The following is a 68,656-nucleotide window of genomic DNA, read 5'->3' as shown; positions in this document are numbered from 1 at the left end:
CGAATGATAGCAAATTCCAATTTCAACTAGAATTTAGAGAACCTTAGGCATTAAAAAGTTAGGCAGTACTTATTATAATATGTATAATAGTATATTATTATGTAAGGCTTTAACCAAACTCAGTGAAAAATCTGGATGGAGTGAGCCAAATGAACACATCTGAGCTTTTGACAGAACACCAACGAGTGAGCAGGGGTGCTGTGGTGAGACATCGAAATGAGGTCTCTGCAGAATTTAGCAAAGCTGCCTTGGTTCCATCTAATATATCAATAAAGCATGGCCATATGTTTCCTTGTCACCTCCAGAAAAAAGGGAAGGGGAACAATGACAGAAAAAAAAGAGTGCACCCGGATGGAACTAATTTGCTTTAAAACCTTTCCCTTTTTCTATAAGACAGCATGGCAGCAAGCACAGTATTGAACAGCATAGAACAGTGGTTAATTTCTATATCATTTATGAAATATAAATAACCTATCCATATTAGTTTTTCCCCATAGGCTAATGAGTAAATATGATTATTGCAATATCTCTAATATTTAAGTTTTATCCAAATCCATCATCTGTACAGTTTTTAAGGCTACAAAAATTACAGCAGAAAATGAAATGAAGAAAACATATGAATACAGTATATATTTGTATATAGCCTAGTTATGTACCACCAAGTTATGACTAAATTTTAAAACTACTATAGTAATGATTTATTCCACTTCAATATGCAATAAAAGCTACCATTAGCCATACAGCTAATGTGGCTAAGCTAAGCAGGGTAATTTCATAAACAAGCAGCAAAATAGAACACCATTTTGAGAAAAAGAAAGCAGTTTGATGTGGACGTGAAACTTCTAGTGATAGGGGAATAAAGTTTAATAGTTTGTCTTTGTGGCAACATTTTGGGGAAGGCCTACTGTACATGTTACTGAGAAGTGCATACAATCTTTTGGTCTTGTAGTGTACAAAATGTGTATATGATGCATGAAACTAATTGTTTAATTGCTATGCATATATCACAAAGACAATCTCATCTCTTTGATTTATATAGAGATCTTTTATCTCATTTGAATCTATCATAATTAGTAGAGACGTTCCCTGCATACATTTTTAACGGATACATGTCTGGGAATCTTATCTCACCACTCGCACTTCGTTCGTGTTGCGGTGTCTGGGTTAAGCAAAAATGAATGTCCTTCCTGTAATTAACCACATTTGTGCTTGTTCATGGAGTAGCTCTTCTCTTGGCATGAAATCATATTGCCACTCTGTTGAGGAATAAACTCTTTCACTATGAGTTTAAGTGGGTTTTGAGGGTGGAAAGTGATTTTCTAATTAAGATGGTGATCAACATTCAGAGAACACATGCAAATTAGGTGTAGGGAGGAAGGTAAATGTCTTATACCTGATTTAAACAAAGTAAAAATTAAGACAGGGAGGCAGTGCAATTAAATAGGGGCAGTGCAATTAAATGTGTACTGTCAAAAACTTTACAGATTGCCTTCCTGCATCTGGAAACATTACATTGTATTTTCATATTGTTAAATATCCTATTACATTCAGGAGGAAATAGGTTTCAGTACTAATGTTGTTTCTTTTTTTAAGTAAGTTTTTTTTTTTTTGCTTACTAAGCTCCATGCTCAGAAGGCAGTGATGCACTTAGTGCTCTGGTGCCTTTCTCTCGTGGCCAGCACTGCCTTTTTTTGTCTGGTTGTGCTACAGTTGTGTTGTGATTTTTTTTGTGGGATCAAATTAGACATGCTGTCCTTTGGTTCCTGCGGGTCTGGGCCCTTTGTGCCCATGATTCTGTAACTGGTTTGCTGGTGTATACAGTAGTTGGTGATAAATGTAAATTACTTGACCTCTCAGCAGTTATGTTATGGCTGATCGGGTTATTATGAATAGTACTGTACATTGCAGCTACAGAACAGCGATTTTACACCTGGAACCAAAAATACAAGAGAAAAGATTTGTAAATTAAAGCGTAAAACTTCCAACTTCCAAGTATTGCAGCCTTCATATCTATACAGTATATGCATCATGAATGGAAGGCTTTTTAATATAAGGCTATTCAGTAACACTCCTACAAAACGTAGAAGTAAAAGTTCCCTAAAAACTTTAAATATAACAGACTTAATCAGCAGTCCGGTCATGTTCACAAACCTTCTCTCACAAAGTGACCAAGTACAAGCAACAAATTGCTGTCTTTATGATCCATAATTGCCAGACACCTAAAACCTCAAAGCCATAAACAAACGTACCTTTCAGCCAGCATGTCTGCTTGAGCATCATGCAACTGAACAAATAAAACTCTGACTGGTGAAGGTATCTATTGTCTCTCAGGTGTAGATAAATCAATAAAGCATTCGCCACCTAACAAATACCATCCCCAAAAGAGCTGCTAACTCCATGAAATCACAGGCCTAAAGAGTTTCATTAAATTCTCTTTTCTTTATGTTTTTGCTCAATAATCCTGGACGGTTGCAGCTGTCAAAGTGTGTATTAGAAACAAAGAAGGAAGCACAGCCCTACATCACATTGACTCAAACAAATTAGAGCCTGTTATCCAGAAGGTATTGGCAGATGCCTGTTGTGAGACCAAACACATTTTCACATCAATAAGAAATCATACTTCTCTGTCTGGACCCTTTATAAACAGAGACTGGCCAATAACATCATAAAAATAGTAAACTCATTTTAAAGGGTCGTCCAATGCAAAGAAAAAATAGAAATCATATATGAAAATACATAAGAACCAATAGATTGGTTCACATAAGTCTAAAAGACATCTAAAAGACAGTTTGCCTCAAGATTTGATTATCCTTGATATTGACTATCTGGGCCCATATTCACAAAGCTTTTTAGGATTCTTTCCTAAGAAAGACTTCCTAAAAAATCGTAGCTGGGAGTACCAGACAAAGTGATTTAGGAAACTTCTCAGAGCAAGGAAAGTACAAAAACCTTTATCTTATACCCCATCTCGAGTTTGCCACAATTGTCCGCAGACGTCCCGCGATGTTCTGCAAGGTCCGCAAGCTTCCGAAAAAAAAATTACATGTTTTAATTTAATAAAAATGTTTACATTTTCGCGCAGAAAGATAGAAACATACTCACAGTGAGGAGGTGTGGTTGACCCTGTTGTTATTGATGATGCAGCAATTCAAGAACAACAACAAAAAAAAAAAATCTGTAAAGGTCTTAAAATGTCCTCTTTGTGAAAATTGAATATTTGATAATAGAATAAACAGTGAAATATAAATATATCTTGTATATAAAGAAATTTTATAAGTTTCTGTTATAGGCTAAATATCTTTTTTTTTTTTTTTTTTTTTTCCAGATTTTCTCCCTAATTTAGTCGTCGGCCAATCAGCTCTCTCTAGGCCTCCGGCTGTGAGAGGTAACAGCATCACCCGGGGATCAAACCAGCGATCCCCGGATAATAGAGCATGCACTTTACCACTGCGCCACTTGAAGCAACCAATTTCCACGCAGTAGTTACTTTATTTAAGTTCATACATTTATTACACATACTGATTTTATTACTTGTAATCAGACAAGGGGGGACTCGTTCACTTCCTCTGTTGAAACTCTCATTCTCTGTTGCTATGGTCCAGTGTTCATCTTCTGTCACTCAGGGCCACTCGCATTCCAGGGCACCTCGCTTGTGAGGGAATGGTGGTTACACCCATGGGTGGTAGCTCAGATCTGGGAGCGCTTCGGCAGGGCAGCAGTGGATCTTTTTGCATCCAAAGAGAATGCTCACTGCCCACTATTCTTCTCCATAACAGATCGCAATGCCCCACTGGGGATCGATGCGCTGGCACACTCATGGCCCCCAGCTTTATTGTATGCTTTCCCTCCAGTAGAACTGATTCTGCCTGTCACAGAGATGGTGCGTCAGCAGTGCCTGTCTCCAATCCTGGTGGCCCCTCATTGGCCGGGGAAGTTGTGGTATGCAGAGATAGCCAGCTTGGTTGCAGCAGACCCATGCAAACTTCCTCTCCTCAGGGACCTTCAGTCTCAGGCAGGGGAAGAGGTAGTGCACCCGCGTCCCGAGCTGTGGAACTTGCACGCTTACCTGTGGAAAGGTCCAATCTGTTAGCAAAAGGGCTTTCCCCGAATGTGATTGAGACAATTCAAAGTGCTCGGGCCTCGTCTATTAGAGGTTTATATGCTTACAAGTGACGAGCTTTTGAGCAATGGTGTCAAGAACGTAATGTTCTTCCATTTCAGTGCTCCATGGTGGAGATTTTGTCTTTTCTACAAGAACTATTAGAGAAAGGCCTTTCCTTCTCTACTGTTAAAGCATACTTGGTAGCTATATCAGCCTGTCATGTTGGTTTTGACGGAGTGTCACCAGGGGCTCATCCACTGGCAGTACGATTTCAGTGTGACGTCTGCGAAACACTGCGAGGTCCAGTGTTCCGTCTTGGGATTTATTGTTAGTGCTTGAGGCCCTCTGTGGTCCTCCTTTTGAGCCAGTTGAGTCTATAGATATGAAAATTCTTTCATATAAGACGGCACTTCTTGCTTTAGCGTCTGCTAAACGAGTGGGTGATCTCTACGCTTTGTCCGTGCATCCATCTTGTACGCATTTTGCTGCTAATGGGTTAAAGGTTACTCTGCAGCCTATGTACCGAAGGTGGTCTCCACTGATTATAGCTCTATGGTCTTTGACCTTTATACCTTTTGTCCTACTCCTTTTTGCTTCTGAGGAGCAGGGTAAATTGCATAGTTTGTGCCCATAATTTGTGCACTATGGGTCTACATGGACCGTACAGTAAATATGCGCTTATGTAATCAACTGTTTATCTGCTTTGCCAGTCCAGTAAAGGGTAAAGCACTGTCTAAACGTAAAGCGGCTTTCCCATTGGATTGTGGAGGCTATTTCATTAGCTTATAGCAGTAAGGGTGTCCCATTGCCTCTGCTTCTCTCTGCGGGGTCCATGATTGAGCTGTGTTCTCTCTGCGGGGTCCATGATGCAGTAGAGTAGCTATTAGGGTTCTTGTTGCTAACTTTGGTAGATACTCGGCGGGGCGTGAATATATGTCCCATACAATATATGTGTTGTACCGAGTGAATTGACTGAAAGGGAACAAATGGTTATGACTACAGTATAACCTCTGTTCCCTAAAGGAGAGGAACGAGGTACAACACATTGCTGCCCCGCCTCACAGTTACGCTCGGCGAAGAGCGGCTGTCGAACTGAGGGTCAACCGTGGCGACAATGGTTTATAGGTGTAGGCGGGGCCAGGACACAAGAGGGCGTGATATCCCATACAATATGTGTTGTACCTCGTTCCTCTCCTTCAGAGAACAGAGGTTATAGTCATAACCATTCGTTTTGTTCAGTATTACCTTTCTTCACATTCACATTGTCCACTGTAATCAAGCTAAAGGCAGTCAAATTAAATATTTTAGTGTGCGACATTTTGTCATGCAGGGCATGTAAAACTACAGCTAAAAATTAATTGAAGTATGTCCACAAAACAATTCCGTCCCCTTTTTTTTGTTGTTGTTTTTTTCTACATGCTCTTGGACAGGCTATACATCCAATAAGCTAAGAAACATAAAGGCTCTGAGAATTGCACTTGGCTGAGATTTAGGCATGCCATGTATTTAGTAGCTTCATCTGAGAAGAGTAATTCAAAGGCAAATTAGTTTCAGCACTGAAACGTAAAGCAGTGTATATTTCACCGCATTTTTAACCCACATTTAGAATGCATGAAGCAAGAGATTGGGCGACCATGGACATCAGCTACTGAATGATGAATTAGAGCTGGTAAATAATTATTTATTTAATATTATCAAATAAATAATTGACATGCACTCTGCTTGTAGATGACATTGCCAACAAATCAAATTCAAATTTTATTTGTCACATACACAAACATACACAGTACGAAATGTAGTGAAATGCATTATACGACTGCCATTGACCCTAAAAGAGAGTTAAATTTTACAAATAAGAAATAAATATGAATAAAAGAAATACGATAGAAATTAAATTAAAAAATTAAATTAAACTAGGAAAAATTGAACTAAAAATAAAAATAGAAATGTGCTAGGAAAAAATAGAACTAAAAATAAAAATAGAAATATGATGTACAAAATAGAAATATACTGTGCAAATTGAAATATACTGTACGGTGTGTGCAAATATGCATAGAACAAAGTGTCTTAGTGCAGAGGTTATTAAAGTGTCTTTGTGCACTGGTCCAATGAGTAGGAGAGATCAATCTGACACATAAGTTACAAAAAAAAAAAGTTAGTTTGTGGAAGTGTGTCCATATTTTATAATGTATAGACTGGGAGATGCAGAAAAAAATGACCTGTCTTACTGACCTGACTGTGTTTAAGCTGAAATGCTGTAGCATTTAGGAAAAAACATAAATTAAATAATTAATTAAATTAATTAATAATTAATTTAAAGTTGATTAAGATATTATTTCGGCTCATGGTACAAACACATATTTTCATATAGGCCTATTGTAAATACCCATTCAATAATCTCACCCTTGGCTTGCTCATCAGAGAAATTTTTCATTCATCTCATTATCTAGACACATTTTTCTCACACATACACAATTTATTATTATGATACTTTTTCTTCTTCTTTTAATTATTATTTTTTAATGAATTTCTTTCATTTTTGTAAAGCTGCTTTGAGACAATGACCATTTTTAAAAGCACTATATAAATAAAATTGAATTGAACAATTATTAATAATAATAAAAAGAATAGGTGATTACTTATAAATCAATATATACCTAATTTAAGTTAATTAATTATAATAATTGATTGTTGATTATAATTACATTAATCCTTTATATTTATTTAAATTAATAAATTCAGACAACAAGGTTCATTAAAATGTTATTTAATAATCACAGAGAGTAAACACACACACAAGGCTAACAAAAGGACAGGTGTAAATCAATTATCACACACTTATTTCAAAGGCAATGTTTATATAAGTAACATAAGTTTTTATAAAGCAATCCTAATGGACAAATCTGTGGCAGGGACAAAAAGATTATGTACAGAAAAAAGGATTATGTGTGTGTGCGTGCGTGCATGTGTGATAAAAAATTAACAAATTAATTTTGCCCATTTCTGAAGTCTCTTACTTTTTAACTACATTGACCAAAGTTCAAAATTAAAGAATCATGCTTTATATACGAAGCAAATCTGTGCTGAGCAACAACATGCTAGAATAAAAGAACAAATTTCAGCTAAACTGCTATTATGTCTATTTACTGTGCCAAAGACTTTCGTTTACAGCAGATGTAATAAAACTAACTTAAATAAAATCTAAATATTACACACACAGGGTTTTATTCAGAGGTGTGTGCTTTTGGTGTGGTTTGGCTCCGTTTTGCTCTGTAATTAAAACATGTTTTAAGAAATGAAAAAAATCCTCAGATCTGTTTTTTCTAAGATATTAATGATTCCACTATGTCTTATGGTCATCTTGAACTACAATATATCCACTATCTAGTTAACATTGTACGTTCATTAAAAGTTTGCCTTTTGCATTAGCATCTGTCAAGTGCTTGTTCTGAAGGTCGTCAGAAGGAAGTCCTTGGTCTGCAAGATGTGAGAAACAGCAATTCACAGGCTGAAACATTTACCCACATCTTATTTTAACATATTGAAATTTGATCACTGTGTCTGAGATTCAAAAGACTGAAATGACCCCAAAAATACTGCAATATTAGAAATGAAATGTTTGAAATAATTGTTAAGACGAATAGCATCGTAACATTGAATTTAACATATTTGTAAAGAACAACAAGAACAAATAAAAATCACTGGTGCACATAAACACTGTATGCATTTGCAACTGACTAAGAGATACTAAATATAAAATGTAGCACACCTGCATTACCAAGGGTGTTTTGCATTTAGAGTACTGATGAAAGAGTTAAATTAAGAAAAATAGCATGCTGCTCTTTACCTTTGCCTGTATTTAAAAAAAACAAAAACAAAAAAAACCTAAGCATTCACCTCTAAGCCAGCAAGCATGAAATCCTTTTCCAGAATCCCTTACAGATTCAAAGCACATTATGCAGGAGGATAATAGGATATTGAAACTTTACTCTTTCATTATCTTTACTCTCTCAGTATCACAACTGTGTTGCACAGAGAGACTCCATTAACAGCAACGTTATCCTTCTTCACCATAAAGACAAGTCTTGCTTGCTAATAATCTGTCACATTTCACCCCACTGAGTCATGAAAGTGTGCTCATGTAATCATCCAAAAGAGTCCTCATAATACTCCAAATGGATGAATGGAAAAAAGAACAAATTAACATGTATGCAAGACCTTATCAAGCAAACTTTCACACTCGTGTGTGTTTTATTAACCTGTGAGTTAGTAATTATCACTATGAACACCTACATGCTGGTTTTATAGTGACATTATGGGAAATCTAAAATTGTTTAGTGTATAGATTCTTATATATTTCACTATGCCACAACATCAGATGGGGCCCACATCCAACGCTCACTAAATCCACAGGTTATATCCACCACAGGCATACAATACTCAATTTCGTATGGGTCGTATTCCCTGTTTCTCTCCACCTTCCACAGATAAACCTGTTGTCTCAAGAGGTTTATTTTTAGATAAATTACTTAGATGGCAATTTCCATTATGTAGCAAGATGGTTCACTAGGTAAAGAATCTATACACCTGCTGAGCCTTCCTTCTTCCGTTTCAGCTAGAAAGAGTTCTGTCTTCACTTACAAGCATATTAACGCCAGCCCTAAGGAAAGGAAGAGAGAGGGAGAGAAAGTAAAAAGCCACCTTTCTCTGACTGACTGTTGCCTTTGTTCTCATGAAAGGAATATCACTAAGTGTTTCTGAGCACTGAGAAATTCTACATTAGATTTTGGGCTGTGTGCCTGGCCTCTGATGATCTCTCTCTCTCTCTCTCTCTCTCTATGTTGCTCGCTATCTCTTCTTTCTTTCTTTTCATCCGTCTGACAGGTCCATGTGTTTAATATTCATGACTTGCAGACAGTTACAGTAAATCACTGTTCCACTTGAATTGAGCTTTAAGTCTATGAAACTCACCATTCAGCTGACACACTCTCTCTGGCAGTCTCAAGTTGTGCATAAAAAATTAAAAAGAAAAACTATTTTAGATGTTACCAAGAAGTGAGGTTTCAGAAATATGGACACACAAATGGAACTGACATGGGTAATTTGTTTGTAGACTATCTTGCACATTCATTCCAATCTCATGATGTCTTAATTATATTTTTTCCACAGTATACACAGTAATAACTGCTAATCTTTCTATGAGTTGGTAATTCATTCATACATGGAAAAAATGAATTAAAATACTGGAAAGAAGATGAATTATTGCATTTCCGATGTATTAGAATTTGCAGACGCAAGAGCTTTCTCTCTTTACAAATAACTATAATCAGCTTTATCTATAAACATTAACATTATCTAATCGGCTACCGAATATACCGAATGCAGAACGTCTCCTCCTCCATTAGGGAAAACTGACAATAAGCAGACAATAATATCTAACATACTGTTCATCATGGGGAAGAAGAAACATAAGCCTTATCTACTTTAAAGCCTCAAAGTACATTTAGTCAGTTTACTGAATTCATAATATGCCATTATTACAATGATAATTAAATTAAAATCATAGCAAACAGAAATATAAAAATTAAAATACTCATAGATTTCATTGTCAGGATAGGGCAGTGATACAGGCTAAGTAAATGCATGTGTTATGATTTTAATAAAGAAAACAAGACCAACAGCAGCAATAACTCAGAGGAATGAACAGACTGGAAATAAAACTTATAGCAACAGCTTGGACAAAGATGATACGAACAGTCTCCAAGCGATCATAGTACAACAGATGTGAGACAAGGACTGAACTGAGGACATGGACTAATCATATGGAACTAGACTCATGTGAGCTCAATGACAAGACTAAAGTACAGTGCATTCTGTGAAATGAAGTAAAAAAAAAAAAAAATTAAAAAAACTTACAAAAACATTGAGCTAAGTCCATGGGGCCAAAGCTTTCAAGGGGTTATCCCTGACAGTTGTGTATTATTTTTGTTTTGTTTATAACTTTCTTTTTTACAGGATTTTCTTATGTGCCATCAAAAACACATAGCAAATAAAAGCTGATGGCAGTGCAATGTCTTTACTTAAGGCCTCTTTACTTTTTCTGACCTTAACTTGGAATTCCTAATAGGGAACTTGGCATGTCCTCCTCAACACTAAGCTCAGCAAGTGACATCAAATCAACATGGCACAAAAGCAGCCATTCCCAAACTTAACAAGGCTGTGGCCCCATTTAAAGTGACCAGAAGGTGGACGTAATACAACTTACTGCATGCCAAACGCCCTAAAACAAAAACACATTAACTTTTTTAATCACTTAGAAGTCAAATATAACATTACCAATTAGAATTCAACAGCAGTATGCTAACAACTTTACAAGAGCTGACTCAGGATGTGTGCTTCAAGGCATAGATAGCATTCTCAATAGGCAGCATTTCCAGCCAGCTGTTCTATTGCTATTTTACAAGGAAAAATTGCATATATCCCTTACTATGTCAACCACCACATACTGTAATTCAGTTTGCTGGACTAGATTTTTATGTAGTGCAAGGTTTAACAGCTCTTTTATGCCCAATCTGTCAATGTGAACAAAAGATTCCGCAATGACCATCCATCATAGGCAATACAAAAATGATACAGGAAGGATACAAAAGCAAAGGGGAATGTCTAATTATGAGTTCATGTAATGCATTTGACAGAAATGCATTTTATGAAGATTAGGAAAATGATTTCTTATAGGCAGTTGATAAGGTTACTGTTATGAAGGGGCACTCCAATATGCTGCCACCCAGTATGTTATTAAGAGTGATAGCCCCAACGCAGGGATCGGAGGGGAGGTGGGGTGATTATGTGCTTCTTGGCGGGGATTAATCGATTAGGGCAAGCACAGGTACTGTAAAAATGCTTAATCATTTATTTATTTATCTCCAGACCTTTGTCTCCAGCGAGATATATTGTTTATCTTTCAGGCCTTTTTTTTTTCTTTCTTTTTACCTTTCTTCTCAGTTTTCTGCATTTTCTTTTGTTTCTTTTCTCACCTCTCTTTTTAGTTTTTTTCATGTCTCTTTTCAAATGAGGAAGAAAAAATCTCTTTTCACGTTCCTCTTTTTCCTATACCAGAGCAACGCTCTCATATCAAGTGCTATTTAATATTTGAACATATTGTGCTGGTTTCTGGGGGTTTAAATAATGTGCCGGACAGGTGTAGCGCGTCTTCTCTGATTGGCAACATGGCGGGGTTGCCTAGCAACCACAGCCATCCGCTGCTCTGCCTGCCTATAAATCTACAGATCCGCCCTTCGGGCGGGTGGTCGTGTTGCAATTACTGAACATAAAAACCTCTTCTACATTTAACAGATACATTTTACATTTTAAGTTCTGCTCAGACTAGAATATAGTGAAAATTAAAAGCTCACAGTCAGTAGAAAAAGTGTACTGATTTGCAGCACAGATCTGGAATAACTAATACCTAATACTGCAAACTGTCACTTTGAATCTGTTCATCATATTTACAGCAGGTATTTAAAAGTGCATTAGGCAAGCTTACTCCGAATAAATCAACATTAAACCTTAAGTGGGCTGAGTTTAACAAGATTGAAATAAGGTTTTTACTCCCATATCAGGGTGGATGTGCTTTCAAAAACCCAGTTAGGCGCTCTTAGATAAGCATCTAACCTTAAATGTAATGCACTTGGCAATTTATGACTACTACATTTCACTTATCAAGTGTGACTTATTGCCTAATCATATTACATAAGTACTTACAGCATCAGGCATCACATTCTCCCATGTGCACGCTGTCTTATAACATTTCAGGCTCTGCTTTTTCCCATTTAGCCATTCAGCTGCTTGGAAGAGAAGTTATAGTACTAGAAATTCATAAATACTGGGTTATGAAAGACACAAGAGTGTCTTCTTTCTCCCGTGGTTTTAAAGCTGATAATTTAACTGTAAGCTAGCATTGTTACCTACATAGAAGTTAACCAACACGACATAAAGGCCGCAAAGGTTGTTGATCCTAAACATTATATTACCTGCTAAAGGCTAAAAATTTACACTCCCTGGTTAAAAGACATCCATTTCACAAGGTTTAAATTAGTGCGTGCATCAAGCAAAAAAAAAATAATAATAATAATTATAATAAGGAGATTTAAATTTACTAGAACCTTTAAACACATACCTGTTTTTAAACCTGGTATGTGTATCTGGTACAGTATGAACCTGTAAGAATAGTGCTGAACCATCAGCTTGGTAGAAGAAATGTAGTCAGGAAAAGAACATGAGCTCATGTTGCAAGTTGCATGGTAATAAATAAATAAATGCAATCTTTTATTATATATTGTTTTATATGTTTGTTTTTTTCAATCAAACTTTTTTATATTGTAGCGTTTTACCGCCGGAAATGATATTGGAGAGACAAGTTAGCTTACTTGCTGCCCAATGCAATGGCTGGAAGTACTTTATTTTACACGCGCAGTCACACAAAAGCATGAGCAGCACATTCAAATTCAAATTTTATTTGTCACATACACAGTCATATACAGTACGATATGCAGTGAAATGCTTATGCGACCGCCGGTGACCTTAAAAAAAATAAATAAAAAAACATATATAAGGAATAAATATTAATAAAAGAAATAAAATACAAAGGCAAATAAAAGTAACTAGTAAAATAAACAAACTGTATAAAAAAGGGCATGTAAAAATATCACACGAAGCCTACCTCCAATTCAGTCTAAGCATGAACCGGAGCACATTCCCCACCTCACAATATATATAATTTGCTTGTAGCAGGTCTTAGTCCTAGGCAAGCACAACCTCAGATGAGGTTATATAACAACATATACCATTTACAATGCTTTATTTGCGTTGTGAAATTTCATCATTTTAGTTAAGTGAGAGGGGGTACTAACATTTACACATGACTGTAGCCATATTTAATAGTGAAAGGAAGAACATTTTCATACCCACACAGCTCAGAACAGGATTGGGACTAAACAGCTGTGGCTATAAGAAACCCACTTGTTAGTAAGACTTATTTAAAAGAGACTTCAATTTGCTAGGGAGCATAAAGATTAGACTTTGGAACAATGGACAAAGGTCATGTGGTCTAATGAGTTCAAACTGACCCTATTCCAGAGTAATGTGTGTGTCAGGATAAGAAGGAAAGCACATAGTGCCCAGGTGATGGACCCCTCATGCATAGTGGCCACTAAACAAGCCTCTGAAAGCAGTGTTATGATTTTGGGTTGCTTCAGTTGGTCAGGTCTAGGCTCAGGAACGTAATGTGGCAATAAAAAGTCAGCTGTTTTCTTTTTTTCTTCATATTTATCAAGAACGAGTTTCACCTAGCTTGCTAGTATTTGTTCAAGTAACTCATTTCATCTTTATCTTCTATACCACTTTATCCTGTATTCAGGGTCGCGGGGACCTGGAGCCTATCCAAGGAGACTTAGGGCACGAGGCAGGGTACAACCTGGAGAAGGTGCCAATCTATCGCAGGGCACACAGACATACACACACTCATTCACACACTATGGACTGTGGGAAGAAACTGGAGTACCCGGAGGAAACCCACCAAGCACGGGGCGAACATGCAAACTCCATGCACACAAAAACAGGAGTCGAGCCTGGCTGCAAATCGAACCCGAACCCTTGGGGCGCAAGGTGACAGTGCTAACCACTACACCACCGAGCCACCATTGTTCAAGTAACAAATAAACTAAATCAACTGATGCATCTTTAAGTTTCCTACATGCTATCTTGTATACACCAGACAATGTAAACTATTCTAGCTTGCTTCCTGTTCTTTTCTGTGCACAATGCTGATGTGGCCCAGTCTTGATCATTCATTAATAGCTTAATTATCTGTAATCACCTTGTTAAAGAACCCACAGTTGAGCTGAGCAACCACTTGTTATATTTAAATGGGAGAGTATACTCTATGTGAAACTGAAATGATGTACTGTAAAGCTTACAGAATTAAATATATAACAGAAATTTTTTTTTTTTTGCAAGAGATTGCAAAGTAATTTTTTGCTCGTTTTTTCTTTACCAGATGTTAATGTTGAGTTGGAATTCCCTCACTGCAGCTGGTTCTAAGATTTTTTTGCTTTTTGTCAGAAAGCATTTAATCTTGACAAAACACTTTTTAATACTGAGATTATAACAACCATAATTCAGACTAAATTAGACTCCAAAAGCCAACATGAATGTGTCATCCTTACTGAATTCAAATTGAAGTGTGCAAATCTAGTTATTCTTTATAAACAGCCAATATTATTGACTTCCAATATACAGTACCAACAATTTGCTGATAACTAATTCAGTCTGATAGCTGTTATAAAGTCAGGTATGTTAAAGGTATATTGATGGTACTCTGCAGGGTAAGGGTTACAGATTGTACCACTGCTGCAGCACTGCTATAACAGGATCTCTATACAAAAGTAACCCAGTTTGTTTTTGTGAGCAAAGGAAGGTGCTAGAAATTGGCCTTAATCAAAATTAGACATTACACAGGGCACAATTTAATCAAATACAGCGAGTTCATTTGTTTAGTTTTGGGACAATTGACTGCTCCAGATGTTGGGATTTGTTATCCTGGACTGAGAAGAGATGTCAAGGCTCCAGCAGAATGCAGCCAGGCTAGTCCTGTCCTGGTTTAGACTTCTCTTATAAACCTAGTCTGAAAGTAGATTTTCCGAAGCATCTGCTTTAGCATTCACAGGCCTTTTCTTAATAGACTCTAGCCCTGAGTAACCTGCAAACATCAGGAACGGGGATTTACTGCAGTGAGTCAGAAAGGACACAGACAATAATTGTTTTTAATCTTTGCCACCAATAGATCTATAGATAGATAAATAATTTAATGTACTTTTTTACATCATGGCTGGCTATACAGTAGATTAAATTATAATCATTTTTTTTTTACAATGGGAGACTCAGTTGAAAATTAAAAATAAGTTATATGCAAATGTCCTTACACATGCACATCCTAACAGCTGTAACTGTGCTTCTGGCTCTTAGATTTTTTTTTTTTTTACTTCTTAAACAACTTAAAGGGGAATATATATATATATATATATATATATATATATATATATATATATATATATATATATATATATATACACACAGGTAAAATTCTAAAAATGAGAATACTGTGCAAAAGTTTATTAATTTCAGCAATGCAACTAATATATGAGATAGACTTATTACATGCAAAGCAAGACCGTGATTTGTCATAATTGAGATGATTATGGCTTACAGCTTATAAAAACCCTGAATCCACAATCTCAAAAAATTAGAATATTGTGAAAAGGTTCAATATTATAGGCTCAAAGTGTCCCAGTCTAATCATCTAATTAAGCCATAACACCTGCAAAGGGTTCCTGAGCCTTTAAATGGTCTCTCAGTCTGGTTCAGTAGGAAGCACAATCCTGGGAAAGACTGCTGACCTGACAGTTGTGCAGAAAACCATCATTGACATCATCCATAAGGAGGGAAAGCCCCAAAAGGTAAACTGTGTTCAGATCTGTGTTTTTGATACATTAGTTTGATGAAGTGGCAGCCAGAAATTATGCCGGTATTCACATCCTGAAAGAAGTTCCAAAAGCATTATAAATCACCCAGTTTGAAGAATGTGTGCCAGAGCATAAACAGCATAAAACCTAGACATGCTGCACAATATACAGATTAAAGATGTAATGCAGGAAAATTTTGTCTAGCACAGACATGGAGACGATTTAAAACAGTTGTAGGAAATTATATTCACTGGCAGGGTAGCAGAAAAAGATTGTTAGAAGTGAAAGAGTGTTGTGAGTATTAGGGCCTTTAGTCTTTGAAGTATATCAGTGTAAATAAAGTAGTGGAATCCAAAAACACTAAGTATCAAACAAGGTTTTCACCAAGTTCTAGTAGATTACATCATCTATGCAGCAAACACACTAGTAATCGAACCCGGACATGAGGTCTCAATTAAAGTTTCAGTGTCACTGCATATTGTAGGAACATACTGTAAACATGTGCGCATTATGAAAAAGTTGAAGATCTGCATACAACCAAGAATTCATCTACTATGTACTGTATCTTTACAGTGGTCAGGAGTAGCTCAGTGGTTAAGGCATTGGACATTGGTTTGGAAGGTTCCAGGTCGAAACCCCATGACCACCAAGTTGCTGCTGTTGGGTCCTCGAGCAAGATCCCTAACCTTGAACTGCTCAGATGTACAGTATTATATTATTTAAAAAATGTAAGTTGCTCTGGATAAAAGTGTCTGCAAATGCCAAAATGTAAATTTACTACCTTGCACTTAGTAAATGTGTTTTGAGTACATCATAGCAGGCATACACATTTTGCAGCAAAACTCAATACAATGTCCTCTGACACTGGTGTGTCAGGCAACATTCAATTGCAAAAGTAGATTAAATGTTTTTCCACAAGGTTACGCTTTACAAATACAGTACAAGAAATTATAGACAGAGGAATGGCAGATGACCTGAAATCCGTAAGTACAGAGAATATAACAGAATAATATGGAAAAAAATGCATAATATAAAACAAAAGAAAAGAAAGGAAAAAAAAGTGCAGACCAAGCAGCATGACTTCCTTCATAATACACCACAAGTGTCTTCTACTGGTGTATGCATTAAGGGCCCTTTCTCCACTGAGGGGGACACAGGATAGAGCACAGCATGTGGGGAAGCCAAGCAGTTCCTGCCCCATTGCTGGCACACAGAAGAGCTCTCATGGGAACAGGCCATAGAAGCAGGAAGTGTGTGTGTGTGTGTGCGTGTGTGTGCCAGGCAAGCAAAGCACGTTTGGTGCCCCATGGTCCTGGATGGAAATCTGGCAGCATGACAAGAACAGATGTAAAAACATGCAGGGACACATACATTCACATAGCCGACAATATCTAAAACACACACACACACACACACACACACACACAATGATTCATGGCAGCAGATCAAAGATCACATCATCAGATGACCTACTCAGCAGATTATTATATTTTGAAGAAAAGATGAGAAAAGGCAACAGCGTACAAATGACACAGATGAACTACACACATACCATATGTGTGTAGTACAAAAATACCACAATATCATAAACACTAAAACAGTTCTTATCCACTTCTTATGTGCACTGACTATCTGTTTAACCTCACAGAGTCTTGCATTTGGGAATAAATCCCAGAACTGAGAAGGGGCAGTGATCAGTGGGCTAAGGCTCTGTGTTACTGATCAGAAGGTTGGCAGTTAAAGCCCCAGCTATAAATACATACAGTACACCTGTACCTGATATCAAAATATATCATAAAGTTTTGGGGAAAATACACCTATACAAACTACCTATAGAAACCAGCCCATAAAGACCATGGAGGTATACAGTAAAAAGAAGTTCATTGCAAAGTTTTTAAAAAGTGTAAAATAAGGGTTTTTTATAAGTGTAAAATCAATTTTTTTTTTGTATACATATAAAGTTACAAATTCACATCCTGTGGAGCTATAATTACAGTTAGAACAAATATAACCTGCCAAAAATGACCAGTTAAAGAAGGGGTTAGGCAGAGAAGCAATCAAAGGTGAATTAACTTAATCTTAGCTCCAGGTTGACACAGCAATGTGTATGCAATGTAAAACACTGTGCCTCACCTGTAATCTTGAATTGGATAAAGATGTTGTACTTCTGCCATAACACGTATAGCAAAACTCTACACAGAAACAGATTAATCTCCTTCCCTTTCTTCAAAGTGGAATTCTAACCCTGCTCCCCCCATATAAAGCACATCTCTTAAACTTACTCCAGAGCTGATGGATTGCAGTCTGTGTCTGTAACCCAAACACTGATATAGTAAACTGCTAAAAGAAAAAAAATAATAATAGGGTGAGCAAATAGATCACAGAGGTAGCCAAGGATATTGGTTTAGAGCTTTCTTATAGCAGGAAAGCCATAGCAATGTGTTCTAGTGCTCATCATCATTTGGGGCTTAAAAAAAAAAAAACTGGGATAACATTTGTTGTGAAGTTGATCATACATGTACTCCTATTGGGTTACCATAATTTTAAGGTTGCGCTCAAAAATTGTGTTCTTAAATTTATTCTGAAATTTACAGCTGTTGAACAGCAACCACTGCTTCCTATTTTTTGTACCAACAGTTTTATGCTTTGTTTGAAATATGTTTGCAACATGTTTAGAAGAAAGTATAAAAGCAAACTACAGTAACTGCCTTCTCCTGTGTGGCTTTCGGAATTTTTGTCTATTTTTGTAGCAATAAGACCTCGCACTGAGCTAAGCAAGGGGTCTGTGAAAATGTAAAATTGAAAGATGACTGTGGTAGAAATAAATCCACATTATAGTAGTAGTGTAAATATCAATAAACGCCAAACTCTCCGCACATTCTCAGTTCTGCTGGGATAATGTTAAACATCTAATCAAGCAATATTATGTACTGTAACTTGAACAGGTTCTTAAACTTTTCGATTCCAGATTTTTTTTGTGTGTGTGAAAACTGTAATTACTTATAGCATTGTTGCACCATTTTAATCATATGAACGTTTTAATAAGTTATTTAAAAAATATTGTTTCTATAATTGTATTAGGGTAACCATGAGACCTATAACATTAGTATGTAGTATATACCAAGCAGTAATGTCACCTTGCAACTCCAGGTTTCCCAGGTGTTTAAATATGTGTGCATGGTTCTCTTACATGCAATCAACCTGTTACCTTACACAACCAGCGAAAAGTAGTTACACAGGGATATATTTTACACCAGTTTACAGCCTTACTAAAAGTAGGTCAGTGTGACATTGTACAGTGAAGACCGAGCAACACACACTGATGTGAAAGCTTGATTCAGGTTGCTCACACGACCTGTTAGACCCGGCCTGGGAAAAACCAATAAAACCTGCAGACTGGAAAACTGCATATTAGTAAACAGAAAAAAATAAAATAAAACCAATACTCTTGAGTCATATAACAGTTCACATAACTACAAGCAGCTGAGAGATTACATAAAGGGAACAACTAGCTGTCTCTCACACACAGTAAGAACCCGAACCTGATTCTACACCCTCCTGCTCTCTCTCTCTCTCTCTCTCTCTCTCTTTCTCTCTGCTCTCACTGTAATTAAAAGAGGCAGCAGGAAAATAAACATCCTTATCAAAATATATCAGGATAACACTTGTGATACACTTATGATTAGGAAACAGGTTGGCAAAAGATAACCTCCCTAAATTTAGTCCAAAAATATCAAGTTATTTGCAGTCAATATATATTTTTTTGTTTTCCATATGTGTGTGTGGAGGGGGGGGGGGGGGGGGGGGGTGTTGAAGAAAAAAATACTTGAGAAATTGTACAGTAGTAAGATTACTCAAAAGCAATTTTGAAACCAAAAATAGTGTTAGGCTGCCACCATCTGGATTAAATTACTTACCTCACTTCAGTTTTTTTTACAGCTTTTTTTCTTTCCTTCATTTTCTTTACTTCCTATCTTCTTTTTACTACATAATGGACACATGAAATAAAAATTCAATGTAATTAATGAATGTAAAGCCATTGTGCTTTTAGAACACTTACTCCCAAAACACATTTGGACCATATACTCACGCACTCACTCCATCATGCCAGGAAATCATCCTACATGTATGTGATTGTGATTCACACATGCCAATCATCAGTGGTCGAATTGTTTAAAAAAAATTAAGGGGGGATGGTGTGGCCAGGTTATTTTTATTATTTGGGGTGGAGGGGGGTAGCAGGGGATCTTAATTCAACAAAACAGATGCATTTAAACATGCAATTGTCGAAACTATCTTTTGATCCTTTCCATGACCTACATCTGGGTAGGATTATTAGGATAAAATAAAAACATTAGTAATTAAATCATTGAATGTAATAGTACAGTAGTTTTGTATAACTATGCACCAGTCTCTCTCTCTCTCTCTCACACACACACTCACATGCGCCTACACACAGACAACTCATCAAATCAGTATTACAGCCTTAAAAAAATCAATTTTTGACCCCTTTTGACCCAAACACAAAACCTCTTCTTTAAATTGAGAATGAAATTACACAAATTGGGTAAAGAACGCATCTTTTACAATCATTAAAGTTGTCAGTCATTTCGCTCTTAGCCATTGCAAAAATGACAATCTTTGAATTCTGATTGGCTAATCGCCTTTATTCATAGTTCGTAGAGAGTTCGTAGTGAGTTGTATAGTAATATTTAATTTCATTTGCATACTACACAGTATTATTAAACTAAAGGTGATGGTAAGGGGTGGTGGTTTTGCAGAGGGGATGGTTTTTGTCATTTTTTTCAACAGGGGAGATGCCATCGCCCCCTGCATCTCCCCTCAAATCGAGCCCTGCCAATTACATTATTACTGGCTCATCTATGACGAACACAACAAACAGCTTGTTCTTTTCAATTACATATGCAGATATGTGTAGATTAAATTAAACATGCTGTACCTGGTGTACCTACAGGAAAAAAGTTTCCTGTTGTATTTGTACCAAATAGATGAAGTCTACATTACTTTCAATGGAGTGCATGACATATTTTTGCAGTTGCCATTTAATCCGACTTATGAATAACTCCTTGGCAAGCTTTTTACAAGATGCCCAGGCACCAACAGACAACGGATATATATTCAAACCAATTAAAGACATGACTCATGTGGCACATTGCACATGAACATTCATTTTTGCATGCTGGCCAGCCTGTTCATTTATTGTAAACAATACTCAGTCTGTACCAGTAGGACTGTTATAGAACAGCTTTGAGTGACAAACAGCAGCACTATTTGCGTCACAGCACTCCAGGAGGGGACAAGTCAGCCTACACCTTCTGCCTGAAGCATCCAATTTGTATTTTCTTTTTTTTTTCTTGTGAAATTACTGTTAAATTTCTTTGCAGATAAATGCAGAGGGTTGTTATAACTGACACTTTAATATAAATTTATAAATACATATGTACAGAATACACAAATTTAACTTCTAAGGAAAATGTATACAGTGTACATATATTCTGTAACATGTACACTATATTGCCAAAAGTATTTGCTCGCCTGCCTTCCCATGCATATCAACTTAAGTAACATTCTTAATCTAATCACTTGGTAATCTAATCTAACTAAAACAACAAACTGTGGTCATTTACCAGGCTAGAGAATCTGAGAATGCACACAACATGCTTTTAGAGGCACTCATCTTCTTCTTTTTCTTCATCTTGTTCCCTTTTAGGAGTCGCCACAGCGAATCATCTGCCTCCATCTAACCCTATCCTCTGCATCCTCTTCTCTCACACCAACTAACTTCATGTCCTCTCTCACTGCATCTATAAATCTCCTCTTTGGTCTTCCTCTAGACCAAAAGCCCTCCAAAACATCTAACATGGGTTGTCCCTCTGATGAACTCATTCTTGATCCTATCCATCCTTGTCACTCCCAAAGAGAACCTCAACATCTTCAGCTCTGCTACCTCTAACTCTGCCTTCTGTCTTTTCTTCACTGCCACTGTCTCTAAGCCGTAGAGCATCGCTGGTCTCACCACTGTCCTGTACACCTTTCCTTTTATTCTCGCTGATACTCTTTTATCGCACAACACACCTGAAACTTTTCTCCACCCATTCCAACCTGCCTGTACCCGCCTCTTCACCTCCTTTCCACACTCTCCGTTGCTCTGGACCGTTGACCCTAAGTACTTAAAGTCCTGCACCTTCTTTACCTCTGCTTCCTGTATACTCACCGTTTCTCTTGGGTTCCTCTCATTCACACACATGTATTCCATCTTACTGCGGCTAACCTTCATTCCTCTGCTTTCCAGAGCATACCTCCACCTCTCCAAATTTTCTTCCACCTGTTCCCTGCTCTCACTACAAAGCACAATGTCATCTACACTTATCAGCACAGGGGCACTCATTTAGTTTGTGAAAATAATGCCTTCTAGAATAAAACAGTGTACCACCAATACACCATGTCTAAAAATTCTAAAACATTGTTTACAATTTCTCAGCTCTGAAATAAAACATATGGCTATTTTTATTGGAATTTGCACATAAAGTACTTTGCAAAAGCAACATTCACATACATGCTGTAGAGCAAAAACATCAAAAAAAAAAAAAAAAAAAAAAAAGCCCAGTAAACAGTAATTAATAAAACAAAGACAATACAGTTAAACCTTGGATTGCGAGCACAACTTGTTCCGGAAGCATGCTTGTATATCAAAGCACTCATATATCGAGGCAAATTTCCCCCATAAGAAATAATGGAAACTCTGATGATTCATTCCAAATCCCAACATTTTTTATATAAAAATGTATACAAAATGTAAAGTAAAATAAAAAAATTAACCTGCATTTTGAAAAAAATCCAGACAGAGCAGTGTTTCCATTAGTTTGTGTGTTTGTGCATGTGTGTTTGTAAGAAGCTGAAGTAAGATGAGAGAAAAATAAGAAGACGTGCTATTGTGTAGGACGACTTTCACACATACACACACGCGCATGCACGCACTAACACACCCTAACGGAAACATTTTCCTGTTGGGAAACTTCTTTACCAATTACCTCTATAATGACACTTGATTTTGCTTTTTGCTTGTGGTCACAATGTTACACACTCTGTGTGTGTGTGTGTGTGTGTGTGTGTGTGTGTGTGTGTGTGTGTGTGTAAAGTTGTCCTACACAATGGCCCTCTCCCTCCGCCTCTCATCTTACTTCAGCTTCACACAAATACATGTTTGCATAACTTTTCCCAGAGGCGCTGTTGCAGTACAGTTACTAAAGAACAGTCACTACACTTGGACACACAAAAAAAATGCTTTATGCGCATAAACAGTACATGTGTGCATATATGACTATATGAGTGATGCACGCACACTGAGATTGAGCATGGGAAACTGATTACCCACCATTCTGCAGTAATAGAAATAAATATAGAGAAATAGAAAAACCACTGGCTCAGTTGTCAGGAAGTTCGGCAGACAAAGCTTATGCGTACTACCTGTATATCAATAAATACACCCTTGCTCGTTTATACTTAAAGTATACTTAAGTTAAAATTTATTTAAAAATTTTGCTCGTCTTGCAAAACGCCCACGGACCAAGTTATTTGCAATCCAAGGTTCCAGTATATTTGGGTTTTCAATGCTATGAGGAATCTACAGTCCAGGTATAATTTGTGAAGTTTTATAAGGAAATTAGCTCCTAATCTTTTCCCGAACATCCTGCAGAACCACCCACAGTTCTTCTCAGGACAGTTGCACCTACTTCTTTTTTTGCATTCAAATTCCAGCAGCTTTTTCTTTCTTTCTTTCTGCTTACAGTATGTAATGTACCAAACTGAACCATTTTCATAGAAACTTAGGTGACATTGTGGAAAATTCGAAAACATTGTTCACAATTTCTCAGCTCTAAAAGAAAAACGTACGGCTATTTTTATTGGAATTTGCACATAAATTATACTTTGGGAGTGATAAGTATAAGTGGAGATTAGTGTTAGTGTAAGGAGGACTGCAGCAGCTTAAGGATTAATGTACAAAGGATCATCAGACGGCAACAGAAGCAGTTGGTCACTGACATGTTTAGCACACTGAAGAAGCTGATCAGGGGCTCCAGGCTAGCGCCTTCGCCAGCCACAACACCTGCTCCAGCCCCCACAACAACAACTACCCCAGCCCCTGCACTTGCTCCACCAACTGAACAAGTTAAGGTAGGATAGATCAGATTTACAACTCACTGATATTTTATTTGTTTTGCCAAAATATTGTAGTTACAGTATGGTGTTTCATCTAGTTGGTTGCAGATACTAAAGATTAAAATCATTGCACTTTTTTAACCTGTCTATAGCTAAGTGTTTGTCCTGAAAAGGGCTGAATACTGACCCTGATTAATATTATAATCAATTTAAATAGCTTTTATTTTATAATGATGCAGTTTTATAATTATGAAAAAGTTGTCTTTGCGACTTTTAGGATGAAATGCCTGCAGTCAACGATAATGAAGCCAAGAAAGAAGAAGAAACCCCTGGTGGGTCATCCACTATTAAATCCTACATACTACTACATAAACCAAACCGAGCATGTAAAGAATTTTCCCCCATAGCCACCTTTAAACAACAATAAAAGTAGAATGTATCCAGTTGTATTCCTTTTGAACAACCTACAGTACTGTTTGCTGTTAATATTGGTAATGTGAGTCAATTGTATGCGTTTCTATTAAATGTTACTGCTACAACTATGAGGTGAGAACACTGAATGTAGGAACGCTGCCAGCAATCACATGACAGTGGAAATCCCCACTCTGCCTCATATGTCTTATTTTTGTGTAGAACTAACTCCAGCCCCAACACCTGCACCTGCTGCTCTGCCAGAACCAGACAAGAAACTTTCCAAGCCTGTGAAAGAGGAGCCACCAGCTAAAGAGTAAGACTGGAAAACTTCAGCAGTTATTTCTTTACACATGAACCAAAGCCATACACAATGAACCTTTTCCAGTGAGTTCAAGTTACTGTACAGTATGTCTGGCTGTGCAGTTCACTTCTGCAGTCTTCTCTGTCTTTGTATGCATTTTCCCTGGATTTCTTTAAGCTTCCAAAAACAGCAGTTGGACAAATGGGCCCTAGATATGATTGAATGTGTGTGCATGGTGTACTGCAATGGCCTGGTGTATTCCTGTCTCCTGCCCAGAATCCACTCCAGATCCACCAGTTACTAAAGATAAATAACTGATTTTTCTTTCCTTTGTGACTGATTTCAAGAGGTCCAATCGTGCATTCAATAAACACAAACTTTGCCCTCAGAAGAAAAAAAAAATCTGTATCTGTCTACCAGAACGCCAAAGGATTACTGATGTGAGGAGCAAAAAGGAGGATTATGAGATTTGCAGCTTTAAGGGACTTAAGATACTGCCAGAGGAGCTATTTAAAATTTAAGCAACAAGACCAGAGGAGAAAAAAAGGAAAACAAAGTCTGTCTGAGTCCATCCCCACATTTATCCTTTAGTGCTACAGACACTCTCATTTATCTAGAAAAGGATAAGTTGTTGATTTATATTTTCTCTTTCATCTTACAATGTGCAGAATTTTCAAAGAGACCAAAAATTAGGCCATATAAAAAAAAGAAATCCTGTACCACTCTCAAAGCCCACTACAGCCTTCATATTGACGCAGAGAGGTCGACAAATAGAACTTCTAAACCTGTATAATTTTCTTGAATATTAAAAACATACTGATTTTAATTTATTTTCAGATTAACATACTATAAGCAGGCAAATGTAACAAGCATTATTGTTTTCTTAGAAGACAAAAAAAAACTGAATTTATGCAATCTTTTTTTCCATTTAGGCAGAAAGCAGAGCCTTCTCCCCCATGTCCAGTTATAATAAATAAGTACTCTGATGCACAACTTCGAAAAATTATCCACCAGATGCGGCAACGTACGCAAACATATAAAGAAAAAGTCATAGACCCCTATGCATCCTCACCTGAGCGCAGCCCTCCAGTCAGTGAGTATAAAATGTTCCCATGGATAAATGTTTAATTTTTAGAGCCTGTATCATCCTTTAAATAACAACTACATGTTTACTACCTATACAAACTGAATGTGAATGGGTGTTTATATTTATCATAGAAAATTCATGATGAAAAACCAACAGTTATAATTCTTTTAATATTTTACCACTAGCATTATCATATACTATTGCTGGTGTATTTTGCTTAAAATAGCACCTCTTTTGAGAAAAAAAGATTTTTTAAAAAAGCAAGAGGAAGAAAGAAAAAGAAAAGAAGAAGATGAGAGAATCAAAAAGGAGGAGTCAAAGAAAGCAGCAGCAAAAGCAGAGAAACAGAAAGAGAAAAAAGAAGAGAAGAATGAAGAAAAGAAAGATGATAAAATAAAAGAAGAAACTGGACCAGCCCAAAAAAAAAAATCTATTTGTCCAAAAGTTGAATGCACCTGCATGGACTTAATGCTGAAACCAATTGAAGACAAAATAGACAAAGTTTTGGGCACATCCATAGATCCTTTTACAGGTTAGAAACACTATTAAAAATTTTAATATAATTGAACTAAGTTTAGTATCTGTTTTTGATTATGCACTTCCTCATTGATCTATGTGACCATCTGTACTGTAGATTGGCGGTACATCACATGGCTTAGCCTGGTGGCTACTGCCTTCAGCTACAACCTTTGGTTCATACCAGTTCGTATGGCCTTCCCCTATCACACTCCTGGCTTAATTCCTCTGTGGTGTGCTATAGATGTCATAGCTGATCTGATCTACATCATTGACATGATCATTTTCCAGCCAAGGCTGCAGTTCTGCAAGACTGGAGACATCATTGTAAGCACAAAGAAAATCATGGGCAGTGTTCAAATAAAACTGGAATGTTTGCGCAAAATAACAGAAAAAAAGTTTAAACGGCCTTTATTTCTCAGTAGTTTTCTTAGTATGCTGGTGCCATGATTAGACTGCCTTCACTTCTAAAACACTGGCAGAGAACATCCATAGTGGACTTTAAGCCACCTCAGCCATTTATGGCCATATGCAGTAGTCTGCTTTAAAATGTTTGCACCATTCAGATGTTTTACTGTGGCTAAAAGTGTCATTAGCATACTGTGCTTGACGTTTTGTGTAAATGCCAATCCGTTTTATGCCTTTATTTATGAGAAAATTAATTACAAGTTCCGGTTTCACTTGAATGCCCCTTATTTATTATTACCATTATTTCTTTGTGTTAACACCAATTGTACTCCCTTACTAAGACTATATTATGCCTCAAATCCCATTTTAAAAACAACTTTTGTTGAATTTTTGTCAGTATGACCGAGATGTTATTAAAGAGAATTACAGAGCCTCCACAAAATTTCAGGTATCAAAATGACACCTAAAATGTTTTTCAGATATATCAGTGATGCATTAAACATTTTAAATATATTCAATATTTTTTCTGCTAAGCATGCCTTAATTTCAATCATACCCCTGGACTTCTTGTACATCCCGTTTGGATTCAAGTCTATTTTCAGACTCAATCGCATCATGAGGGTATGTGACACCTAAAGTCTTTTCATAGACATTTGTTAGTTTTTTTTAATTTCTAAAGTCAATTATATAATCACTGCTGCTAATTGTCTTTTAAGTATGAGGCTTTTTTTGAGTTCAGTGATCGACTTGAGGGCATCTTGACGAGAGCATACATCTGGAGGTATGTAAACACAAAGTTATATCGCTTAGAGCTTTTTAATATTTAATAATGCTCTTAACTGTAATTTTTGACTACATGGTTTCTTTAACAGAGTAATTCGCACCATTGGGTATTTGCTGTTTGCCCTTCATATCAACTCTTGCTTTTATTATGTTGCATCAGACTACCAAGGCATTGGTTCAACCAAGTGGGTCTACAGCGGCCAGGGCAATGCGTATGTCATTTTACTCACATTTTTCTGTGACTTAAAAAATGGATAAGTATTTCAGAAACCTTGTATCCATAGTTCACGGAAGCCCTTAATTAATGAGTGTATAATATTTCATACTTTTTAAAAATATTTTTTTTAGCAGGAATCATAGTTTTTTTATTGTATTTTGCTGTTGTTATTTTTTTAAAACCTAAGTTAAAACTGTACAGTGAAACCTCGGATTGTGAGTAACATGGTTTACGAGTGTTCTGCAAGACAAGCAAACGCATGCGGTTTTTCTCTCTCTTGCGCTGTAGAAGTGGGTAATCATCTTCCCTGCTGGGTCTTAGTGCGTGTCTCTTACTAGTATAATCAACATCCGTGCACGCATTTTCTTCCTTAGCCTGACAGACACAAACGACAGACCCAAACACACACACACACACATACACAGCGCCTGCATGCATAAACGGAAACACTTATCTGTCTTGATTTATTTTTCCTTTTTTTTTAAGGTAAAGTGCAGGTTAATTTGTTTTATTTTTACTTTATATTTTGTATTAATTATTTTATGTATTTATTTCTTTGGGCTGTGGAATGAATAATTTGAGTTACCATTATTTCTAACAGGAAAATTTAATTTTGTTTACGAGTGTTTTGGAATACGAGCACACTTCCAGAACAAAATATGCTCGTAATCCAAGGTTCCACTGTACCTATTCATGACTGAAATTCATCTATGATAATTCTACTTCATTAGAACAGTCTTCATGTTGACTATCTTTATATAAACTATTTAATAGTGTTAGCCTTTTTGGATTTTTATATTCTCATAGCTACCTGAGGTGTTTCTTCTACTCAGAGAAAACCCTGTTGATGATTGCAGAGCTACCTTTTCCAGACACCTTATTTGGTCAAATCTTTCAGATGACCAGCTATATTTTTGGTACATTTTTTTTGTCCATCGTTCTTGGCCAGGTAGACATTTTGTCTGTATGCTTTTTGCCAAAAATTTACTGTTCCATTTATACACTAACTTTCCAGTTTTCAATCATGCGAATAAACAGCAATTGGTCATTTTTCTCGTAATATTTAAATCTGAAAAAAAAAAAAGTTGTAAATAAAAGATTAAAAGCCTTCTTCTTTCTCTAGGTACCTGCACTGTTACTATTTTGCTGTGCGAACCCTGATCAACATTGGTGGACTACCAGAGCCTTACACTGTTTTTGAGATAACATTTCAGTTGACAAACTTTTTTGTTGGTGTCTTTGTCTTCTCAAGTTTAATTGGACAGGTAAAAGATATATGGTACAGTATAGAATTCCAAAAGGATCATTCAGTCATTTATTTCCCACTAAAAATTCCCTTTTGAAGACCATATGTTTCCCTCAGCTAAATAATAACTTGAGAGGTAAAAACATCAAGTTTTTACTCAAGATTTATTCTGGGGACTTCACAGAATAAATTGGTTACCAGTGGTTGTTTGGCAAGCCTGTAGCTCTTATTAGTATAGCACTTGTTTTGGAATAACCAAAAATAATATTAATAAATGTTATTTGACACGGCCCAGAAAATATTTCAATGAATTTTACAGATGAGAGATGTCATTGGGGCTGCCACAGCGGGTCAGACATACTTCCGTTCCTCTATGGATGCATGTGTAGCCTATATGGTGACAAATCGTATTCCAAAGCATGTACAACACAGAGTCCGTACATGGTACAACTACACCTGGGACTCACAGGGTATGCTGGGTAAGAACTGCTTTTTTAACAATACCTAAGCAAAAGTCTTGCAATTTAAAATGTGCATTTATCTGCCTGACCGCCTACAGTATCTACTGTATCTATCTATCAATCTCTAATGATTATAAGCAAATAATTTATTACTTGTTTAGAATTTGTACAAATTTAACAAAATCTTTTTTTTTTATATATTCTGGTAAGGTACAAATGAAAATAGTAACTGCAGCAGCAGGCAGAAATCATTAGACACCCTTCAGTAGCAGAAGATAGTATAATTGAAATATATTCAAATTATTCAAGTAACTGAAAGAGTGAAAGAGAAACCAGGACAAGTATACAACTTAGGAGATGAATGTTGTAACTTTTGTCAAGGGCGCAGTAGTAGGGAATGATACTATTGATACACATTAATGCCCCCATTTCATAAATAATATAGTACAAAAATCCCCTTTTAAAGACAGTTTAAACAACTATTATAAACACCCTAACTATTTAAATGTACTACTGTAGGTAAATTTGTCATGTTTATTGGAAGCAGGTGGGATTTCTTACACTCCCCATGAAAACCAAACCAATTACACCAGCTTAAACAATACATGTACATTTTATATAATTAACAGAATTTTCCCAGTTATTCGGTTTGGATTTTTGAGATACTGGGCAGTTAACTAGGCTTATACTGTACAATGTTTAACTCTGAAGACATGTTAAAGATGATACTTTAAAAACCATGAGGATAGTGGTATGCTGTATGAAAAATTCTTGCCTCAGATGAGTCAGAGTTGCTGGTGCAAATGCCATTGGTAATGAGGACAGCCATTGCTGTGGACATCAACCTTACCACTTTCCAGAAGATTGACCTGTTTAAGGTGAGACTCGTTTTTGTTTCTTACGTTCTAATTTAGAATGACAAAAACAAATGAAAGTAAGAGTGATTGCTGCTGATGTGCTGCCACAGGGATGTGATAACCAGATGCTTGTGGACATGTTGCTGAGGCTACAGTCTATAGTGTATCTGCCTGGAGATTTTGTGTGCAAGAAGGTAAGTTTATTGTTGACTCATATTTAAGAAAGAGTATCCTTATATTAAGTCCATTTTATCCATTTCTGTTTAACAGGGTGACATTGGCAAAGAGATGTATATCATCAAAGCTGGGGAAGTGCAGGTCGTTGGTGGGCCTGACAACAAGATAGTCTTTGTGACATTAAAGGCAGGCTGTGTGTTTGGTGAAATCAGGTAAGGTTATACAGTAATTAGTCATTTTTTTCCTCTCCAATACATGTAATTGTTTAGCTAGATGATACAACTGCCGTCTAGTCTTTTGCAGTCTTCAGCAAATGGAGGCAACAGGAGAACAGCTAATGTGGCAGCTCATGGTTTTGCTAACCTTTTTGTGCTGGATAAGAAAGACCTTCATGACATCCTGGTTCACTACCCAGAATCCCAAAAGGTTTTAGCCAGAAAAGGGAGGTAAGCTTCCTTTTTTAAAGATTTGAACATTATTACCTGGAATCAGGGTCTATTTTATTTATTTTACCTGTACATATTTTTCTTCGTCTTTTGGCTGCTCCCGTTAGGGGTCACCACAGCAGACTATTTGTCTCCATTTAACTCTGTCTACTACTTCTTCCTTTGTTACTCCAATCTTTTCTCATGCCTCTTCTCTTCATTGCATCCCTTCACCTCTTATTTCAACCTGCTCCCTACTCTTGCTGCTGATCACAATATCATCTGCAAACATTCTAGTCCAAAGGGCTCTTATTTAACCTCATCTATTCTCATATCCAGATACCAATCCAAAAATAGAATGGAAAAAAAATATATATAGTGTTGAGTTTAATATTTTTTTATGACCTTAACAATGTCTTACTGAGCTCCAGAATAACCCCATTTTTACTTGTTTACCGCTGTTATAAGATTTGTTGTTTTTGTCTTTCTGGAAAATCATGTAGCCATACAGTGAAATAACACTTAAGACTTACAGTACAGTGTCCAAGCATTGTTGTACATTCTGCTAGCAAGAGCAGGGAACATTTTGGATCTTTCTGGATGGTAATAAATGACTACATCCAGTTCAAATCCAAATAAAGTTTTATGTAGAGCTAAACAGCTAAAACAGATATGCAAAGATTGCCTTACAAATGCCTTAAGTACTTTTTTTTAAATCTCTTTTGATTGGTTTGTAGAAAACTCATAAAGGCCAAGGGTCCAGCTGCAGCCAAAACAGAAGAGGAGAAAAAGAAAGGCCTGGAGCTATTTGGACCCAAACCTCCGACTCCCAAAATGCTTCAGGCATTTGGAAGGTTTACTAAAAAAGGATTCTTAGACAAACTTAAGGTAGAAAACTTGACCTCCTTTTTTTTTTAAATTAAATACATGTCACAGACACCCAAAGGAATTGTTCTGAAGCAGGTCATTTGGAAGCAATATTTGGAAAGATTTTCATTGCTGAATAGGTATGAATACAAAAATGTCTTAGAATGTAATGAAATATTGAGATATATATACTTTGATAAATACACTGCCTAAAATTTTTTTCACAGCTTCAAAAGGGTTATATTATTGGCCTGCATCCAGTACCAGGACTGTGCTTAACCTTTAACTTCATACAAGAAATGTCAAAATAAAAATCACTTACGTACGATGCATGGTAAAAATAAACTGACAGTAGAAATCAGAGCTACAGTATGTATCCCTACAGTAATAGTGAAATAAAACCATTTCCCTTTGCACAATGTAATGAGAAGTCACATGATTGGGACTAAACAGCTGTATGTCCAAAAGAAAACCAATAATTTGTGAGACTATTAAGAAAAAATGCATTTGCTTTTAAGCTAAAGGTGGTCAATGAAATGTTGAAGGGAGCAACTTTTAAAAATGCATTTGAAATTATATATATATATTTTATTTTGTACAGAACAACAGGTTCACTTGTCCTTATACATTTACATACATTATAAGGCATGACTGTTTTTTCTTGTCCTTCTCCCCCTCTAGATCTCCACAAATGAGCAATAAGTGCAATAGAAGAAGAGTTTCACCATTTCCCTTTAGGATGCTTTCACTTTTGTGTCTGGATTCATTCATGAATAGATTGTGATTTTGTACCAAAACAAAATAAAACAGACATCTTTCAAATAAAGTGATTTTTTTAATGATTATTTTTTAATTAATTTACGAAAAGCACTAATAATCAGTTAATCTCTTTTCTGTTAATTAACCAGTAATGTTGATGGACCCAGAAAAGACTAAGCATTAGTGAAATCTCTTGTATAATCCCTTTACCTTGTCCAGGACATTGTGTGGTCTCATTAGGTAAATGGTCTTTCTGTAAGTATGGACAGTGTACATCTTGGTTACATGAGTAGCAGAGCTAAATAAACTATTACTGCATCAGTTCTGGTTAAAAATTAATTATGGTCTTTCCCATAGTGGTTGTATGAAAAAAAAAAAGTAATCGTAAGGAAGATTATAAAAAATAAAATAATCAGGCAATTCAATAAAATAAATAAGGCTAAATATATAAATGCAATTAAACTGGTGGTTAAAGATTAACTCTGGATGGGTATGCATGCTTGCATTAAATAACCCCCCCAAAAAATGCCAATGAAATTTCCAGAGCAATATCTCATGAACCAGCTCATCGTTTAAGTACAGACTTAAACATATAGCTTGCCATACTTTGAGTTGCAGTGCAGATCTGTTGAATGCTTTATTTCTTTTTATGGCACATCTTTGGACATAATATTTTTAATATTTTAATATTTAGGAGATTTAAGAGAAGTTAATTGTAAATTATATTACACAAAATACTATAATAAGTAGAAATAACCACAACATTAATAACAATTCAAGCAGGGGAAATGTGGTAACAAAGATACAGTAGACTACATTCATCATACAACATGCTGTATTATCTATCTATCTATCTATCTATCTATCTATCTATTTATCTATCTATCATGATTATTATAGTTATTATAATTACTATTATTCATCTTTCTTAGAGTATAGTTAGAATGCATTGTAATCTCTACGTGAATTTTTGAATCAATGTTGTCTGTTGCATCTTTTTGGATGAATTCTAACTATATTAAAGATTTAAGGTGGATCTGTTAATACAGTTATACCCATACTTATCACTTCTTTGGATGAGGAATACAGGTCACAATGAGTACAAGGTGAATATATGAATATAATTGTCACTGTCCCATTTTAATGAAATTTGGGACAGAAGCCTGAATTAAGCATTAACCAACTTATTATAACTGCACCTAGCAGTGAACAGAAATTGGTAGGCACAATATTTATACAGTCCATGTTTATCATTATATGTAAGTGACCACATAATATTGTAAAATAAATTTGGCACTCATTCCTTGTCTTGTACTAAATACTTGTTCCACTACATCAGATTACACACTACAATCAGCTAATTATGTATAAATGCAATTTATGGAGTGGCCCGAAAGTCTGGATCCATACAGTATGTATTTTTCCTTATATTAAACATTAATAGGTTTCTTTTAATTTTAGACCCAACCTGACTTCAAAACTAACAAGAGAAGATTAAATAGAACTCTGTCTTGTGCAAAAGACATTACAAACACCTGCCTGGACACTTTCATATAACAAAGACACAAACGTCATGCCTCTAATTCATGGTAATGTTATGACTGAGAATAGATATATGCAACTCAACCATTGTCTATCCCGCTTAAACCTGTATTCAGGGTCACAGGGGGCTTGAAGCCTATCTCAGGAGACTTAGGGCACGAGGCGGGGTACACACTGGGCAGGTCCATCGCAGGGCACACACATACACACACTCATTCACACACAATGGGCAATTTGGGAACACCAATTAGTCTAATCTGCATGTCTGTGGACTGTGGAGGAAACCGGACTAAGGGGAGGAAACCCACCAAGCACAGGGAGAACATGCAAACTCCATGCACACAGAGACGGGAATCAAGCCTGGCCAAGAATCGAACCCGGACCCTTGAGGTGACGACAGTGCTAACCACTAACCAAAAATCACTGAAGACAACAGTGCTAACCACTACTGCTGGAAATGCAACTGTAAATTTAAATAATAAAACAATAATAATACAATAATAAAACTAGAATTAGTTGATTAATTCTGTAATATGTGTTACAATTCTAAATCATAAAACTCCTTTACTGGAAAAGTTAATTATAAAAAGGCAATACAAACTAAAGAATGTAAAACCTTGGTTTTACCATGACAACCACCCAAAGACAGCAAAGATAAACGAGATTTAATTTAATTTTATTTGTATGGTGCTTTTTACAATTGTCACTGTTGCAAGGCAGACATTATTATATACATTATTATACTGGTGTCTCTGTGTCTGAATTGGTAAAGAGCAACTCAGAGCACAAGCTTATATAATTGCTGTTAAAACATATCTTGTCATCTACCTGACCTGGACTACTGTTTTCATGTGCATGTAGCGGTGGGATAAAAGAGAAAAAAAAATCATTTTTTTTTTTAATGACTTAAAAATCATTTTGCTGTGATGATACCAATAGGATAAGAATTTTATTATCATACATAAACTTGTAAGGAGCAGCTCTTTAATGTAGTAAGTTCGCATACAGTACACTTCGTAGACCTATTTGCAGAACACGCTTTCTTAAAGCTGACTCAATTAGCAACAGACCAGCATGCTGTAAGGGCATGAAACATGGGCTGGAGTTGACGAGGTCTCACAGGTTTTTGCAGCATTAGGCATTTGGAGTTGTTTGCCCAGCAGAATCAGTTACAGAAGTACTTGAATTTTGAGGGCTAAACTTCATCATATTGAAGTAATTGACAACCTGACCTGGAACCTCTGCCAAAACACTCTGTGACAATGCCTCTTTAGGAGCCTGCAAACACACAGAGACAGAGAGAAAGACAAGCTGGTATTGTGGGTGTAAACAGCATGGTTATGAGGCAAGTGATCGCAAAGGAGAGAAAGTCACAGTTGGCCACAAGAGACATGATGCATTAAATCATTATTCATGGAACATTTTTCATTTCTCTTATTTCTCCAGTCCTTACACACGTCAGTGGAAAGAAAAGCAAAGTGTTTTTAATAAGATTAAAAATTTTTTTTTAATAAGAAGCCTATAATAGCCCTACATGTCTATGAAGGGGTTGGATCATGGGGAGGATGCAGTTTATTTAATGTAAAGTAAGACACAAGTTGTTGAGGCAATTTTGCCAGTACACACTGGGCAAGTGCTTCCCTGGATGCCTGAAATAAAATGGGGAAAAAAGGAAGAGGCTGGCAGAGCTTCCACCAAAAACCACACACTGAAGAGAGCATGCACATTATTTAATTAAAGTTAACTAAAATTACTACAATAAACACTAATACTCTTATGCAATATCAAGTTGACTTCCTTTGCACCATATTGTACTTACCTGCATATACAATTAAAATAGGTTAAAATACATTCAAGATATTTGTTTAGTTTTGTATGATGCATTAATAAACAAACACCAGCAGGATGATAGACAGACATACAGTGGAAACAGACCGCTACAGCTTTACATATTCCAGACAGACTCCAGAAAGCCTACATACTATAATTGTCCATTTGCCAACTTCTTCCATATACAGTAATGAGTTTATACCCTATACAGTGACCACTAGGAGTATGTACTAGCCACATAAGACATTAATTGTCCAGAACTACAACATCAAGTGCACTAATATAATATTACTTTTTTATTTATGCTATTATATATCACAACAAATGCAGATGCAGCATGCATTCAGCAACATAGAGAGCTCCGCTGGCTGCAGGGAAGGGAAGGGGCCTAACCCACCCTAACTCACATGGTCTGTATACAGATATCACTTACTGTCTCGCTGTCATCAGCAACCTATAAAAGAGCAGTAAAAACCCATGATGATGAGTAGATGTCTGGAGAGCTGGATATGTTGCATTATGGTCACTGGCAGAAATAGAATGGCATTACAGTACTTTCTTCATACAGTTACTCTATAAACATGGACAAAGGTATATAATCCTCTTCAAGATACCAAAAATGTGGAACTCTTATATACACAAACACACATGATGTAATGTGACAATATATTATGTGAAAAGGCAGAGTAATTTACAAAAAAGGGGAAAAAAAAGGAAAAACTATTAAGTGTCAAATATATATTTATTCAGGGTTTGCTTGTTTGTTTGTTTGTTTTTGTATAGGCATATATTTTTCACAAGAATAGCTATAAAAACATAAAGCCGGATAATATACATGAAGTAGAACTGAAGAAAAAGCTATAAAATAGATAGGAGATAAAATAGAAAAAGAGCTTATTTTTGTTCAGTGCAGCACTCACTCACTCACTCACTCACTCACTCATCATCATTAAGATATAATCCTGTATTCAGGGTCGCGGGGGACCTGAAGCCTTTTCCAGGAGAGTGGCAAAAGGACAGGGTGCCAATCCATCGCAGGGACACACATTCACAAACTACGAGCAATTTGAGAACACCAATTAACCTTATCTACATGTCTTGGACTGTGGGAGGAAACTGGCGTACCCAGAGGAAACCCACCAAGCACGGGGAGAACACACAAACTTCATGCACACAGAGACGGGAATCGAACCCGGACCCTGGAGGTGCAAGGTGACAGTGCTAACCACTACAGCACCATGCTGCCGTTCAGTGCAGCAAATCAGCTCAAATCAGTAAAAAAAAAACACAAACAATCACAGTCTTTACAGTTATTAAAATATAAAACTAAATAAACCATGCAACTGTGGCTTTTTGTGTAAGCAGTAAATAAACAGAGTGGAAAAGTACATTTGTTTAGATGCATTTAGTAATCTCTAAAGAGCACAGTCTCTAAAGTCTTATCTCCAAACAGTTGTTTCTTATTCTGTTTTGTGACAGTACAAGTCTTTTAAGGCATTGAGCTCCTGGGTGAGTGTTTTGTTCTGTTTTTCAAGCTCAGAGACATGATTCTCAAGGCATCTGATATACTCTTTCTTCTTTCGTCTGCATTCCCGTGCAGCTTCCCTGGAAGCACAAACAAAGATCCTACTATGAGAATGACTGCATTTAACTTCAATTTTAAAAAACCTTTTTCAGTAATTCAATCAACCCATGTGCCACCTATACTTCCACATGTAATAATGTAAGAAAAAAGTAAATATCTGAAAAATAAATTAACAATGGAAAGATCCAAAAATTTAAGTGAAATTCATTAATGGCCATCAATGGAACAAGCCAGTGAATGGTTTTGGAATAAATAAAAATGTCAAGATGCTCACATTCTCACACGTGTACAATATTTCTTGTAAAACTCACAAATAAAATTAGGTTTTTAGTTTTGTGTGTGTGTGTGTGTGTGTGTGTGTGTGTGTGTGTGTGTGTGTGTGTGTGTGTGTGTGTGTGTGTGTGTGTGATAAAATGTTTTATCGAAACTGATACCAAAAATTTGTGTACTTAGAGCAGGAGTCAGATTTTTTTTTTTTTTTTTTTACTTTACAAAATAATCATTGCTGAAGAAAAAAATCCTACATGTATTGACTATAACAAATATTCAAGAACTGGTCAAATGTTGGATAACGTGAACTTCCTCTATAAAAGGAAGATGACTGCTTCTACTCAAGGTGTCAAAACTTACTCTAAAATAAAAAGAAATTACAGTTTAATTGCATTCTAAGTGTCTTTTCATTTAAAATGAGTATACTTTAGGGTTAAACACTTAAACTAAAGAAAACTGGCTGGTTCTTGACATGAGCTCTTTTTAAATCACTTCAATATTATCCTCTGGGATAAAAATATTTTTTATTAGTTATAAAACTATTCTTAATTCTTTATTCTTCAAAATTGCAGTTTAAGTATTACATTTAATTTGCTTTTCACTGTGAAAGGATCCATTAATTAAGTGGTTAATACTCACATACCTGTTCTTTATCATGCGGAGCTCCCTCTTGCTTGAGACCTCCTCTGGAAGTTTTTGAGAGCTGTGCTGAGGGCTTGGTGAGCTCACTGTCTTTACAACCTGCGGCAGGCTGACGGTGGGAGAACAGATCTGAAGTGCTGACATGTCTCCAGTAGCAGCTAGTGTAACCCACACACAAACAAACAAAACCACGGTCAAGAGCATGACTTACAGTATATCTGTTAAAAACAATTTCACTAATTTTATACCTGAATATATCCACCAATGTGGCAATGATAAGAATTAACTATTTGAGCCATGTCTTTTTTTAATAACAGTAAGGCATGAATATTAATGTACAAAGACAAATGAAAAAAGCAAAGGTATGCAAAACAGCGCAAACCATAAAAGTCAATTCAGAGCCATTTTTTAAAATTACATCATTGTTATTTTCAGGGCCCAAGCACTAGGACATCATGGCAATGTCATAGCCATTATTAGAGCCCAAGCCCTATAATGATGATGTCATCTTCATTGCTCTGATAGTGCTGATGTCTAAAAGCGCTGATGTCATATAGTTATGATTTCCGAATGTGCTGATGTCATTGTGTGTGAAGGACCTAGTTTTTCTAAGGATTTTGTAATTTGAGCAATCTTCGACAGTCCGCTGTGGCAACCCCTTGATGGGACCACCCGAAAGAAAGTAGATAATAATCTCTTTAACTCAAGTGTTTTGGACTGATCCACTGAATTGAATGAATAGGTAACAGAATGGCATAGTAGATCCTGTACACTGTGTGGATTCAGTACCTGCTTTACAAGGTAGCATGAACTCATTGATTTTAGTTGAATATCTACAGTTTTTTGTTAGCACTCAAATACTTTTGTATGTTTACTAATGATTAAAGTGACACTTGTGTTTCTATTAAACATATAATGCACCACATGATTTTTTTATTTTTTTATTTAAGCCCCCTATTATGAAAGAACTATTAACCTTGTTGGTAAAGGCATTATCAGAAAACAACTGGTACAACAATTTCTTACTCTAACACATGCATTGATATAGGATGCTAGATTCTATTAAGGAGAAGAACCCATATAACTGAAACTTACTTTTATACTGTTAATTATTGTCTGGTAGATTGGTCTCTCCCCATTGAAGAAGATAATAGCCTGAAGTATCACCTGGTTAAAGGTACATTCTGCCCAAAATAAAAAAAAATTACCCAATCCGTTGTAAACAAGCCTGTTTACATCTTATGATGTACATCTTATGATGTAATGGGCTCTCCACATAGATTTCCCACTTTGAACCCAAGGAAACTGCCTCTTTATTATGTATCTTGAAGGTGAATGCAGAATTAAAAAAAACAACTTTTAACATTTATGGTGAACATTTATGCCACCCCATATACCTAACTATCATAGGCAGCATTAACTCTTTCCCTTCTGACACTTCAACATTCCAGTTTACTGGCAATACCCAAGTTGTCCAGCCCTGACCCAGTCGCTCAGATTCTTACATTGACCGTTTTTTTTTTTCTTCCAAACCACTATTTTAAGAACGGACAGTTCACTTGCTCTGTAATATATCTCACCATATGACACTGATTAATGCTGTGAACAATGTCATTCACTTCACCTACCAGTGGTCATGTCATGGCTAAGGCTGACAACGCTTATTACCTTGTTGTCATCAGGGAGTTTATTTCTCCTGAATGAAACTAACATACACACTATGAGCGTGTTGGTTTACCACTGTATGCGTAAAGTAAGTGTTGGAAGTGTGTGTACACCATCTCGCTGACAGTGTTCTCATTGACAGGGTTTTCAAATGTATCCCAGAGCAAAGGTTGCTGCAGGCTCCATTTAAAAAGTGCAACGATTTGCTCATGCAATGTAAACACAGTACGCTACCAGAACGGATAAATAGTGTAACAATAGACAGCATAACTGAATTACACAGTGCTGTCTTATTAAATCTCTCTCGGAATTGCTCTGCCAAATTTTTCAAACTTGGTCCTCATTTACGACCACTTCTGGCATTTTACTTGTGGGATTGTAGCATTATGGCATTCTTTTCTAATCTTTCTTAATTACGTTTGTTACCCCCTGAGTGATTTTATGAATATAAATAATGATACCTTGTCTTATGTCTAATTAAATTCAATGCAAATATTGTTTTTTTTGTTGTTGTTGTTGTTGACCTATGTGTACAAAATTTAATAACCTTCAGGGCTGTCCTAGTAGGGGGTATGACTGACTAGATAGGGCACCAATGATGGGAGGGTCCTTGTAATTCTGGAATAAAATATGAGAGATATGAATCAAGGAAGGAAGGGGGCCCAGTGAGAGCGCTTATGCACAGGCCCAGATTTCCGTGCTTAAAATATATTAAATGCTTTTTACCTTTTACATATCGCAAAATAATGAATTAAACAATAACTTATTATTATTATTATTATTATTATTATTATTATTATTATTAATCAACTGATGCTGAGAAAAAAGCATACCTATACCACTAAGGCCAAAATTCTGGTAAAACGGATCACTGACTCCAATAGTGATGCCACCCTCCAACGCATCTAGAGGCAAGAAAATACTTTCACAAATCTCTTTAATCAAATATTATTTACTTACTATTACTTTAATATATAATAAAATAATAAATAAACAAATTATACATAAATAAATAATACATTTTACTTATCTGGCAATTGCCGAAATAATATTTTTACTGGATTTTTAAAAAAGTCTTACAATCCTGGCCTCTGTTGGCGCTGTAGTAGGCGGGTGTTTGTACACGATGCCGAGCAGTTTTAACTGACATCATTTCTGCTATTATTATAGACTCTGGTGTAGATTGACAACGATTATACAGGTTGTTTCTGGAACACACAATAATTGGTCCATTTAATATTATTTTTGACAGTGTAACTTGGTTAAAAGAATAATAAAAAGCAAGCTCTCTGTTACAGTACCTGTTGGAGCAGACATCCTCTGAGATATATGTTTCATATTTACAGGCCACTGATGCTTCCTAAAAAGACATTCAATGCTATGTAAGTTTAAAAATTTTGTGAAATCCAGTGGATCACAATAAACACAATATTCTTACCTGCTAATTTATCTATAAAAACATACCAGTACACAGAAATGTTTGTCCCTGAGTAGAGGCTGCTCAAGTGCTCCTATGTACATAGCTGGTTTCATTTAAATACACACAATATGTCGCACACAACAAGAAAATACATACACTATGTCGTAAAAAATGCAAGACCGATAAAAAACTATAGACTACTGTATATACACCTAGGGTATACTACAGACTGATTTAAAAATAGGTACAATTTTAAAAGCCTCTAACATGATTGTCTATATTCTTTATTACTTTTATTTGCCTTTATTTAAGAATGTTTTACTTTTTTGCCCATTTCTTTACATATTTATGAAATACATTTCTTTCTTTTTTTGTTTTATATAAAACATTATAGGGATAGGCATTATAAAAAGCAAACATCTGATTATGTTATCAACACTGTCTACTTAACTATTTCCAAATTGATCCGAATTGGCCCCAAGTTGTTTTTTTTACCCTTCAGGTGAGCTAGAAAACTAACTTTGTCACTGCCAGTTGCAGTTAGTTAGTTCCGCCAGTCGCAGAATCATGTCTTGGCAGGGTAAATGGTATTTGTGGAATTATTTAAAAGCAATATCATGCCTATGGCCATATCACAGATGTTCTGATATCCATCACAACAGAACTCCCTCTAATGTGATATGGCTTAAGCATAGTACAGTTCAGTAGACTGTAGGTCTCCATTTATTTAATAAGGCAGTGTGACAATTCATATATGCCTCCTCCCATGTGATTACTTACAATGAAGGCAAATGGCCAAGGTCGATCCATAATCATGGTTTTGATTATATATATATATATATATATACAGTGGTGTGAAAAACTATTTGCCCCCTTCCTGATTTCTTATTCTTTTGCATGTTTGTCACACAAAATGTTTCTGATTATCAAACACATTTAACTATTAGTCAAAGATAACATAATTGAACACAAAATGCAGTTTTTAAATGATGGTTTTTATTATTTAGGGAGGAAAAAAATCCAAACCTACATGGCCCTGTGTGAAAAAGTGATTGCCCCCCTTGTTAAAAAATAACTTAACTGTGGTTTATCACACCTGAGTTCAATTTCTGTAGTCACCCCCAGGCCTGATTACTGCCACACCTGTTTCAATCAAGAAATCACTTAAATAGGAGCTACCTGACACAGAGAAGTAGACCAAAACCACCTCAAAAGCTAGACATCATGCCAAGATCCAAAGAAATTCAGGAACAAATGAGAACAAAAGTAATTGAGATCTATCAGTCTGGTAAAGGTTAAAAAAGCCATTTCTAAAGCTTTGGGACTCCAGCGAACCACAGTGAGAGACATTATCCACAAATGGCAAAAACATGGAACAGTGGTGAACCTTCCCAGGAGTGGCCGGCCGACCAAAATTACCCCAAGAGCGCAGAGACAACTCATCCGAGAGGCCACAAAAGACCCCAGGACAACATCTAAAAAACTGCAGGCCTCACTTGCCTCAATTAAGGTCAGTGTTCACGATTCCACCATAAGAAAGAGACTGGGCAAAAACGGCCTGCATGGCAGATTTCCAAGGCGCAAAACACTTTTAAGCAAAAAGAACATTAAGGCTCGTCTCAATTTTGCTAAAAAACATCTCAATGATTCACAAGACTTTTGGGAAAATAGCTTGTGGACCGACGAGACAAAAGTTGAACTTTTTGGAAGGTGCGTGTCTGGCGTAAAAGTAACACAGCATTTCAGAAAAAGAACATCATACCAACAGTAAAATATGGTGGTGGTAGTGTGATGGTCTGGGGTTGTTTTGCTGCTTCAGGACCTGGAAGGCTTGCTGTGATAGATGGAACCATGAATTCTACTGTCTACCAAAAAATCCTGAAGGAGAATGTCCGGCCATCTGTTCGTCAATTCAAGCTGAAGCGATCTTGGGTGCTGCAGCAGGACAATGACCCAAAACACACCAGCAAATCCACCTCTGAATGGCTGAAGAAAAACAAAATGAAGACTTTGGAGTGGCCTAGTCAAAGTCCTGACCTGAATCCTATTGAGATGTTGTGGCATGACCTTAAAAAGGCGGTTCATGCTAGAAAACCCTCAAATAAAGCAGAATTACAAAAATTCTGCAAGGATGAGTGGGCCAAAATTCCTCCAGAGCGCTGTAAAAGACTCGTTGCAAGTTATCGCAAACGCTTGATTGCAGTTATTGCTGCTAAGGGTGGCCCAACCAGTTATTAGGTTCAGGGGGCAATTACTTTTTCACACAGGGCCATGTAGGTTTGGATTTTTTTTCTCCCTAAATAATAAAAACCATCATTTAAAAACTGCATTTTGTGTTCAATTATGTTATCTTTGACTAATAGTTAAATGTGTTTGATGATCAGAAACATTTTGTGTGACAAACATGCAAAAGAATAAGAAATCAGGAAGGGGGCAAATAGTTTTTCACACCACTGTGTATATATATATATATATATATATATATATATATATATATATATATACTAACTGAAATTCTAGTTAATTATTTAAAGGTGACATGATGGCGCACTGGGCTAGATTATTTTAGATGTACTGTATGTACTGTACAGTATATAATCAGGAGTGCACATGCATTTGGCCATAGAGTGTAAACTGAGTGGCCTGTTCTTGTCACTAGTTCTTATTAGATGAAAGTATTTGTTACATATAGCTATGGCATATATTATGTGAAAACAACTTAAGTAGTGAAAGCAGATTACCCTGGCAACCATAGGAATCATAGGAAAGACCAGTAAGCATACAACTGTTCACCTAATGTTTACATAATGTTCTTGTCAGTTTTTTTTTTTTTTTTGTCTAGAAGAATAGGCTTGATGTTGAATCAACACCAATGTCAGGTAACTTTGTGTCTGACTTTTAAAAATATTTAACCGCCCTGAAAGATTGCGTAGACTTGTTACAATTACAGTACTAATAAAAACAATTTAGCACATGCTCACTGCATGGTTTAAAATACCTGATAATATGGAAAATCTTGAGTGGCAGTATACTGCATTTCTGTGTTATCTTGTAGAGAAAGATCTTTTGTATCCATGGAGGTGGTTTTACTGTAAAATAAAAGTTCTATAATATATTACTGTATTTTTAGTCTACTATAAATAAAAACAATAAATACAATTTAGTGTATGGGTAAATGTAAATACAATGTAAACTGCACTGATTTATACATCTGAACATTCTGAAATATATAGGGCAGGTTTAACATGTTCCGTGACATTCATTTGCTTTAAATTTTTTTGTAATTTTTATCCTTTTTGCCTCTGTTTAAAAAAAAACATTGCAATAACCATTTATACAGCCAGGTTCATTAGCATTTGGACAAACTAACATAATTGGAAATTTAATTCATATTTCTTAATACATAAATGCAATTACTTTGCAGTCAATGACCGCCTGAAGTTTGGAATCAATGAATATCACTAATGCTGAGTTTTCTTCTCTGAGCTGCCAGACATTTACTGCATTTAGTTGCTGCTTCTCTGTGCGTCTTTCTGCCTTTAAAAGCATGCTCAGTTGGGTTGAGATACAATTATTTCAGAAAATTTTTTTATTAGCCTTATGAAGCTCTTGATTTTCTCTTATGGTATGTTTTTTGTCTGTACCTTAAAGCGGCGTCCGCTTTAGTTTTGCAGCATTAGACTGAATATGAGCAGAATATAAAGCTCTATACACTTCGGGATTCACAGAGGATTGACAAATGATGTGGTATGCTTTGGGTCATGAGCGATCATCTCTTTATCCATACAGCATTCTTCTCTTCAAATCATGCCTACAATGTCGCACGATGACATGTCAATGGAAGGAAAACTCTTACCTTACTGCTGAGATTTGAGAAGTTGAGTCCAAGAGTGATCAGTTCAATCTAAAACTAACAATTTACTGTATGACGTCACTCTACTATGACATCATATGGTATGTCACTTTGCCGTTTAGTAGCTTACTTTTTCGAGTCGTTTGTATAAGGCGTTTAGATTATACTGATTCAAGAAATCAACAGTTTTGCGCATTTGATTTATTTGTATTTGTATTTCTTCTTTCATTTTTGCCTTTATTCTGCTTATCCGATTAAAAAAAAAAAAAAAAAAAAGCAGCTGAATCCCTCCCCCGTCCATAGCGCGCGCCGATTCAAATCATGACATCACCTACTGCCTAACGCTGAACGCGCGAGGAAGGATTTAAACTGTCTCTCTCGATTTAATGTGTTTTTACGAACTTCTTGAATTACATAAATAATCTATGCAAAATAATCAAATAATCAATTGGTAGTGGTGTATTTTTTGTAGTTTTATATATAATGTGGCGTGGGCGGGGCGGCGGCTGACGACCAGCATGCCTTGCGGGGATGTCGGTGTGTTCACCGTGTTGGGGAAAGGTGTTTGGGTTAGTGGCTTCGGCCCTGTTTGTGTGTGGTGTGTGGAATGTGGTCCAGTTCATGTTTAGGCTGAATAAGAGGAAGGCTTCGTGTCAATGTGCTGTTCTTGCTCATACTATACGTGCTGTGTGCATAATAAAGTACTCCCACATTGCAGTGGGAAGCATTTAAGCTCACTCGTATCTCAAATATCCTTCGCGGTAAAACGCTATAATAACTTTTTTTAATCGCTGATAATGGATGGTTTGCTGTGCAATAACAGACAACGCGGTTATTTTTTTGTAAGACCACATAGATTGCTTGTAGATGTGTGTGGTGATAGATGTGATATTGAATAAATCGAATGCAAAGTGACAGCAATCTTTTCAACCCATTCAAACAGTAACTTAAATGGTTTATTATCCATTAATTTTCACGAAATATAACACTATGAAATGTACTTTATATGTTAAATGGGAGAACAGATCCTGGGCACAGGTACACGTCTTTCATCTATAATCCTCCTACAGCCCTGCATAAATTGGATAGACATTTTATTTCATTTTTTTTTTTTATCTTGTGCTCAGGAAGAATAAGAACCATACATGCAAGCAAACCGAAATAAGTGCAAAAAGACAAACATGCAAAAGAGATAAGAGGAAAATATGCGAAAGAGAAATACCACTAAAGAGAAATACTGTACGTGCAAACAACAAATAAAATATGAAAATGAAACCAGTTTGTTGTGCATACAAACAATAATAATTACTATGCAATAACTATAGAGGGTTTTTTGATGGGTTGGTTTGCCTTTTCTTTTATTATTATAATTTTTTACATAATATACAAAAATAGTCTGTTTGGAAATTACTGCAAGCTACTACTGTGTTGAAAGCAATCTGAAAGGTAAATAAAAACCCAACCAAACCAATATTTCCAATAAATATTTGAAGTAGTGTTAGAGATAGACTAATTTATAATTTTTAACACTAAATGAAAAAATGTCTCTTACGAAAATTTAGCTAAGTATGAAATGAATGAATCAGCAGATGTGGTAGGCAGTCTAATTAAAAAGAACCAGATTATTGTGATTAAATAGTTGTGTTTCAGATGGTTTATCAGTACATTTTAACCTCTCCGAACCCACTTATCAATGTGTGTTTCTTCTTGGTATTCAAATGTTTTCCACAGAGCCAAAAAAGGCAGTCATGAATTTATAATTGAATATCATCCATATTTAGGTCACATTTTTTATTTCATGCTATGTAAAAAAAATGGCTAAATATAAAAATCCAAAAACACAAATAGCATATTGCAATTATTTTAGGCTAAATATGTTTAATATCTTTACTTTACTCTTAAATTATTTGCCAGGTGCAAATTGACACAGTGGTGCATCTGTGTGATTGTTTGTGCCCTAGAATGAATTAAGTTTTAACCTATGAGTGAGCCAAGTGAGTACACTTTAGCAAGAGAGTACTGTACACAACATGCTGTTCATCTGGAAATAGAAACCTAGTCACTAAGTACTTGCATGGTCCTTAACCCATCTGTCGTCTGTCTCAACCTCTCCAGTTAGTGAACAGACATCTCTGATTTCATCTGTTATATGCATGCAGACAGAGACACATTATCTGCATGCAGTATCTACATGCACCCTTTACTCCTGTGTATATATGTATATGTATGTATATATGTATATGTATGTATATATGTGTGTGTGTGTGTGTGTGTATGTATGTGTACTCAGCAAAAAGTACAAGTCAGTATCTAGTGTGGCCACCAACTGCTTGAAGTACTGTTTGCAGTGCATCTCCTCCTCATGGACTATTGCGGACAGTCTGAGCACTGATGGAGGGATTGTGTGTTCCTGGTGTGACTCGGGCAGTTGTTGTGGCCATCCTGTACCTGTCACGCAGGTGTGATATTCAGATGTACCGATCCTGTGCAGGTGTTGTTACACGTGGTCTTTCATTGCGAGAATGGTCAGCTGTCCTTCCTGTCTCCCTGTAGCTCTGTCTTAGGCGTCTCACAGTGCGGACATGGCAATTTATTGCCCTAGCCACATCAGCAGTCCTCATGCCTCCCTGCAGCATGCCTAATGCACGTTCACGCAGATGAGCAGGGACCCTGGGCATCTTTCTTTGGGTGTTTTTTACAGTCGGTAGACAAGTCTCTTTAGTGTCTTGCGTTTTTAGAACTGTGACCTTAAATGCCTACTTTCTGTAAGCTGTTAAGGTCTTAACGACCATTCCACAGGTGCATGTTAATTAATTGATTATGGTTAATTGAACATGGATGGAAAACATTGTTTAAACCCTTTACAAAGAAGATCTGTAAAGTTATTTGGATTTTTACAACATCATTGTTGAAATACACAGTCCTAAAAAAGGGACGTTTCTTTTTTTGCTGAGTGTGTAGATATGTGTATATATGTGTGTGTGTGTGTGTGTGTGTGTGTGTGTGTGTGTGTGTATATATATATATATATATAGCTAATAGCTAATATACACACAGATATATATACAGATATATATTTACAGAGAAAAATGTGTTTAGATAATAATGAGATGAATGAATGAATGAAATTTCTCTGATGAGCAAGCCAAGGGTGACGGCGACAGTGGCAAGGAAAAACTCCCTGAGATGGCAATAGAGAGGAACCTTGAGAGAACCCAGAGTCAACAGGGAACCCATCCTCATTTGGGTGATAACAGATAGAGATGATATAACACCATGTGTGTTATGCAGCTGAAAGTACAGTACAATATAACAGAAATTCGTTAAATTAACATGAAGTCCAGTTCAGCATAGGGATGAGTCAGTAGGTGCAGTGAGCAGATGGGATCTGGATCACTGGAAGCACAGGAGCAGGATGCGTAGCTCCAACCATAATAAGGCAGAATTCAGCTTGAGTTGGTCCTTCTCTGGATGCCTCAGGATCCTCGCAGGGTTGGCCTTTGTCTACTGAAGCTGGTACAATCTACAGATGCCTCGGGATGGGGAAAAAAGTACAGAACAAATGGAGAGAATTAGCGTAGTTGCCATTCAGGATAGATGTACTGAAGTATGAAGCTATGGGATGAGTTACACGTATGCCAGATTAAAGAGATGAAGTGACTGTACAGGATAGTCTCTTTATTGTTATATTAAAGTACCAACTGAAACAAAAACTTTCTAGAGCACTTTGAGTAAACTTAAATATAATCTTACTTATGAAAAACAACTATAATATCCACACCTAATGCTACACACAGGGCTTAACTTAAAATGACTATTTATACTAACTCATTAGTCGCCTCGGCTCAGGTAAAAGTTCCTATCACTTGAGCCGAGGTGTATCCTGGGATATGTAGTTCCTTAAGCTAACTAAAACATAACCAAAACACAAAGCAAGTCTGGGCGTTTGTCGCCCTCTGGGGGTTAACCCTTACAATACATATTATATTTATACACTCAACAAAAATATAAACGCAACACCTTTGTTTCTGCTCCGACTTTTCATGAGATGGACTTAAAGATCTAAAATTCATTCCAGATACACAATATTACCATTTCTCTCAAACATTGTTCACAAATCAGTCTAAATGTGTGATAGTGAGCACTTCTGCTTTGCTGAGATAATCCATCCCACCTCACAGGTGTGCCACATCAAAGTGTGCCACATTAAAGTTTACATCATTGGATACATACTGTACTTACACTGGGTTAACTAGGTTAATAACTAAGTTCCATTAGTTCAACACAACTGGGAAGAGTTTTTTTTAAGTTAATTCAAGTACTGGAGAAACAGATGCGTCTTGAGTCGGAGGAGTGGTGTGGTGTGGGAGAACTTGGGAAGGTTAAAAACGAGACGTGCTGCTGCATTCTGGATCAGTTGCAGAGGACGAATCGTGGACAGAGGCAGGCCTGCCAGGAGTGAGTTGCAGTAGTCCAGTCTTGAAATAACAAGGGACTGAACAAGCACCTGAGTAGCCTGTGAAAAAAGAAATGGGCGAATTCTTCTGATATTGTAAAGAAGAAATTTACAAGAGCGAGTAAGGTTAGCAATGTGTGGGGAAAATGACAGATGATTGTCCACGGTTACCCCAAGATTGCGGGCAGTGGTTGAAGGAGTGATTTGGTTGTTGTCCAGGGATATCACAAGGTCTTGACATGGGGATGAGTCACAAGGGAATAGAGACAGTAGAGGGAACAGTGAAGAGAGACAGTAACTTGTCCTTTGAAAATCATATTTCCAACATCACAAAAACAGCCTTTTTTCATCTTAGAAATATTGCCAAACTTAGGAGCATCTTATCCGTATCTGATGCAGAAAAAGCTAGTTTTTGCATTCATGACCTGCAGACTGGACTATTGTAATGCATTACTTGGTGGTCGTCCTGCATCCTCAATAAACAAGCTTCAGTTAGTCCAAAATGCAGCCGCCAGGGTTCTCGCTAGATCCAGAAAATATGATTATATAACCCCAATATTATCATCCCTGCACTGGCTACCTGTTAAGTTTAGAATTAATTACAAAATGGTATTACTTACATACAAGGCTTTATATGGTTTAGCTCCCACATAACCAGTCTTCTGATACGCTACAATCCACCACGTTCTTTAAGATCCCAAAACTCCGGACTTCTGGTAGTTCCCAGAATTTTAAAATCTACAAAAGGGGGTAGGGCATTTTCATATTTAGCTCCAAAGCTTTGGAATAGCCTTCCAGAAAGTGTTCGGGGAGCACAAGTTCAAAAGTAGACTTAAGACACATCTCTTTAATCTGGCATACACGTAACTTATCCCATAACCTCATACACCTATTCTGAATGCCAACTACGCTAATTCTCTCCATCTGTTCTGTATTTTTCTACCTATCCTGAGGCATCGGGAGATTGTACCAACTTCAGTACACAAAGGTCAACCCTGCGAGGTTTCTGGGGCATCCAGAGAAGGACCAGCTCCAGCTGGATTCAGCTTTATCATGGTTGGAGCTAGACATGCTGCTCCTGTGCTTCCAGTGATCCAGACCCCATCTGCCCTCTGCACCTACTGACTCCCTGTGCTGAACTGGACTTCATGTTTTTTTTAAATAAGTTTTGTTATATTGAACTTTCACCTGCATAACACACATGATGTTATATCATGTCTATCTGTTATCACCCAAATAAGGATGGGTTCCCTGTTGAGTCTGGTTCCTCTCAAGGCTTCTTCCTATTGCCATTTCAGGGAGTGTTTCCTTGCCACCGTTGCCGTCACTCTTGGCTTGCTTATCAGAGACAATTCATTCATTATTCATTTATCTTATTAATATCTAGACACATTTTTCTCACACATACACACTTCCAAATATTTTCTTTTCTAAAAAAATATTTCATTTTTGTGAAACTGCTTTGAGACAATGACCATTGTTAAAAGCGCTATATAAATAAAATTGAATTGAATATTTCTCTTCTAACTCACATCCTACCTGTGGTGCATAGCCACTACATTTAACATCACCCCTATAATATCCATCTTCATACTCATCAACCTGTCTGATACTCTTTTCACCTCTAGAACATTCCTAACAAACTCCTCTTTCAGAATAACTCCTACTCCATTTCTTTTCCTATCCACACCATGGTAAAACAATTTGAACCCTGATCCTAAGCTTCTAGCCTTGCTACCTTCCACCTGGTCTCCTGGACGCACAGTATATCCACCTTCCTTTTCTGCATCATATCAACCAACTCTCTTTCCTTCCCTGTCATAGTCCCAACATTCAAAGTCCCTACTATCACTCCTGAACTCTGGCCTTTCCTTTTCTCTCTCTGCTTTCAAACATGACTTCCTCCTCTCCTTTTTCGACCAACAGTAGCCCGATTTCCACCTGCACCCTGTAGGTCAACAGCACCGGTGGCGGTCGTTGTTAACCCGGGCTGCGACCGATTCGGTTTTGGAAATATTTGTTGATTTATTGATTTGGCAAATGTATTTACGTCGGATGCCCTTCCTGACACAACCCTCGGCATTTATTCAGACTTGGGACTGGCACAAGAAGACACTGGATTGCGCCATATACTGTATACTTTCGGGTTTCCATTAAGCTTTCCATCTAGTGGCTATCTAGTGGCTATCCATCATACATGTCTCCTATACAGGCAATAAAACACAGCCTTAAAATTCTGGTTAATTGTGAGTTAATTGTGCGGGTGTCATGCACACTCGAAACGCGACCGGCACTAGGACCCGGAAGTGAAGCGGTCGCGAACCAGGAAGTATAAAAGGAGTAAACAAACCATAGCATCTTGCTCAGTCATTGAGTTTTGGCCCATGTCTCGTCGGAATCGTTCGTCGAATCGTGAGTACTCACTTTATTGGTCTTGCTTTCTGATTGAGTGTGCATTTATAGGACGCGGGTAAGATTGTGTCTTTCCCTTGCTCCCCATTCGTAAAAGTCCTTAGATTAAAGAGCGTGATTATCCTGCCTACTCGTGTTCTTCCGCGTTTGGGTTTACCATTCACGCTACAAAGGGCTAACCGCTAAAGCTAAGTCTTCTGGTCACCTCAGGTTAGTTCTTGACAGAATGACTGAGCCGTCCGCGGTGAACCCAGCGGATCATGCGCGCCTCTGCGACGTGGTAGATCAGCACGCCGAGCTGATCAACAAGCTAACCGGGGAGATCGCTAATCTGCGCCTGGGCCTCCAAGATGTCGCGGCCTTGCGCCGCGAGGTCGCGGAGCTCCGGAAAGAGAACGCGGATCTCCGGGCGGCTGTGGATTGCGCGGCTAGCGGGCCTCCCGTCGCGGCGGCCGCGGCGCCGCACCAACCCACCCCCTCTCCTTCCGATGTATTTTTAACGGACGGGAAGTGTAATGTGTTTTCAACAGCGCTTGATCTGGTGTTTGAGTTTAATGCCACCAGGTACTCCACCGATCGGCTACGCATCGCGCTTCTGGTCTCGTTGCTATCCGGGCAGGCAGCTGAGTGGGCCACGGCAGTTCTCCGGGCGGATACAGACACAGCGCACTCATATAATGAGTTCACCCGCCAACTCCGACTCACTTTCGAACACCCAGCGGGCGAGGTGGAGACCGACACCAAGCTCTACCATCTGCGGCAGGGAGGATTGTCCGTGAGCCGGTACGCAGCTGAATTCCGGACCCTCGCTGTACAGACTGACTGGGGAGATGCCGCGCTCCGGACATCTTTCTACGAGGGACTGGCTCCGCGCATAAAAGACGAGCTTGCCGGGCGAGAGCTTCCTGCCACCCTGGAGGGAATGATCCAGCTCACCCTTCGTATTGACCAGCGCATCCTCTCTCGCCCGAAGCCAGCCCCAAGGACCCTGCCGCCTGCACCCACCTTCTCCTACACCGCACCATGACCACCTACTGCTCTCACCGCTCCAACTACTGGATCTGTCGGATCTTCACCTCCTGCCGTGGTTGACACCGGCCCTCTCCACCTCTCCACCACGACCAACGCCACCATCTCACGTCTCACGGTCCAGGTAACTCTCCAATTTGGCCACAAACGAGTTCGAAGTACTGCGTTCATCGATACCGGTGCCGCTGGTAACTTCATTGACTCAACTTATGCCAAAGAATTGGGGATGAAGATCGAGGCGTTATCCCAGCCGGTTCACATCACTTCGGTGGACGGTCGGCCCCTCTCATCCAGCCCTATCACTCACCAGACCCAACTCATCACCTTCATAATCGATCAACAATAGGAACAGCTCCAACTTCACCTCACCTCCATCTCATCTCCTCCCATCATTCTCGGCTACCCGTGGCTGCTGCAGCACGACCCCCTCATTTCCTGGAACCAGAATCGTATCCTCCAGTGGGGACCGACCTGCACTGAACTTTGCCTACGGGCTCAGGCTGGGATGTGTTCCACGGAGTCCGAGGCCCCCGACGTCGACATCAACGCCATACCTCCCCCCTATCGTGACCTGGCTGGAGCCTTTTGCAAGAGAAGAGCCAACCATCTGCCACCCCATCGCCCTTATGACCTGGCGATAGAGCTTCAGCCAGGTTCCGTCCCTACTCACTGTCGGCCACTGAGACGCAGGCTATGGAGGAGTATGTCGCCAGCGTCCTTCGCAATGGGACTATCCGGCCATCTTCGTCGCCGGCAGCCGCGGGGTTCTTCTTCGTGAAGAAGAAAGGGGGCGAGCTTCGCCCATGCGTCGACTATCGGGGGCTAAACAAGATCACCATTAAAAACCGTCACCCATTGCCGCTTACCAACTCAGCCCTGGACGCCCTCTCTGGTGCCACCGTGTTCACGAAGTTGGACCTCCGGAGCGTCTACAACTTGGTGCGCATCAGAGAGGGTGATGAGTGGAAGACGGCCTTCATCACTCCCACCGGACATTATGAGAGCCTGGTCATCCCATTTGGACTCTGTAACGCACCCTCGGCCTTTCAACAATTCATCAATGACGTCCTGAGAGACATGCTAGGCCGATGGGTGTTCGTCTACTTGGACGACATTCTCATATACTCGCACACCACTGAAGAACACATCCAGCACGTCCGGGCTGTTCTCAAGAGATTGCTCGCTCACCAACTGTACTGCAAGTTGGAAAAATGTGCTTTTCACCAGCACTCCACCACGTTCCTGGGTTTTGTTATCTCGCCCCAGGATGTGGCCATGGACCCGCAGAAACTCGAAGCTGTTCGTCATTGGCCCCTACCCAAGACTCTCAAACAGCTTCAACGGTTCCTCGGGTTTGCGAACTTCTACCGTCGCTTTATCCGGGGCTACAGTACAGTTGCAGCACCACTGACCAGTCTGACCAGGCCCTCACCTCATCCTTTCCACCTCACTCCCGCCGCCATTTCTGCATTCAAAGAACTCTGCCACCGTTTCACCACCGCCCCTATTCTGCTTCACCCAGATGCCAACCAACCGTTCGTTGTGGAGGTGGACGCGTCGGATGTGGGCGCCGGCGCTGTTCTCTCCCAGCGAGGTCCAGACCAGAAGCTACATCCTTGTGGCTTCTTCTCCAAGACATTTAATCCCACTCAGCAGCGATACGGAGTAGGGGACCGCGAGCTGTTGGGCATAAAGTGGGCCTTGGAGGAATGGCATCACTGGCTCCAGGGCGCCAGCGAGCCGTTCATTGTCTGGACGGATCACCAAAATCTCATCACCATCAGAAACAACTTAACCCACGGCAGGCACGGTGGGCACTATTTTATGTACAATTCGACTTCCATCTGTCATACCGCCCGGGGTCCAAAAACACCAAGGCCGACGCCCTTTCCCGACAACAAGAGGAGGACGCCCCCCGGGCGGACCCCGTGCCTGTCATACCCCCGTCACGCGTAATTGCACCCCTCCGTTGAGACTTGGAAACGAGGGTACGCCAGGCTCAGGCTGCGGAGACCAAACCGGCAGGTGTGCCGCCTGGACGACTCTACGTGCCACAAACCTTAAGATCGGATGTCCTACAATGGGGGCACTCCTCGCCCGTCGCCGGACACCCCAGGAACCGAAGGACCTTGCTCTTTATAAAACGGGCGTTCTGGTGGCCCTCCATGAAGAAGGACATAGAGGAGTTCGTTCAGGCGTGCCCGGTGTGTGCCAGGGCCAAGGACCCAAACCAACCCACACCCGGAGAGCTGCAACCACTTCCCATTCCTCGTCGGCCCTGGACACACATCGCCCTGGACTTCATCACGGGCCTGCCGGTTTCCGAAGGGAAAAATACCATCCTCACGATAGTTGACCGGTTCTCCAAGGCAGTACACCTGGTGGCCCTCTCCGGACTCCCATCAGCTAAGGACACCGCCGAGCTGATACTGGAACACGTAGTCCGCCTACATGGGTTCCCCAAAGACATCGTCTCGGACAGAGGGCCCCAGTTCACCGCCTGGTTCTGGAAGGCCTTCTGCCGTCTGATCAATTCCACCAGTAGTCTGTCATCTGGCTACCATCCCCAGACTAACGGTCAGACGGAACGGACCAACCAACAGCTGGAGCGCTACCTGAGGTGTTTTGTGTCTGATCGCCAGCGCTCCTGGGCCCGCTACCTCACATGGGCAGAGCTATCTCACAATCTCCACGTCTCCTCTGCCACGAACCTAAGCCCATTTGAGGTATGCTATGGTTTCCAACCTCCGATGTTCGACCATCAAGAACCGGAGGTTGACGTACCATCGGCCCAACAGTTGGTCCGTAGGTGTCGGCGGATATGGAACCAAGCCAACCTCGCCATCCAACGTACCAACACCAGCTACGTCGCCCAGCATCGCCGCCGACACCCTTCGGGACGGTTGTACAGAGTAGGTGACAAGGTATGGCTGTCCACTAAGAACCTCCATCTGCACACAGAATCACGAAAGCTATCACCCAGATTCATCGGTCCTTACCGCATCACTCTGAGAATTAACCCTGTCACATACCGGCTCCAGCTGCCTGCGGCGCTCCGGATCCACCCAGTATTCCACGTTTCTCAACTGAAACCCTTCACCACTTCACCGATGATTACACCCACCCCCCCTGCTCCTCCTCCCCGCATCATTGACGGAGGTCCCGCTTACACCGTGCGATGAATCCTTGATTCGCGCCCTCGGGGCAGAGGCACCCAATACCTGGTCGATTGGGAAGGCTACGGTCGCGAACTTGGGTTCCAGCACGGTTCATCCTCAACCCCGAGCTCATCCGGGACTACCGTCACAGGCTATCCTCCACCTCAGGACCGTCTGGAGCCGGAAGTGAAGCAGTCGCGAACCAGGAAGTATAAAAGGAGTAAACAAACCATAGCATCTTGCTCAGTCATTGAGTTTTGGCCCATGTCTCGTCGGAATCGTTCGTCGAATCGTGAGTACTCACTTTATTGGTCTTGCTTTCTGATTGACTGTGCATTTATAGGACGCGGGTTAGATTGTGTCTTTCCCTTGCTCCCCATCCGTGAGAGTCCTTAGATTAAAGAGCGTGATTATCCTGCCTACTCGTGTTCTTCCGCGTTTGGGTTTACCATTCACGCTACAAAGGGCTAACCGCTAAAGCTAAGTCTTCTGGTCACCTCAGGTTAGTTCTTGACAGAGGGCTGGAGTAACTTATTTATGTCTTTAGAGATTATAGCAAGTATTGACTTGCAGTCTTTTATTTCGGCATGGTCTTACAGTAGTGTGAATGTAAACTTTTACTTCCTTGGAGTGACAATATATATTTTTAGTTGAGTTACACATGCCAAGAGCACCATCTTTATGGGACCAGAGGTGACATTTGGAGGCAAACATCTTACTTCTGAAGAATTCAAGTTACTTCATCCGCAAATGACAATAGGTGATCCAAGTTAATTTTTGAGAATTTCATAACATCACCACTAATCAAATCTGCACTTTTGCCCTGTAAGGAAGGGCCTCAAAAAATATCTGTCCAAATTCCCTCTTTTCTACTGTTGGCTTCTGATGTTTTTTCTAAGCACCTTTTCCCCAAGACCAAAAGTGTTCCTAAAAGCCATCAGAGCTCTGTTTGGCTTGCTTTTCTCTGTCTGGAGTGTATTACCATCACTAATCACATCAGTAAATGCAGTGCCGGTCCCAAGCCCAAATACAATGGGCACCGGAAACACCAAAAATGAGATATTTTGTTTCCCCTTCCTTACTGTCTGTGAAGGTATTATGAATGTCTGATTTTTTTTATTTAAACAAATAGTCTGCTTATCTATTTTAAGCAGGGAAAGTATCACATGCGCTACCCATCTCATGGCTGTAGAAGAGGTAGAGATGACTGAAAAGCGCTCAGAGACGTATACAGTATGTAATATATTATGTAGTGTTTGAATGGGTAGAAAAAGATTACTGTCATTTAGCACAATAAGCCACAGTCAAGTAGGCAGTCTATGATTGAGTTACATGTTACAAACAATTTTATAGAATTATTTAAATAAAATTAGAATAAATCAATATCACATCTATCGTCATACACAGCTGATCTATGTGAAGTCTTACAGAAAAAGTAGTCACGTTGTCTGTATTTGCTCAGCAAACTATCCATTACCACCCAGATGGCACACTGCAGAGCCAATGCTGGGCCAACGGCAGTGCATACATTGGGGTAATGTTGGCATCAGTGATTGGCTCAATGTCATTTTGTCCATTGGCCCAACGTTGGCCCATTAGTGGGGCCAAGATAGGTTGGCATATAGGTAGATAATGGGTAGAGTGGTATATAGGTACTGTAGATAGATAAATAGGTAGAATGGCCCAATGTTGGCACAATGTTGGTTCAGTAGATAATGGCAAGGTTGGAAATTAAATTAGACTCTTTTCATCATTGCCAATAACGCGAAAACACATTTATATAGAAATTTATTTATTAATTTCATTTGTGATAAAATAATTACAAACTAAGAAAATATTTGTAACCATTATGATGATAAACTACCAAATAAATACTTAGTAAAAACACTGTTTCTCTCAGCAAAGTGGATGAAAATAAATACAGTGGAACCTCGGATTACAAGCGTAATTCGTTCCGAAAGCAGGCTCGTATTTCAAAACACTTGTAAATTAAAGCACATTTTCACATAAGAAATAATGAAAATTAAAATTATTCGTTTTACAGCCCAAAAAAATAAATACATAAAAATAATTAACACAAAATATAAAGTAAAAATAAAACAAATTAACCTGCATGTTACCTTAAAAAAAGTAAAAATAAATCCAGACCAATAAGTGTTTCCATTTATGCACACAGGCGCTGTGTGTGTGTGTTTTTCTCTCTTCTGCGCTGCTGAGTGTGTGTTATGTGTGTGCGCGAGCGTAATTTGACACCGTGCCGGTTGTGTGTGAGTGAAGCACCCCCTCTCTGTTTCACACACACACACATAAACACATTAAAGGCGAGAGAGAGAGTGTGAACTGGCACGGTGTCGAATTACGCTTGCGCACACACATAACACACACATTTAAAAACTGACACACACTAAGGGCCTGTCCACACGGAGACGCGTTTCGCTGTATACGCATACATTTTTTATCGTATTGGCGTTTCGTCCACACGGATCCGGCGTTTTAGGAGACTGAAACCGCTATTTTTTGAAACGGGGTCCCAAAAAGGATAAATCTGAAAACGCCACCCTTGCGATTTCGTGTGTACGTCCAATCCGTATATTTTGTGAAACGATGATGTCATCACATCACGTGTCGGCTGCGTCACACGTAACAGCAACAAAAATAATGGCGGACAACATGATTGTGTTCGTGTTGCTACAAAGCCTACTAGCTTTATTTCAGCAAAATCTATTGCTTCTATACAACTGTTATGAGCAACAAGCGATAATGGACAACATCTTGGTTCGTATACAGCGCGAAGGTTATGCGCATGCTCAAAGTCTTCTTCTCCATGTATAGTGTATCTCTATGGCAGAATTACAGCGCCCCATACTGGTCTGGCATATATACTACACCGTTTTCAGTGGTTTCGTGTGTACGCAGATAATTCTTGAGACGACGCCATGTTCACGAAAAAAAATGATCGGATAGGGAGCGCACCGGCTTCGTGTGGACAAACCCTAAAAGAGTGTGTCTGTGCGAACCTGCGCGGTGTCAAATTACGCGCGCGCACACAACACACACACTTTGCAGAGCAAGAGAAAGAAAAACACACACACATAACACACACACTCAAACACTGACACACAGTAAAGGCGAGAGAGAAAGAGAGCGTGTGTGTGTGAGTCGGCGGTGTCAAATTATGCGCGCACACACATAACACACACTCTGCAGCGCTATGGAGACAGAAACACACACACACACGGATTGATTATACCAGTAAGAGACGAGCGCTAAGACCCAGCAGGAGAAATAAATACCTGCAGCGCCAGGAGAGAAAAACCGTTGGCTCAGCTCGGTGTCAAAACAAGAAGCGCATGCGTTATACATGATACTCGGAGCTCGTAAACCACGACAACGCTCGTTTCAAAATGTATTACAAATTTTTGCTCGTCTTTCGGAACACTCGTAAACCGCGTTACTCGTAATCCGAGGTTCCAGTGTACATATAAACAAAGCACCCATTGCCTCAGACTGTCTTTTTATAAGGTGGCTCTGCATCTTTCTCATCATCATTCACCCCGGTACTTTCATATCATCTTGGTCACTGTAGCTCAGCTGTTGTTTATCACCATCTTCATCATCAACAACACAGCATCGGACTGTGACTCTAGGCTGTGTAAATACATCAGTAATTTGAGCCTTATACATTAAAATGTACTTCAAATTTTGTTCTTTGAAATATTCCTTTTCAATTCAGTTCATAGTTTTACAGCACACAGATTTTTCTTCAGATAAACACAGCAATTCAAACAGTAAATAACCCTAGCAAAATTGTGAAATATGTTTCACATGCCAACTACCTTAGTACATACAGTACAGTACATTCAAAAACTGCAAAAACATACTAAAATGCAGTACCCTAAAGCAAAACAATATGTACTGTATATTAGCCTTTCAAAGTTTCTGGCACATAATATGGCAACAATCCCTATGGTTCTAACTTCGCTATGGTTCTGTATCCTCCTGTAATCACTGGAAACAGGTTGATTAACCTAGCATAACAGTGCATAGCTAAACATCTTTCTCACCACATTACAGCAAAACTATTAACTGCATTCATGTTTTTATGTTACCAACACAGATTCACAACATCCTTATATCTGATTCAAGGGTACTTACATCTCTTTTGGGGGAATATTAACCCACCTACCTTAGCTGGTTTAATCAGTAGCCTGGCCTTGGTGGGGTTTAGATTCCTCCCAAACAATAAACAATAATCTAGTCAACTGTTTGACAGTGTTCACAGTTAAGCACAAAGTACAATGAATTTAACATTTATCATTTAAAAAAAAACATAATAAAATAAATGTAAAAAAAAAAAAGCGGAGTCTTAGTTAGGGTACACTTTGTTAGATATATAGCTCTTTCAATATTATTTGGTACTACAGTTGATTGTTAACCAACCCTCATATGAACTCCTAATGTGATTGCATCATTCAGAGAGCCTGCTGCACATAGCTAAAGCAATATAATTTAATTTTCATTGCCATTATCTTCTGAACCAATGTTGGGCCAACCTATCTTTGGCCCTACCAATAGGCCAACAGTGGGCCCACGGACAAAATGACGTATGCACTGCTGTTTGCCCAAAAAAATTCCGACTTCGGAAAGGTTACCATAATTTTGCTGATGTTGAGCCAACAAAGCAGTCCTATCTCGGCCGCAAATTAAAAAGTCTCAATTATCTTAAAAAACACACACACACACACACAACTAGAAAAAAGACATTGGATTATTTTGCATAGATTATTTGTTTAATTCAGTGGTTCTCAAACATTTTCTAAGTTTAAAAGCATAAACACCATTATTCTCTACGGCGCAACGAATGATTTAGGGATCATCGCAAAAAGCGTAGGACAATATTGATCTTCCCTTCTGTTCAGCGCCTGAAGGATCAAAAAGCAACTTTGTTACCACAATAGAAACTAGAAATGCCAGACTAGTACTGCCTGATAAAATAATGTTTAACAAAAATACAGAAACATCAGCATACACATTGGAATAAATGAAACTACATATATAATACCGATTTATAGTACCGTTTCCTTATATATTGTTCCTCTGCAATTAACATGCCAATGTTAAACCATTATTGTTGCACTATGGTTCCACTTTTTCTCTGATTTTATTTTAATTTACTTGTATTATTGATCCATTTCTTTGCGTGTGATTGTTTAGTTTCGAGTGTCTGATCTTTATTGTCAATAAAGAAAAGCATGAATTAGAATATGTATTTTCCTATTATTTTCCACTAATTCCCTCCCGTTCATTGCGCCCCACCTGTCATGTCTGTATTCCCCACTAGTGGGGTGCGCCCCACACTTTGAGAACCACTGGTTTAATTCAAGATGTTTGTAAACAAATTGAAATGAGAGAGACACAGTCTAAATTCTTTCTTTTGCGCACAACGTTTAGCAATGGGTGACATGTTGATTTTAAATGGTGTGCGACCAAGGAAACATGTGGAAACTGAATGTCCCGGAACACCTGCGTAAATGGATTTAGCTTACTACACGATAAACGATTCAAAAACAGGAAGTTGCTGTACATCACAGTAAAGTGATGCAGCCATGTAATGTCAGTAAAATGACGCTACAAATTGAATTGTTAGTGATAAGAGCTTCAGATCTGAACTGATCACTCTTGGTCTCAACTTCTCAAATCTTAGCAATAAGGTAAGAGTAAGAGGTAATAATATTGTGGACATTTTTTTTTTTTTTTATACAGTAACTACCATTGATGCTTCAGAAATTTCTTCATCTGCCATATTGAGTTTTTAACCAACATTTCTTCTGCCATTAGACTTTTGGTTAGATAATTATGTTACCAACCCAGTGCAATTATAAGACCTGTAACATTACTAAACCAGTTAAGCAGGTGTGTTTTTGAAGAATAAACTACTGGACTGTTGTGTGCAACTTTCTCCAAACTACTTTTTTCGATTTCTCATCTGTAATTTACTCTCAGATTACAGAATAGGAAGTGTATTTGGTTGACTCCGAACAAAGTCCAACTCAGTGTAAAAAAGGCGTAAAGATAAACATTTCTATATCCTCTCATACACATTGATTGTGGTAAGATAAAATGGCAGTATATACAAAATCTTGCTGTGAACTAGTACATTTTTTTTTTATTTTCCTAATATTTAACCACCAATTCAATGAAAACCAATACCATGAATTTCACACCAACCAAAATGTTGTAAAATTACAGTTTAAAATAATTAAGGGGTTAATTTTTGTTGCAGACAGACATGTCTGATGGCTTCAACCTGAAATAATAATGTCACTGACTAAATTAAAGCTGATCAGCTTATTATTAGCTCTAACCTTTTAACAATTTCTATGAACTCTTTTTCTATCAGTGACGAGTACTTCAGCTAGTAATTAATATACTGTATGTAAAATCATTCCAAAAACGATTTGGTTTGTCTGTATTTACCCTGCAAAATCCATTAAAATACACAATGCTGGGTTAGATAATTATGTTTTAGACATTTGATTATTTTGCATAGATTATTCGTTTAACTTAAGATGTTTGTAAAAACACATTGAAATGAGAGAGTCACAGTCAAATACTTGTTCACGCACAGTGTGAATTGGTAGGTGATATCATGATTTGAATTGGCAGTCTTAACAGGAGAAACATGGGGAAACCAAATGTCCCAGGACACTTTCATGCATGGATTCAGCTTGTTGTTTTTAGACAAAAAAAACTACTGCATTCTTCAAAAATGAAAAAGCGGAACAAAGGCAAAAGTGGAAAAGCAATACAATAAAATGAAAGCACAATACTGTTAATTTTCTTGATATAAATTGTAAAAAAGGAGTATAATTTAAATGGAAACAGGTAGCTACATCACAGTAAAGTTACATTACATAACATGTGACATCACAGTAAAGTGATGTATCACTAAATTGTTAGTGATCACTCTTGTTCTCCACTCCTCAAATCTCAGCAGTAAAGTAAGAGCTTTCCAACATTGCGGGCAAAGGAGATGTGAAGTAAAACGCAACGACATCATCCTCAATTTTATAAGCACTACTTTTATCCACCAGTCTTGTTAATAATAGCTTTGCGAACATTTATTTATATATATATATATATATATATATATATATATATATATATATATATATAAAACCAACATTGATGTTCTAGCAATTTCCTCATCAGCCATATCAAATTTCCAACCAACATTTCTCCTTGTTTGGTTAGATAATTATGTTGCCAACCCAGTGCAATGGTAAGACCTATGACATAACTGAACTAGTTAAATTCAGGCTGTAGTAAGCTACAGGCGTGTTTTTGAAAAATTGGACAAACCACTGGACTGCAGTGTTGAACTGGAGAATTAATTGAAATATCCCACAAGTTACCTCAGTAAAATGGTTCATTACTGTGAAGCGAATTTTTTTTTTTTTTTTTTTGAAAATTAGGCATTATCTTTTGCTTCTTAAGAAAACGTGGATGGTACTGTATCTAATTTAAAAATATATCAAAGTCAGGTAAAGCGATTCTAACCTGGCATATTAGCAAAAAAAAAAAAAAAAAAAACAAGCCTACATAGTTAAACACAACCTCACCTGACCTCTAATTGAGTCAAATCTGTCAAAAAGTTTTGCCATTACCTAGAATGTGCTATCTAGCTAATGGCAAATTTTGCAAACTTACAGCGATTAAATCATGTTTTCAAGCAAAATAATTAAATTTACTTTTTACATGAAAATATTCCACTTATTTAATTTAATTAACATATCTAACATTTTATTTTAACTTAAGTAAATTTTGTCTGAATACTTCCACTAGTATTTGAGTAAAAGTTGGACATATTTTACATTATCATAATATTTTGTATAATTTAATTAATATTAAATCTTCTAATTGGATAGTTTAATTCTGTATTTCGTATATTTTGCCTCTAAACATCACAATGATAGATAGATAGATAGATAGATAGATTATGTTTTAGATAGATAGATATTTATTTATTGAAATTCATGAAGCAGTCAAGATTGTCCAAATGTTAATTAGCCTGGCAGTAGTTTCTAAACTGTTTGCCAAACCACTTGAATTTAATGAAAATTTACATGTCATTTGCAAATGTTTGTTTCATTTTAAATCAGGCAAAATTACTGGTACTGATGTATTAATCAGTGCAGTTAACGTTACATATTTACATTTTTGTATATAACGTGCCTTGCAAAAGCATTCACAAACATAAATGTATTTTATAGGGATTTTGTGTGATTGGCCAACACAAAGAGGCACATAAGAAGTGGAAGGAAAATGATAAATGCTTTTTAAATGTTTTTACAAATAAAAATCTGAAATGTGTGCCATGCATTTGTATTTAGCCCTTTATTCTGACACTGTTAACTGAAATCGAGTGGAAACAATTGCCTTCAGAAGTCACTCAATTAGTCCACCTGCGTGTAATTTAATCTAACAAAGGAACTCACCAGACAGGTCAGAGATAAAGATGTATGGAGGATTAAAGCAGGAGTAGGTTATAAAAAAGATCCCATGCTTTGAACAGCTAACAGAGCACTGTTTAATCCATTATCCAAAATTGAAAAGAGTGTGGAGCAACTGCAAACCTACCAAGAATTAACCATCCACCTAAACTGACAGGCTGGCAGGGAGAGCATTAATCAGAGAACTAGCCAAGAAGGCCCATGGTGTTATAAACTATTAGTCATGCACTCCACAAATCTGGCCTTTATATAAGAGAATCATAAGAAGTCCCATTAGCAGTTAGTGACAAGCCATGTGTGTGGAAAACTCACACTGCATAGTATAGGCAGCATCATGTTGTGGGGATGCTTGTCTTCCGCAGGAATAGGGAAGGTGGTCAGAGTCGCATGGACTACAATGAAATACAGGGCAAGCTTAGAAGAAAACTTGTTAAGAGTCTTTCTAAAGACTTGAGACTTACTGCAGGACAATGATCCTAAACAAACTGCCACAGGTACAATGGAATGATTTAGATCAAGGCACATTTGTGTGTTATAATGGCCCAGTCAAATCTGTAGCAAGACTTGAAAATTGCTGTTCTCCATCTAATCTAGCTATTTTGCAAAGAATGCAAAGAACTTTTTAACAGTGGTTTTACAAAGTACAGTGGAATCCTTGGATTAAGGGCATAATTCGATCTGGAAGAGGGCTCGTATTCCAAAACACTTATAAACCAAATAAAATTTTATCATAAGACATTATGGAAACTCAAATAATTCGTTTCACAGCCCAAAAAAGTACTTAAAAATAATTAATACAAAACATAAAGTAAAAATAAAACAACTTAACCTGCGCTTTACCTTAAAAAAAAACAAATCCTGACAGATAAGTTTTTCCGTTTTTGCGTTTAGGCGCTGTGTGTGTGTGTGTGTGTGTGTGTGTGAAGCTAAAGTAAGAAGCCCCTCCCCTTCTCCCCTTCACGTCTTACACACCCTTCCTCCACTCTTTTTACATGCACAGACACAACGAAAACACTGTTTCATCAAAAAAATAAACCAGAAATCTCTTTAATGACACTCGATTGAGTGACACACTAACGGAATCACTGCTGTTAAGTAAAAATAAAACAAATTAATCTGCACTTTACCTTTGAAAAGACTATTTTTGAAGGCAACTGTAGGAGGGGTCTGTGTGTGTGGCACGGTGTAGCAGGCACACAAAACAGGCAAAGAGCAGACTGAGCAGAGAGAGAAAATTAATTTTTAACCTCTCTAATGAGACTTGCTTTTGCTTTACACGTGCGCTGTACACACGCATACAGACACAAAATAAAAGATGTTTCACACACACACATGGTCACGGTGTTGTAGTAAACAGCACACGCATGTACAGATGTTGATTATACCAGTAAAAGACACTCACTAAGACCCAGCAGGGGAGTAGATTACCCACAATTCCGCAGTGCAAGAGAGAGAAAAACTGTTGGCTCAGTTGTTATCACGTGACACTCGGCATCAAAAGAAGAAGCGGATGCATGATACATGATACTCGGTACACGTAAACCAAGACTTGTTCGTTTTCCAAGTCAAAGTTTATTAAAAATCTAAGCTCGTCTTGCGTAACATTGCTAACTGTGTTACTGGCAATCCAAGGTTTCACTGTATTTAATTAGGAAGACTGAATACAAGTGCATGCCACACCTTTTAAATATTATTTGTAAAAACAAACAAAATTTTTTTTTAATTTTTATCATTTTCATTCCACTTCACAATTTTGTGCCACTTTGTGCACTTTCGTTTGTGGTTATAACGTGACAAAATGTGAAAAAGTTCAATGGGTATGAATACCTTTGGCCAGCCATGTACACACAACTTTATATGCAGTCATTTGATTGTTTTGCATAGATTATTTGTTCAATTCAAGATGTTCAAAAAAACATCAAAATGAACAAGACACAGTCTAAATCCTAAATCGGGCACAGTGTGAAGTAGTGGGTGATGTCATTATTTGAATTAGCAGGCACAACAGAGGAAACTGAATGCATTTTAGTTTTTGCTTATAATTAAAAAAAAATAGTTTTAATAATTGTTTATAAACTGTTTGTTCAACAATGAAGAATTCATGTTAAACAGACAATTTTTTTTGTATTTCAGGAAAAACCTGCATAATCATTGTCCTTCTTCACTGTTGACTATATTAAGAGCAGAAATGATCAGTTAAATCTATTCGGCATTGTGAATTAGCACCAGCCTTCTACAGCACCAACAGAGGCCAGGAATGTAAGACTTTTTTTTTTTATCCAAAAAAAAATTATTTTGGCTAGTGCTAGATTTTAAGTTTAAGTAATTATTTATACCAAAGTAATTATCTCCTGTCAGCTCTTACCTAAAAATATGAGATTTGTGAATGTATTTCTTTGCCTCTAGATGCCTTGGAGTCTGAGCATGGCATCAGCATTGGAAACAGTAATCTGAGTTACCAGAATTTCAGCCTCAGTGGCATAGTTAAGATTTTTCCCTGCATCAGATGATATATAATAATGATACAATGTCATGTTTTAAATTGTTATTTTGCAATTTGTAAATGGTATATTGACAGCATTGAATATGTTGTCATGTACAGTATTTGTATTTAATCAGTGAACCTACAGTAAACTGACATGGGTAGGTGTATGTAAGGACTGTTACAATGAGTCAATTGATTTATTAGTATATGTTGAAAGAAAAGTAATGAGTCTAATAGGAAAAAATCCTATGATAAACACTCATCTTTTAAGCATATTTTAAGGATGTATGCTATTACCGAACCTCTGGACATCCAGTGACTTCCAAGAAAGACTGGAAGACAACAGAAAAAGAATGGTGATGCTAGATAGACAGATGACCTCCAGGAAAGAATGAGATGGGGGTATTGGGCCAGTATTGGACCATACACAGCACTCGCAAAAGGGCACCAAGCAAGCCATACATGAGCAATACTCCAAAGTCTTCTAAAGGACGGGAGTGAGGGGTGTGTTGGGAGAATGAGAGATTTAACTGTCTGGGTTCAACAGTTACGATCAGGACAGGAACAAGAACACAAATGAAACCTCACTCAAACACCATAACAGGGGAAGTCACCAGAGGTAAAGTGCGCCTGCATTAAGATCTGCAAGAACTTAAGGGGCATCAAAATGTACTAAGCCAAGACCAAGTGTTGGAGGGAGAAGACTCAGGTGCGGCACGCAAAGTTACAATCTAGTGAGAGAAAGGAAAGCTCCAGCCAGGAAGCACCCCACAGCACTGCTGATTTTTTAGCACTCAGTTACCTACCCCACCAAAAGAACATTTCCACAGATGCCATACCATAGCCTAAGCCCATGAAAAAGGAGATTAAATGTGTGTCTGACAAGGAGTGGGCTAGCTTTGATGAGGACCTAACCAGAATCTTAAAAGTCATGTTAGCTTGAAAGTAAACACTCTTACATAAAACATGTACAGTACAACCTGGCAAAGAAATGATTTTAACAGAGAGGAATCAATGCAGGAATCAATGCATCAATGCAGGGAAACAACCGAACCAAGGAGGGAGGGAAAGTCACAATTTAAAGAAAGATATTAAGAGCCTTAACAAGAGATACAAATCAAGCAGCACTGAGAAAAAGGAAGGCATAAAGGCTCTCACAAGCACTCACAAGACTTCAGGACTGCCTCAGGAGAATTAGAAGGGGAGAAACAACAAAAAAAACTGAGAAGGAGAAGTAGAGTATTAAGGATCCCTAAAACTTCACCAGGTCTCTACTCCTAAAGAGGAGGTGGAGGCATGGCAAAGAGGGTGTCCATGTACAGTACATGATTGAAAATGAAGAACTACAGTACATCACAGAGTGGCAGCACCTGTAGAGAGAGATTGTCACAGGATGTATAGTCTCCTCATCCTGTTTGTCATAGGCATGAATCTCCTCATCAAAGCAGAAGAAAAGGTGGACTCCAGCACTCAGCA

General features: G+C 37.9%; 2 protein-coding genes across 5 annotated transcripts; one reads left to right on the top strand and one right to left on the bottom strand.

Annotated features, from left to right (window-relative positions):
• The first annotated feature begins 23,638 nt into the window (after nucleotides 1-23,638).
• On the top strand, nucleotides 23,639-32,387 carry LOC128520750 (cyclic nucleotide-gated cation channel beta-3). 4 transcript variants are annotated; one of them, XM_053495121.1, is made up of 19 exons: nucleotides 23,639-23,817; nucleotides 24,080-24,134; nucleotides 24,436-24,529; nucleotides 25,450-25,610; nucleotides 25,831-26,136; nucleotides 26,239-26,447; nucleotides 26,926-26,976; nucleotides 27,063-27,149; nucleotides 27,245-27,309; nucleotides 27,401-27,523; nucleotides 28,386-28,445; nucleotides 28,652-28,793; nucleotides 29,094-29,253; nucleotides 30,016-30,113; nucleotides 30,203-30,286; nucleotides 30,363-30,481; nucleotides 30,563-30,715; nucleotides 31,432-31,582; nucleotides 32,243-32,387. In XM_053495121.1, exons 1-19 carry the CDS (start codon nucleotides 23,686-23,688, stop codon nucleotides 32,261-32,263), a joined length of 2,271 nt encoding a protein of 756 aa, XP_053351096.1. In that variant the 5' UTR covers nucleotides 23,639-23,685; the 3' UTR covers nucleotides 32,264-32,387. The 4 variants fall into 4 exon arrangements, with proteins under 4 accessions (XP_053351096.1, XP_053351095.1, XP_053351098.1 ...); XM_053495120.1 differs by having other exon boundaries at nucleotides 28,362-28,445; XM_053495123.1 differs by lacking the exon at nucleotides 28,386-28,445.
• Nucleotides 32,388-37,069: 4,682 nt separating this feature from the next.
• On the bottom strand, nucleotides 37,070-41,210 carry LOC128520475 (cAMP-responsive element modulator-like). Its single transcript, XM_053494730.1, has 5 exons — nucleotides 41,156-41,210; nucleotides 40,935-41,062; nucleotides 40,688-40,759; nucleotides 38,191-38,347; nucleotides 37,070-37,297 (listed from the first exon to the last, which is right to left on the bottom strand). Exons 2-5 carry the CDS (start codon nucleotides 41,005-41,007, stop codon nucleotides 37,153-37,155), a joined length of 447 nt encoding a protein of 148 aa, XP_053350705.1. The 5' UTR covers nucleotides 41,008-41,062; nucleotides 41,156-41,210; the 3' UTR covers nucleotides 37,070-37,152.
• Between the last annotated feature and the right edge of the window lie 27,446 nt (nucleotides 41,211-68,656).

Source organism: Clarias gariepinus, chromosome 4 (assembly GCF_024256425.1).
Source record: "Clarias gariepinus isolate MV-2021 ecotype Netherlands chromosome 4, CGAR_prim_01v2, whole genome shotgun sequence".
NCBI classification, from domain to species: domain Eukaryota; kingdom Metazoa; phylum Chordata; class Actinopteri; order Siluriformes; family Clariidae; genus Clarias; species Clarias gariepinus.
The sequence above is the reverse complement of the archived record's forward strand: the minus strand, read 5'-3'. Positions and strand labels throughout refer to the sequence as shown.

What these genes read in the sequence shown, in the direction of transcription:
- LOC128520750 (XM_053495120.1), top strand. Translation starts at nt 23,686, where the DNA reads ATGTTTAGCACACTGAAGAAGCTGATCAGGGGCTCCAGGCTAGCGCCT. An exon ending in ACGAGAGCATACATCTGGAG is followed by an intron (nt 27,310 to 27,400) that starts GTATGTAAACAC and finishes TTTCTTTAACAG; the next exon opens with AGTAATTCGCACCATTGGGT. An exon ending in GAGATTTTGTGTGCAAGAAG is followed by an intron (nt 30,287 to 30,362) that starts GTAAGTTTATTG and finishes TCTGTTTAACAG; the next exon opens with GGTGACATTGGCAAAGAGAT.
- LOC128520475 (XM_053494730.1), bottom strand. Translation starts at nt 41,007, where the DNA reads ATGATGTCAGTTAAAACTGCTCGGCATCGTGTACAAACACCCGCCTAC. An exon ending in CGCCAACAGAGGCCAGGATT is followed by an intron (nt 40,760 to 40,934) that starts GTAAGACTTTTT and finishes TCTTGCCTCTAG; the next exon opens with ATGCGTTGGAGGGTGGCATC. An exon ending in CTCCGCATGATAAAGAACAG is followed by an intron (nt 37,298 to 38,190) that starts GTATGTGAGTAT and finishes TTGTGCTTCCAG; the next exon opens with GGAAGCTGCACGGGAATGCA.